Source organism: Saccostrea cucullata, unplaced genomic scaffold (assembly GCF_032062105.1).
Source record: "Saccostrea cucullata isolate Sc308-1 unplaced genomic scaffold, CSIRO_AGI_Scuc_v1 ctg2800, whole genome shotgun sequence".
NCBI classification, from domain to species: Eukaryota; Metazoa; Mollusca; class Bivalvia; order Ostreida; family Ostreidae; genus Saccostrea; species Saccostrea cuccullata.
This window is the reverse complement of record NW_026940819.1, coordinates 1-72,089: the sequence shown is the minus strand read 5'-3', so window position 1 is coordinate 72,089 and position 72,089 is coordinate 1. Positions and strand designations below refer to the sequence as shown.

Sequence of the window (72,089 nt, the reverse complement as noted above, 5' to 3'; positions counted from 1 at the left end):
TGAGAATACCGAACATGAAAACATGAATATATACATGTATGTGACTTCACTTCTGCATATACTTCATTAGATATAAAGCGATTCCGTGGCCTAGTGGATATGTCTCTCGCTTCAACCGCGAGAGGTCCAGGGATCGAATCTCGGTCGAACCTTTCTTTTTTTTTTTTTTTAAATATTTTTTTTTTTTTACTAAATGATAGTATTAAGCATGTGAAATGAAAAATATATGAGGTTATAAAATAATTATTACAGTGTGATAGAAATTTCATATAAAAAAATCTTCTATACACATAATAAAGAATAAGCAATCAAATCTTTATACATGTATACATTTAATAATTCTACATATTCAGTCAGGGGGAGCCGACTTTTTCCATAAGCGGGGGACACGAATTCTCTGAATTAGCTTGTTTTTAATACTTTACTTTTTTTTACTAAATGATAGTATTCAGCATGTGAAATGAAAAATTTAAGAAGTTATAAAATCATCATTACAGTGTGATAAAAATTCCATTAAAAATCTTCTATACACATAATGAAGAATAAGCAATCAAATCTTTATATGCATATTGACATACATGTATTTTATTTGCTTCAGTATACATGTATACATTTAATAATTCTGCAAATTCAGTCAGGGGGAGCCGACTTTTTCCCTAAGCGGGGGACACGAATTCTCTGAATTAGCTTGTTCTCCTTTAATTGAATTGATACACTTGGCACGCTATACTGTCAGTGATTCGTAATGTCGCACCCCCTTTGGTTTACTAAAGGAGACAAATCGAATATGATTGTTGTCTGCTGGGTCCATTTACATGAAGATTTTCAGGGTCATGTCTATGTATATGTTTTCATTCAACAATAGATGCCAGGTCAGTGTTCAACTGAAGATATAGCCTGATGTAAATTTCAATGACATCTTTACATGATGATTGATTGATTGATTGCATATTGTTTAACCTATCTCTCGAGAATTTTTCACTCATATTGAGACGTCACCGTATGCCGGTGAAGGGCCTCAAATTTTGACCTTGACCCGGCACTCAGGGCCATTGAGCAGTGAGGGATCTTTATCGTGCCAACACATGCCGCTGACACGGGACCTCGGAGAAGTATCATCCGAAGGACCCGCAACTTTTATTTCAAAGAGCCGAGCGCATGGCGAAAGAACAGTTGCTACCCATTTTTTATCGACGTAGATCAGATTCGAACTCACGAGCTCACGATCACGATCTTTACATCATGAAAAACAAATGAAATCAAATTAAAATGAATTTTTATGCCAAACCTCATTTTGAATGGCAAATTAGGTCATCAATCACATTTGGGGGTATTTTTTACTGTTGATGTACGATCTGTTTTGCTTTATACCTAATGTTGTTTATATTTGCTTAGTTTAATTTGTTTATCTGTAAATTTAGGACATCAGCATATTGATGTCTTTTTTATGCGACTACCATTTTGTCTAATCCCCTATCATGTTATGTATATTATTTTCGTCTTTTTAATACTAGTAAATGACATATTTCATCTTTTCATTGGTATATATTTCATTGATCATAACTCAGAGAATTAGAGGCGTGGTAAAGGACCAGACAAAAGTTATCATAATGATTGAACTGGTAGAAAAAAATTCTCATTAACAATTACATGTAATTGCAGTATTCATATTTCAAAAAATAGCTGCCCCATGCCTTTAGAATTATAAAAAAAAGTTACTGCCCCATGGTTATAGCAGGTAAATCTTGTTTTAGGTGGGATGAATGGAACAAATTAACAAAAGTACAATTTTAATTATTAGGAGTCTTTAAGATTACATATCTGTTAAAGATTTTTGTTTGTTCATATTCATAACTCTTATTAGCATTGTTTGTTACTTTTTTTTATTGATTCCTTGAATTTAAAGACATATGCTTCCATCCTTTGTTTGACTTTAATAGATATGAATTTTTAAAGAGTTTTACTTTTTGAAGATTTTTTTAATTAAAAAAAGATGCGTGTCTTGCGTTAAAAACAACTTACATTTGTAAGGTACTCATTTAAAAAGTTTGTGTCCTATGATTTCATAATGTTAACATTTTTGTCCCATGGTTTTCTTACCTGAAAAAACGGCGTTAAGTCGAGACTAGCACGAAGATTTGCGTTTCATTAAAGAGTGTATCGTTACGCCTGACTAAATTTAGGCCAAACTTTTACGTCTACTCAAGGGTAGGCGTACGTTCGGGCGTAAAGTTAAAATTAAGCAATTTTAATTATTTTAAAACAATTTAGCGAGTTCTAAAGAAAAAGTACGGTTCTAAGAAGTTTTAAAAATACAACCATTGCATTATTTAATTATACATACTATGAAAAGGGGGGCTGTTACAACCATTTGGTATGATTGAAGTAAACTAATAACGTACTTCATATTTTAATAAAATTCTTCTCAGAAGAAAAGATTGTCTTATTAGAGATTTCGACATGCACCATCTCTTACGTTTTTGACAAAGCATTCACACACACATTTGATTGTTGTATTGTATGTATAAAGTATTAATTGTAAATCGGGACGGGTATAGTGACTACACATATAACTATATTAATACCCCCGCTTTATGTCCGTCTGTTGCCTTTTTGGGTGCCCATCTCTTATCCACAACTCTTCTCTTACCACTGAATGAAATTTCACAGAATCTTTAATAATTAACTTACTTACTGATCGGACTTTTATTTTGGGTTTTACATAGCAAAACATGGACACTGTCATTATATTCCTAAAGAAGGCGGGAGATTCATTAAAATTGTCTATTTTGATTTTAAAGCAAATCTTTTCCCCACTTTTTTTTTGGGGGGGGGCATCGGTTACAAAAGCACAATCACCCTCTTTCTGGTAATTTTCTACATTTAACAGAAAAAATAATACATCATAAATCCACAACTGTAGGGTTTTTTTTATTATGTTCGAAGAGTCTTTCTTCTTTACTCCTCTTCCACAAGTGTGGATCTCGAGGGGATAGGAGAGAGGGTTCATACATGTAACCTCCCGAATTTGCAGAATATTCAACATTCAATGTACAGATATGGAGGCGAAGGTAATTATTTTTCTAGGTATATGGGAAAAGTGAAGTCCCCAGTGAATCTAAAACGCAACCCGAAGGGAGTCTCATATAGACAATAAGAGATTTTTAAATGGGGAAAGTATTACTTTTATTATAAATGAATTATTCCTAAAACATTTTTTTTCTCGGACAAAATTAATATTAATGCAGAAGACATCTATCTTTATTTCTTCATGATTTCGTCTGAAAAAGTAAATCTTACATCCTCTGAGATAATCTGAGCTCACATAAAGCACATACAGGATAACAATATACATTTTTTTTTAATTTCCTGCATAACTTTCATTTTAATGAAAAACAAATAAAGACTAACTGTAAATTATTTATAAAGACAGAGATCATACAAGCAGAGAAGTTATGTAAGGATACCTTTGTTGTATTTTTTTAATCTCTCTCTCTCTCTCCTTCTCTCTCTCTCTCTCTCTCTCTCTCTCTCTCTCTCTCTCTCTCTCTCTCTCTCTGCGTACTTGAAAAACGGTACATCAATTTTAAGCTCTAGATAGTAAGGAATTTTTGTCTATAATTGTATGAACCTGCAGTCAAGAACTAGTATTCGAAATTGTTTTCTGAACCTTTGTGCCAGTTTAATAAACAATAATAATATTATAATGAATCATTTGAATTGACAAAAATTTAATAGACTTAGAAAGGATTGTCTTACGTGTACATTAATAGTAGATGTGTAAAATTTATTTCTTGACTCAATATGGGTACATATGTAAACTTTTTATACATTATTTTTGCTTGCAAGTATACATTTCTTATGAAAATAATTTTAAAAAAATCTTATACCGTCTCAAACTTAATCATTATTATTTTTCAGTAGAATCGGTATGTATCAAAGTTTGAAATTTATTATCAAAGGCGAAGGCATGAATTTGTTTCAATTTCGGAAAGAGGGGGGGGGGGGCTGTAAAATTCCAAAATAAATGGATTAGCTTTATACAGAAATACATGCACATGTATGATCTTTTTCTTTCTTTCAATGTATGACTTTTATTATTGAAATAAAAAAAAACGAAAATCGATTTCTTATAAAATGCATATAACTCCTACATTACTCCATGCATGTTTCAATCAGTGCAGGTATTCATTAATCTATAATTTGTGTTACTCTGTACTTTGACGTGCTACAGTATTCGTGTGTACATTATGTTTTAACACAGTGGACAATGTTTATGTTTTAGCGCCTGCGCAATGCTGCGTTGTCAAGGACTTAGTCCTGCGACTAAGCGTATCTTTTACGACTAGACTTACGCCACTTGGTGAAACGCAAATTACGCCCGACTAAATTTTGGCGTAAGCCCCGGAAGTACGCCTAAGTTAAGGCTTAAATCTACGACTTTTGATGAAACGGGCTCCAGAACATGAATTAAATCGTCTAAAAATAGTTTCTGCCTATTTTCTCATATTTCTTCTGTTGTTTTACCCACATATCAAATGTTTCTTTGCACCACTTTCTTTGCAGTAAAAAACGTTCAAACAATTCCTTAATACCTTCAATGGTCTAAAACCTTAAAATTCTCACGTTTTCTTTCACTTCGCAGACGTGGAATGGTGCGATGTCGGAGCTGAAAGGAAGTGAACCAATCGTTGAAAACCCTGAATATTAATTTCAAGCTGTGTTTCCAGAGCTGTATGAGACGGAACATTGTCTTGATAAAATCCTCAATTTCTACATAAGGTCTTTTTTCTCAAAGTGCGTATAAGTCTGGAAATAAAGAAGATTTCATTTACTTGATGCTAGGGATAATTGCAACTTTGTGGGTAAAAAAAATTTCAATCTTTTATTTGAAAAGTTTTATTTTTTATCATCATACAATTTTTATTAAGAAAACTTGCTTTATTCAATTCGATTAACAGCATTATAATTTAAGAAATTTTGTCATTAAATACAAACCATTGAGTAGTGGCATTAACAGACCGCACCGCCCAAACTTGATACTTAAGGATCAAATCCATAAAATGGTGCTTCTCATAGAAGGATAAGGAGATAACGGACAGTATTCAAAGTCCATAAAACAATACAAAATAGGAACGGAGCAGAAACGGACCTCCGAAACATCTTGTGAAAAGCTTTTTAAGGGGGCGGGGATTCAGAAGACTGCTTCTTGAATCCGGATCGTACATGAAGAGCCATGTTTAATCCATTATTATGAAAAGGTCTAGGCAAATCTTGCCCTTATCTTCAAAGTGTATTGGAAATTATAGAGAACCTTGTACCCCCTCGTCCAGTTCTGCCTTTGAAATAGAATAGGAACCCATCTCACACTTACTTTGTACATATTTTCAAAATACGCTCCGTTGTTCCCTGTGATGTCTCAATGTCAGCGCCAACTCCATTAACGCCTCCACTTTGTCCGCGAGAAAAGAAGGACCTCACACTGGTTGGCCAGACCTCTCATCATCTTCTGTAGAAGTTCTACACACTTTCAATATCTTATGTCACTTGCAAATTAGTTGCTTGCTGCATTTTCGTCCTGCCGGTGTCATTAGTTTATGCGTCTGAAAAGGAGTTTTCCAAAATTTTCTTTAAAAACTTAATAACTGAACGAATTTAATTTGACTTTGTCATAATAACAACAACTTAGTTTAATGGGAACATATTCAAGAAAATCAAAGAAGTATCAAATAATTTATTTTAAAAAGGGGGGGGGGTTCTTTGCAGATTTGGTTGATTTTTGCTTGCATGTATAGTGTAGAAACACCATGTTTAGAGCATGCGAGGGGGTATCAAAAAGTTCGCGGACTAGCGCCATAAAATTAAAACCGCTTGTGGTAGATAAATGAATTATAAAATATCTAGTTAGCATCATCTTGTCTACTGCTGGAATAAACCACAAATTATAAATTTTAATAAACTAGTAATGTTTTTGTAAGCAATGTTATGTCCAGGCGGTGCAACCTCGAACACGGCGTTTTTTCGTCCTAAGTGTAACTGAGAAAAAATTTTTTTGATTATGAACATTTGACGTCCAAAAATCCTGTTAACTCAGGTATGTGTTTGAATACTATTTTTATGCCCCCATAAACGAAGTTTTGGGGGTATATAGTTTTTGTCGTGTCCATCTGTCTGTCCAGCTGTCTGTCTGTCTAGCTGTCTCTCTGTCTGTCTCTCTGTCTGTTTGCCCGCAAAAACTTTAACCTTGCCCATAACCTTTGATTTAGTGGAGCCATGACTTTCATATTTTACATGTGTATTCGTTGTGACAAGATCTTTCTTTGCGTACCACCAAATTTGACCTTTTGACCTTGACCTTGGAGTTTGACCCACTTTTACATGAAAATTTTTTAACTTTTACTTTGGCCATGTCTTTTGAAGAGTAAACACCAGGATATTTTTAATTTACATATGTATTATTTGCTGAAAGACCTTTCATTGGATACCAACAATCTTGATACTTTGACCTTGACCTTGTAGATTTCCGTACCTGTGAAAAAAATTTAACCTTGGCCATACCTTTTAAACGGTAAGGAATAGGCTTTCATACTTCATATATGTAATTCTTATGTAAAGTTCTTTCATAGGATACCAAGCACTTTGACCCTTTGACCTTGACCTTTAAGTTTGACCTATTTTAAAAAAGCAAACTTTGACCATAACTTTTAAAGGGTTTTGGCTAGTGCTTTTATAATTTACATATTTAACTCTTGTGACAAAACCTTTCATTTGATAACGAAAACTCTTGTGACAAGACCTTTCATTTGATAACAAAAACTTTGAACCTTTGACCTTGAACTTGAAGTTTGACCTACTTTTAAAAGAAATTAACCTCGGTCATAACTTCTGAACAGTTAGGGCTGGGGCTTTCATATTCTACATTAGTATTCATGTGTAAGGAACTTTCATTGGATACTTATTACCTTGACCTTTTGACCTTGACCTTGGAGACTTTTGTACTTACTGAAAAAAGAACTTTAACATTGGTCTACTTTCAAATTTTACAATTATTTTCCAGTGAGAATACTCTACTTTTGGCATTTGCATTTACGAAAAGTTTAATCTTTGCTATGTTGCCATACGGGGGCATCAGTGTTTCACAAACACATCTTGTTTCAAAAGTTATTGAATTTGTACCTCATGCAAAAAGTTCAATGAAATTTAATCGTTAACTGGGGTGTCCAAACAAATAAAGCCTTTAAAATAACGTCAAAAAGGGGAATGGGTTTCCTTTTCCAAAATTCTATAGTTTTGCCCCTGAAAATAACTGGTATAGACCTTATAAATGTTTAAACTGGATATGGAGAAATAATATATGTGTATGTATCCAGCTGCACAGTATTTGGTTTTTTTTTATATCAAAATAGATTTAGAGAGAAAAGGGATGCACAGTTAATGTCGATTTTTGGCAAGGTGTAAAAAATCAATCACGTCAAAAAATGACAAAGGTTTACTGAAATAAACTCACTTATCCGAGACCAGGCTCGTATAAGACTTAGTGCTAATGACAAATAAAAAAAAATGAATTTGAATTATTCTTTAAGAAATGTGAATAAAACATCATTTAATATACAGTTTCTAGTAAAACTTGATCAACAATTTTATTTCCGGTAGAAAAAAAAAAATAGGTACATGTATATATCCATGCATCTCTAAATTTATTAAACAAAGCATTTTATTTTATATAAATTGACGTGTAATTAAAATTTTTTTGGACAAAATGGCTGAAATATTGCAGATTCGGTGTATGTTTTATGAGATACAGGTTTAAGTAGGAGGGGCTATCAAGATGTCAATACTACTTCCTATATATTTTCATGCTTAGAAAAATTAAAATTGGGGGTTAAATTAAAATTGTTCTAAAAGTAAAATGAATAAGCTTTTAATTTTTCATTCATTTTCTTTTTTCAATATTTGGAATTTATATATTGCATAAGGATGGTGACATTTTTCTTTAATAAAAAGATTATTGTTTCTTGATATTTTAGAAATTTTATTATTTGTTCGAGGGTTGTCTGGTAAAATCGTGGACAAGTTGTCTACAGTGAAAATTAATCACCATTCCCTTCCAAAATTTTTACTACTTTTTATTAAATTTTTCAGCCCTATATAGGCATATATATATATATATATATATATATATATATATATATATATATATATATATATATATATATATATATATATATATATATATATATATATATATATATATATATATATTTATTCCGAAATGATACTCGCATATTCTCCAACCTTGTATTTTTGATATATATATATATATATATATATATATATATATATATATATATATATATATATATATATATATATATATATATATATATTTTATATAGAGCATTTTTAGTTTTATAATCAAAATAATTATGGTAGGAAAAAACACGGTGGATACCTATGTTAAGCAATGTCATGTTTCCATTTTGCTTTTAAGTTTTATTGCTGGAAATTCCATAGATGCACATACTTTCGTTTCCATTAACTCCTCCATAAACAGTCGAGGAACTAATCTTTTACACGTATAGGTCCTTCTGAAGATTGATTAGTAAGATATCATTCAACTAAATATGCAATTTTATATCAACAGTTTACAATTGTCAGCGTATTTCGCTTTTACTGGTAAAGGAGAAGGTATGGTAACCTCTGAATCCGACCCCTTATTTGAAAATTCAGAACATAGGTAAAACTGCATGCATGTGATAGTTTGCAGTTAAAAACTTAATATTGATTCTTGTTTTAAAACCAGCACTTTTAGATTCAATGCATACACGGAGACCATAAGAGGGTGAAGAAATATGAAGTTTTTTCCAATTTGTAGTAGAATATGATGTAAAATTTAACACACACACACACACACACACACAAATACACACACACACACACTTGTATGATTCTTTTTACACACACACCCTGACACACACACACACACACACGCACGCACACACCCTGGTTTCACACACACACACACACACACACACACACACACACACACACACAGATATATATATATATATATAACCAGTTGATATGAAAACCTTTAAATAAGAAATGGAGACATATACTGTCCAAGTATCCAAATTTATTTAACTGAATTTTTTTTTAATATTGCCATTGATTATTTTTTTCCTTAATTGATAATAATTGTTTAAACCGCTGGTTCAAGTTATATTGATTTGTTACACTATTGAGTTCTAAGAATCCATTTGATTTATACTCTTGATTTTTTGTGAAAAATGAATCATTATGATACATTTTCTCTTAAGAAAACTTAAACTGTCGGATATTTACATGTGAATTTAATATTTTCATCAGATTTTGCAGTATCATGTATTATGACTTTCTAATTTAAAGTAACAAAAAGGTTATCTTTTAATTATTTAAGGTATCACAAACATTTGCAATAGATCAATTGATAATTCTAAAATAAGGCTCATACTCAAGTCGAATGTCTGATATCACAATCTTCTTACAGGGGTCTGATAGGCCATATTTCAGATTATGTGGGCAAAAAATGTGTGGTTGAATTTCTTTCATATCAGATATTAAGACAGATTTGGTTTCCTAGAAAACAATATCAAAGTTTCAGAAAAATTGAATTGAGGAAAAAAATTTGGCCTATTTATTGTGTCCTACCTTAAGATGTACTTAACTATGATAAAGAAACATTGGCTAAAAACTTCAGCTTATTGTCCTCCTTATTTTTCGAGAAAAACGCTATTTCTACGATTTTACCAGACAACCCTTATATCAATTACAACAAAGACAGGTCAAATAACTTTTCAGTGATCGCTTTTTAAATTTATCGTACCCATAGCAAGCTTTTGTGTTTGAAGCATAAGCAGAGGATAATTTCCGGTACCACATGAGTAGTTGGGAGACATTAGAACCATAAGCAAGTGTTAGGGAAATATTGCTACAAAAGTAAGGAAATCCTTTATAGTCAATAGTCATAAAAAGATCCAAATTAGAAACAGAAGTAGCCGAGTCTGTGGTTTCATTTATGTCAAATTTACAGGGATGTGTCGAGTCCTCATATGTATGAAAATAACTACAGTTAGATGTAATTGATTAAACATTGTCGATAGATCTTAATGTTGAACTGAAGGTCAGAACACGTACGTGTTTTTCTCTTCTCATGTAAAAGTGTTGGAATAAATTCTGCTTCAAACGAAGATAAAACAGGTTAGATAATAAAGGAGCACATTGCTTCTAAAATATGCTGCAGCACAGTTCTTTGGAAGTTTCTTCTAACTGCAGTTAATATTGTGAGGAGTAAATCAAGACAAGAAAAATAAACACTTGTTAAATACTAGTATTTGTTTGACCCAGCAATGAAACTTATAATTCTTAATGGTTTTTAGGATATTAAGAAAGCAAGGTTTATCAACCTCACCTAGTTTGGTGCAACTTGACTTTTAGTTTGAAAGTATGAAACACTGAAATATGATAAGAAATAATTTCTTCCTTGGAAATTTCGAGTGAGCTGTATTTGTGGGATTTCCAGGCGTATAATTAAAACCAAATACTTTTTGTAGGAAATCTTTCAAGTCCACAATGTGTCGATGACAGTATATTTTGTTATGAAAGGTATGGAAAAACAATGTTAACATCAAGGAGCGCACCGGGTGTGGCCGGTCGACAGGGGATCAAAATGCTCCTCCTTGGCACCTGATCCCACCTCTGCTCTTTTTAAAAGCTTGCTTTTCCTCTGCCCTCAATTTGCATTGTTTAAATGAATTTGGAGGCAGTTGTTATCTTTATATACAGTATACCATTCACCAAATTTTTGTTTTGAGGGTGGAGAATGACACCACTGGTGTCCTGACTTTCAGTCGTACCGCTATCGTCTTCAGAAACACTTCGCCATATAAATCATTTTCATTAAATTTTATACAGTGAATCATTGTTTCTCTTTTATTAGAATCAACTATCAAAGAAATGAACCTGATATTCTCACTTTTGGTAGTATTGTAACAGGTCGGGGGTTGGAATTAGAGGAAAAGTTTTAAGGCATGAAATATCATAGGACGTTAGCCTAAACTGAAGTTATTATATATACAATGTATATATCTTTTAGGGATGGCAATTCATAAGTGAATTGCTAATTGGTTAACAGCAAAACGCTCTGACCGATGAACCTCATAATCGTATCAAAATGCACATTTTTAAAAGAAACATTATATTTATGATCTTGATCAGAAAACAAACTATAAATAAAATACAAGTAATTATTCTATTTCAATGTCAATGGACAAGCGAAAAAAGAAGAGAAATCCTGGGACCATCTTTCAAGAAATATTTGTTTGCTCTCTCCCGGTCAACTGGCTAAAAATTTGCCGACGCAAAACTGATTTTAACCTCTAAATAACGATATCTTTTGTTTACATTGTCCTTAAATCTTATCATCAAGTATATAGTAAAAATCCCAGCTACCTACCCACGGAATTTTTGTTTTACTCTGTGTCTGGATACGAGAAACAACCATTAATTTAAAGATGACTCATTTCCTAAGAAATTAGACATGGATAATTTTTCAGTGCAGATGCTACGGGAGTTCATTCTGCATTTTCATCATATACAAAATAACTTTAGTAATTAGTTAAAAATAAGAATTTTATACTAATTTGCGCTAGTTTCCTAATAATATAATTGAATACAAAGCCGCAAAAGCGGCAAAAGATAAAATACTAATTTAGAATTCTCAACTGTTATATATTTAATATCATTGCAGAGTAATAGGAGAGTCGGTTTATCGACATGCTTTTTTTAAAAACAGTGCACGTGGTTTGTGACACTGACCAATTACCCGGCTGCAATCTCAATATTTATCCCCTGTCTCTTTCTATTGGTTTTTATTTAATTTCTGTCGACCGCCTATTCCTCTGCTATTTTTTCTCCGCTCGTTATCTTGGATATCCCATAATCAGATAAAGGTTCAAAAGAAGGATTCTGCGAGTTTTTTTTCTAATTTTATATTTTCTACTTCCCTTTTTATTAATCAATATTTTTATTTCGGTTTTCTTTTAACCACCCTTTCTTTCGATTTAACTTCCTTTCTCTGTATCTTGTTTTTCCATGCTTTTATTTAGGTTGAAAATAGAATATTTTTTATAAATTTGTCATTTTCTTGTATTTTGTTTCCTTATTTTAACTACATGTATAATGTAAATAACCACAAGGGGAGGATTCACAAAGAATATGTATGTTATCAATTTCAACACTTTATTTTTTAATTTCATACCTTTTGCCTTTACCTGGTTTTCTGACACTCTTTTCAGAGACAATATTTTATTTTTATATGGATATATGCGGGCATATGAGAGCTTGCATATTAACCATGCTATTTAAACATTGCTAAATTTTAAAATACGTTGCAAATTTCCTTATGTCATCAAATTTTAAAGTCCGTGAGGTTGTTATATCCACATTCCATTATGATATTGTTTAAGTCACAAAGGTTTTTCCTTTCTTTTTATCCTCTAAAACTTAATCTTCACATAGTCTGTATGAATAAAATATAGTTGAATGGGAATATAAATGCAAGACTCCAAAGTGCAATGGTGACGCCAAAGTCCGATGGTCTTGCTAAACCCCGATGGTCTGCGACAAACCCCGATGGCTCTATGTCATTACGGACGCCAAAGTCTCCATGATGATCACGTCAAAGTCTGATGACTAGTTTCCTATGAGACGCGTTCCGCTAAAGTTCGATGGTCTGATACGCCAAGGTCCGATGGTGCGGAGGAACAGTCAATCAATGTTTATGACGTCACAATACTCCGACGTCATGCCATTTTCTGCATTCAAAATCAGTATTCGTCTGTCTACACAATTTTACTGATTTTTCTTATTGTTTTCACCCACTAGAGGCATTGATTAGGATTAGTCCTCACACACCACTCGACAGATAAGGATTAGTCCTTGAACACCTTTGGATTAATTATGTGGTTCTTCGAACCCACCCGAAAGATTTTCGAGTTAGCCTAGTCCTCGACTGATTTGGATTAGTCCTGCATCCACCCAAGATATTTAGGTTATAGTTAATGAGTATTACGCACTTTTCGACTGAATACGGCTAGTCTCGCAGCTATATCAAAAAGATGACGGTTAATCTTTGCATTTAATTTTTATTTGTATTTATTTTAAACAATCGGCCCTTGGCATGGCGCGGCATCGCCTTTTTAAGCAGTAGCACTTTGACATCATAAACGTTAACTGTTTTCCGAGTAATCGAATTTTGTCGTGTCAAACCATCGGGGTTTGGCGCAGACCATCGGACTTTGGCGTGACCATCGGACTTTGGAGTTCCATCGCACTTTTGAGTCCTACATATTAATATTGTGTCAATAAGGGTGCTCTATTGATAACTTAGTGAAATTACAATTATGCTGTGAATATCTACTTCTTTGTTACTGGGAATTTGAATGACGAATAAAACACATCGTCGTGAAGAGCAAGGTTACCTCTTCCAAAATTGTGAAATGTGTGGCCCTAGGGCCAGGGGTTAACTGGGTGGACTGAGAATCACTAAACTTTGTCAATTGATGCATCTACTTTCTAGAAGCATGTTAAACAAAAGGTAGGTCACAGTGACCTTCTTTTGGAATTTCATGACTTTATAAATATTTGATTTGAAGTAATGGTGTTGAACACTTTATCAGAAGAGCATTTCTTTGCCCGTTGGCATCTTATTTCACATCGACCTTGACTATACTTTTCTTAAATTTTCATTTATGCCATTTTAGAGAAACTATTCATGATATGTTTTAACAAACTTCATATCTTGATGAATATGAGTAAAAGCTATTGTTGGGCAAATAAAAATTTGGCCCTGACCTTTCATTTACCCTGACCTCGTTTTTCTTAACTTAAATTCAGGTAAACTAAGTTTCAAAGAAACTTTGCAAAATGATTTTCCCCAAACTTAATATGCAGTTTCAAATAAATTGTTCATAATAATTTTAAGTAAGTTTGTAAACTGAAGCATAATTTTGTGGAAATATTTCCAGTTGCTGATTTTTTTTATACAATGTTTGAACAGAACTAAAATTGTACTGAACAGCAGCAAATTTAAACCCTTTTATTTTTTTCAACAAGAATCTTAAAACAACATGTAATATAAAAATTCGGAAAACTCCGTCATTTCCATAATTCATAAAGATATTTTTTGTCTCTAATTTATTCAGAATATATTTTCAAGAAATTGTAAATAAAATTTTAGTATTGGATGTAAAAATAAATACCTAATTTGCAAGTTTTTGTGAGAAGTAATAATGTAGAATAATGAAAATATTTTAGAATATATTTTTTCTTTAAAAAAAAGGTAAAAGTGGCTTGTCATTAAACCTACGTGGTAAGGGAGCAAAGAAAGATGTGAAGAGGGAATTTTAAGGAAAGAAAAAGAAAACTTGATGAATTATTGAATTATTGATACAAAATGTCAATTAATAAAAAATTCTTAAAATAATCATTGAAACCTTATGACATATTTGTAAACAGGCATGTATGACAGTATGTAAAGTTTGTGGATTTCATCAAATTTTGAATTGAAAAGAGTAAATAAATATCAATGCAGAATATTTGCAAAAAATATCCATGATTTATTAAAAAAAAATGCAATAAATGAATACTGAAATTGAACATTCATCTCATTATTGAATTGCATGTAAAACAATTTTGATTTTGCTAACAGTAAAATACAATCAATATAAAATCATTGCATTATATAAAAATAAAATCCAGACCTGGTTAGTCTTCAGATAACCTGTATATTGTCCTTTTTATCAAATAATTAAGTCATTGCATATTATTAATTAATTAGACCCCAATAAGACAACAGTAAATCCCTTTACATTTACATGTATCTCTGAAATTCCATAATGCACTTCTGTAATAATAAAGGCAGGCAAGTATGAAAACCTAATGTAAACTTTTAGTGTTTGAATGTAGAAAACAATCATATGTACATTTATGTCATAAATACAGGTAATTTGTAGCAAACCAACAAAGTATATTTCAAATCTTTTTCTTCATTTTGGAGGTTTATCAAATACTTTGCACATAGTTTTCTTTGTCCTCACTTTGGATGCCTTTTGTAATAAATTGCAAAATTGATATCATGGTTTCAAAAATTTAAAGTTATTCACGTAAATTCCTACACAGTTCATCTTGTATGTACTCTATTCTAAGTTTTGTAGCTTTCTGCAATTTATGACGTGGATTCTCTTTAAGCGATTCTCGATAAGACCGTAAAGCCCCATGTAAGTCCCCCACAACTTGCTGACAGATCCCCAGTATCTGCCAGGATATGTCTCTGGTGAATAAAGGCACACAAGTCCCTTCATCATAGAACAGCAGTGTGTGTAGGTCTGTCAGTGACTGTGAACACTGGGATCTATTACCCAGTTTATAGTGCGATAACACTGACAACATCTGTACTAATACAGATGGAGGAATATATAAAGTCATTATTTTTTCAATTACAACCGACTGTTCTAATGTTAATTCTTCAATATAGCATATCTTAGGATGAAGTCTAATTGACACTGTCCAAGCACCTTTAATTCTTTCAGACAAAGACAGACCACTCATACATTCCCTATATCTATAACTGTCTCTAATATCGCTATGCATAACATGGGGCTCTGAAAGTCTTCGTTTAGTCAGGTTAGTTATATACAGTGCTTCATTATATCTCCCTGTCCTATAGTAATACAAAGCTAAATACAGTGAATGGCAGATGGTTCCTATCTGAGATGACAATTTCAACATGCTACAAAGTTTTCTGTCCAAACAGTATACATATTTATGCTTAAAATATTGGACACTGTTTACAATCATGAAGGCTGCTAGAGCAAGACACTCAGCTGTCCAGTACTGTATTGTTACTGATTGATATGGTGACAGTGACAATTGTAACAAAGTGTCTACAGATTTTAAAAACAAAGAAATGTCTTCCAAGTCATAAAAAAATTTACCGAAAAGCGAAAGTTCATTTCTGACACAACGATCAATACATGCAATATCGTTACAATGTCCTTCTAATGAGGGGATCACTGATGTCAGATCGGAAAGAGCTGGCTCAAGGATAGATCTGAGTGTCGGACTAAGGAGTAGACTGGACACGCCTAACCTGTAATACTGATAAAGTTGTTCTAGAAGAGATTCACGTGCAACCCCGACAATTTTGTTCAAAAACATATTGTTCTGCGGAATAAAAAAATTCTCGAATTTACCACGATACACACAGAGAATGAGATACTTAAAACACATCCAAAAGCATTCCAGCAGATTGGTACGACACCAGTTCATATGTCCGACCTGTATTAACCAGAACATTGTAGTCTTCATGAAGTATGAACAAAGTAATGGTTCCTCCACGTTTTTATTGATTACTTCACTGAGAAATATTTTAAGTAATCCATAACATGTAAACTGAGTATGGTTCATAGTGTACACTAGTTTTAGCTCAGCCATAGAAAAGGATAATCTCCACTCTAAATCATTTCTACTGGTGGTACATTTACTCCCAATAGCCACACAGTGATAACCATTGTTTAAAATGTCTTTAAGTACATTTGCAGAAGGACATTTGTGGCTAAGGCATCTTTTTATCCAGTTTCCAGTAGTACTTGGCCAATATTTGCAGAACACACAAAGTGTATGATCATATTGAATAGTTCCCTTGTAACCACTCGTGCAAGGACCATGAAGACATGAACTTTGTAGATTATAATTAGAAAAAAAATTATGAAAGGTCCATTGTCTCCATAACAAATTTGATATATAAAATCTATCATTTAATATAATGAATAACGATCTTAAGTAATCAGAACGTGGCGGCGTTAAGAGCTGTAATCTAACAAAACCTGGCGATATATCTGTGTCCTCCATCAGCATAATATTATGATGAATTGATGGATTGTAATCTCTTAACTGACAAAGGTCATTAATTACTTTAAAACAATCAACCCATGACATGTAATCCATGTCAGATGAATTTAACCTGAATCCCTCCCTATGACTACCGCTAAGCATAAGTCTGACTGGACATTCATTTTTTCTTTTTGTACGTTTTCTATGTAGCAAGTCTTCCACGTCACTTACATCCCTTCTGATGGTCAATTCACTTGGTGTCCCTATCTCAAAACGACTCAGACCTACATAGAGGATCTCTGATAGGCGGGGAATGTGGTCCATTCTGTAAATTAAGTATAAAGAATAAGTAACTACCGGTATGTATTTTGTAAGAGCTGAAATAGTAGAATAATAGACGGGTTGTTTTCTTCATATATACTCTGTACCTCTATATCTCAACCTTTAAGACTTGAAGTTCCTTCTTACTAAATTATAAGAAAAATATGATTTTGTCTTTTTTCTTATTCCGTAAATATTTAAACAGTACTAATGACTGACCCTCAGTAATGCGAAATTGATGCATTATACCTCTTCTAAAACATATTTTTAAGGACAGATGATACAAACATAAAAATGGATGCCTGGATTGGTATACATTTTTTGGCATGATTTAATTGCAAATTATGCTATTAATAAATTTTTAGAATATTAAGAAATTGTAAACCTTCTGTGATGTTCGAAAGTCTGCCCTCCTGAAATTATCCTTATTAATCTATACAAATATTTTTCATTTCAAATTTCATTTTTATGCAAATTTGAATTAAAAATTAAAAAGTACTCAGAGAAAGTTATTAATTTTACTGATTTAAACATGACTCTAGTTGTTATTTTCAAATTCTTTGACAAAAGTTTGTTTGTATCATCTGTCCTTAAGGAATTCGGGCTAAAGTAGTGTGTTTGGTAAAAGTTATTTGATAAATACAATAATTCACCTCATCCGATACGTACCGGTATTTAAACTCATCAGTTATGTATGCTGGTCTTCTTACTTTAAAAATTACAAAAAACATCAAAAAAATTTGCTTCTTTAATTTTATGTAATCATATTTCAATGCTATACATACCTATATCATCGTTAGCCCACTTTGTTCAAGAAAGCAATAAAATTTTAAATGTTTGATGAAATATTTCTACCAATTCATCGCAACTAGCCCCTCAAATCATTTTTTTAATTTAATTGCAATTTGGTTTGAAAATTGTACCTGTAAATGAATTTTTAAAACCTTTAAAAAATATACCGGTAGATACAATATTTCAAATATAAAATGGGGGAAATTGCATTGAATTATATAAAAGGAGGTAAGATTGCACCAAAAACAGCTCTTCTTCGAAACTGTAATTCTAAGTTCAATAATACCTATCAGTGATTAGAAAATGAAGGCATATCTTAAGAGTTAACATACCTGATTTTATGATCTATCAAAATCTATTGTCACAAAATTAAAATTTCCCAGCATCAGGTTATATTCAAAAAACAAAGATACATTGTCTTTTGTCCTAACGAATGTGCAGTTGCACATAGTTTGTAATTTGCTATATTCAATAAGGTAATATTAATTCGAAAAACACTTCACAATGAAGCTCACAATTGTGCACTCTTGCAGAGGATGTTTGGTAACTGAGATATTTAAAGAGCGCGGAATATAAATACTTGTCCTTCAAAGATCGTGATTAGACAGACGCTGGAGATTTCCAATAGGAAAATAAGGAAATTCAAATGTGACTGAAACAAAATGATTCATCACAAGAAGACGGGGGGATAAGGCGAAAGAAGTGTCTCTAGTGCGACAGATATGAAGTGGAAAATCTAATCTCAATTATATCCAAATTTTATTTTATATTTCATCTAATATTTAAGTTTACTTGTGAAATCTCTACAATTTACAAAAAATCTCACAAAGACTGAAAATATTTGCCTATGAAAAAGCATTCACACAATAAAAAGAACAAAAATGATCATTTTCTCATACTTTAACAAAAAATTTTCATTTTGAGTGGGTCTCCGCTCCTTATTTTTGAAAAATAATCCTTAAAGTTTTCAGTAAAATATACATTTTTAGGTTTTCAAAAACATGAAGAGAAAAGCCAATATACCTCAATAGTACACTTTTATAACAAACATTTGCATCATTCCGAGAAATACTTCAAGTTCATTCAGTTGACAAGAGTCATATCACAAACATTTAAGTCACCATGAGCCATGTAGCATAGAGGACAGTGCGTTATTCGCAATTAAGGTAGTCAGATCCTCGGGTTTATAAAATTAGCAGCTAAGTAATCAAAAATATTCATAAAAGTATCTCTGAATCCACAAAGTTATGTAAATTTATCCACAGTATTTCTTTAAAGTTAAAGATTAAAGTTAATCATATTATATGGGAAAATTGCCAAACCTCCAATATTTTTGCAGAAAAAGCAAACTGGATTTTCTGCAATGCATTTTCTAATTGCAAATTGATCAACAAATATATTTTAGGTTAAAAAACGATAGGTATCCAGGCATTCAGAGAAATTGTCATGATTTTACAATTATTTGGTATTTTTTATCTTCTATTTCCGTCATATATCTACAGCTCCTGGCAGAGCAAAAACGCACAAGGCGTAAAGAGAGAGCAGCCTCTGTTGACACTCCACTACGACCTTCATGCCCAGTTTGTGGAAGGACGTTCCATGCGAAGATAGGACTCATCAGCCATCTTCCTATTCACAACACAACTTAACAGAGGAGATGTTATTATGGTCATCTTCGACAAGAAAGGACGAACTATCAGTACATAGTGCAAAAGGTTCTTGCTATCATTGCAAGACACTACAAATCACTTAGTATTTCATATCATGCTAATTAGCATTGGTATCTAAGCATGGATTCAAGAAAATCTTATTTTTCTCAAACTGTATTAATTTTTTTTCCTTTTATAGGGTACAAATGTCAACTTTTATGACACCTTTTTTTAAAACTTCCAAAAACCTTGAATCTTATAAAGATGAATAAAATGAAAATTGTTGCATGAAAAAATTATTTTCAAGCTTCATTTTGATGCATTTCAAATTAAATATTGATTTTTGGAGTTTCTGGCTGAAGATCGGATATCCCTAATGCAGTATGGTATGTCAGATTTTTATTGCTAGGGTTTGAGTCCCAAGAATTTCATCTTATATTTTAATATAAGAAAAACTATTTACTAGATTCTATTTTCTCTCAGAAAAGGTTTTTTTCTCATATTTTCACAAATTTAAATAATGAGAAATTATTATTCTTCTTTGTAATTTACTTTTTTATGATATTTTTGTCAAATAGTAATATTCCTTGAACATGTTGCCTATACCTTTCAAAGATACTTTTCAGTAAATATTTTACAGGCCCCAAAAATGCATCAACTTACAAAGATTGATGATTCTTAAGTATCTGACATTATGTCCTAAAATGTTTTGGAGAAGAAAAGCCACTAAATTCACTCCTTTTAAGTTGATCTTGTTTGAAGACCCAAGATCCATCAACTGACAAAGTTTGATGATCATAGGCCTTAAAGAGTCCAAAATATGCCTCCAAATCAATTTGAAAACTAATGACTGCAGAATTCAGAAAGTAGGTGACAGTGACCTTCTTTTGATTAAACGTGATGTGAATTCCTAAGATGCATCAACTCACAAGAGATTTGATGGCCTTAGTCTTTATATGATTATTTCCCTTTCTTAAGGAAGGGTTTAGTTTTAGTATAGTTTCAAGGATACCCTGTGAAATAATTGACAATGGTTGGACAAGGGATTCTTGAGTTGTGGACCATATTCTGAAAAACTTACGCATACCGCACGATTGGCTATAGCATTTGCTCTTTGAGCCTTTTTAAAAAGGTACACAAATACACATGCACGAAATATAAGGATTTCCTTCTTCTAGAACATGTGTTTTTAAAATTTCATGTTGCCCAAAACATTAAGGAAATCAGTGCATATTAAGATTTTGTTAAAGAGAGGTTGAAAAATATATTTCATTATTCTTTTTTCTGCATGTTTTTTTTTCTTTTCTTGAACAGTCAGGATCAAACAACAGATAAAAATAAACAAGCATCCTTAGAGTATTGCATAAGCAATACATGTCCCCTATCAGGTACCCCTTTCTTTGTAGTATGTCATTTTTACAATATCCTGTTTATGAAAATGTGCCTCCATAATGAGGACATTTCGGTATTTACTTGTTTATGAATGAAATTTCATTGAATTTAGTAGATCTGTCTTACAAAGAGAAATGCACGTATACATGTACATGCATGGTTCGGTTAAAACAGCTCATTTGATCTTTGGTTTGTCACTTAATTAGCATTATCTTACTGTCAGTGTCTTACCACAGTTAGAATGCCTCCGAACACTGGAAAAGTAGCAAAAAATTGCAGAATGAAAATCGCTTTGAAACGATTTTGAAGAATAAACAGGATTTTCTTTGAAAATAACTACCAAATAAATTAAAATAAACTTTATTTTGAAAGCAACTGTGTTCTGGTGCAAAAGCTATGACCAAGGTGTCGCCCGCGTGGCGCAGTGATTAGAGTGTCTGCTCTAGAGTCTCTAAGTAAGGAATTGATCCTTATGCCGCGGGTTCGAACCGCACCGTGGGACGTGGAGATTGGTCCTTCAGATGAGACCGTATAAACCGAGGTCCCGTGTTGCAGTAGGTGCTGGCACGAAAAGGATCCCCCTGCTCAAAGGTAAAAGTGCTTGATATTTAAAATTCAGATGTATTGCATTTTTTAACTTAAAAAAAATAATCCACATGAAAACGAAAATTCAACTTTTTTTCAACGTCATTTTCTTGCTTCATATTTACCATGTTGACCTTCAGAAATAGTATACACTGAGTTAGATTTATCTCCCATTGTTGTTTTTCTTTCAGGATATAGCCAGGCAACGAAAAACGATGACTACAGTGGAAATGTATGCAGCTGTGAGAAAGTATGCAAGAATCAAAGGGGCTTAAATTCCACATGGGGATGATGGGATGTAAGCCAGATTAGCAGCTAAGATAACGCACAGTACAACCTGGTGAGATGGTGGAGGAAGTGGTTCAGGACGAAAACGACAGTGACCGCAGCCTCCATGTGTTAGGTAATGACGAGGCTTCATACAGTGAAAGCCATGACAGCAAGGACAACAACCAATCACAGAGCAGCAATCAACAACACGAAGAGATGGAAGACAACAGGAGTACTGACAGCAATATAAGGAAGAGAAAAGTAAAATGGCCAAACAGTAACAACAAAAGTGACTGGGAACAGTTTGATCAAGATGTAGACGCAATTCTAAACATAACCCTTGCATACAGTATTGACAGGAAAATAAAAACTATGACATCAATTATAAACAGCGTAGATCTAGACAGGTATGGCACAGAACAAAGGCAAATTAAAGTCATAAAAAGAGAAAAGGAAGAACAGGAGAGAGGGGGAATATCTAGGATGAGAAAAGACCTGCGGAGGCTTCGTAAGCAGTATAGTAAGGCTACAGAAGAGGAGAAATCAGCACTATCACAGTTACGAGATAACATCAGGGAACATCTTAAGATAGCAAGAAGAGCAGAGAGAAGCAGGCGTAGTAGGAAACATCGAGATAAAGCAAGAGCAAGATTAACCGCAGACCCATTCCATTTTACATCAAGATAACTAGGAACTAAAGGGCCTGGATCATTGAAATCTTCGAAGAAAGATGTTGAGAAGTATTTGAGAGAGATGCACAGTGATCCACATAGGGAGGAAGAGTTTGGGGAGTGGGAACAGTTGATATATCCGGAAGAACCAAATGAACCATTTGATGAATTGCCACCAAAGCTAAAAGAAGTGGTAGATGTAATCAAGAAAGCCAGAGCAGCATCAGCACCAGGACCAAATGGGGTTCTGTATAAAGTTTATAAGAACTGTCAATGGTTGACAAAGCACCTCCAGAAACTGATAAGAGTGGTTTGGAGGAGAGGTCGATTGGCAGATAGCTGGTACAGAGCAGAAGGCTGTTTAATTTCCAAAGAAGAGAAATCAAAACTACTGAAACAATTTAGGACAATATTGCTCCTGAACGTAGAAGGGAAGATATGCCTTTCAATTTAAGCGAGGAGAATGTCTAATTGTATGCTTGAAAATCAGTATATTGATATCGCCGTGCAGAAGGGAGGAGTACCCAGAGTATCGGAATGTATTGAGCATACCAGTGTACTGACACAGATAATCCGGGAAACCAAGGAGTTTAAAGGGGGTGACAGTCATTTGGCTAGATCTAGCAAATGCATATGGGACAGTTCCCCATAAACTTGTTGAGCTGACACTCGAAAGATACCATGCACCAGAGAAGACAAGGGCAGTTTTAAATGACTACTAGTATTTTGACCATCTTCAGCTGAGATTTACAGTAAAAGATTATACAACAGAATGGCAACGCTTAGAAGTCGGTAAAATCACAGGATGCACCATATACGTAATCCTGTTCTCAGCAGCGATGAACATGATAGTCAAGTCAGTGGAGAAGAAGAGCAGAGGGCCATGGATGAAGTCAGGAGTAGGCCAACCACCTGAGAGCATTCATGGATGACATGACAGTTACAACCAAAACAGTTATTGAAGACAAGTGGACAATACAAAAACTAGAATCAGCTATTACTTGGGCAAGAATGAAATTTACTTTCACACAGCAAATATCGTAGTTTGGTTATAAAGAATGAAAAGGTAAAAGAAAAAAGATTCAAGATTGAAGGAGAGACAATACCAACAGTTTCTGAGAAGCCAGTAAAGTGTTAAGTTTAATTCTTACATGACACATTGACTGAAAAATGTGAAAGAAACATGCAGACAGCTGGATGAAAACTGTGGATATAAAAGTAGACTGCCCGGTAAATATAAAGCTTGGATTAACCAACACGGGATACTATCTCGCTTATCATGGCCGCTATTAGTGAACGAGGAACCAATGAGCACAGTAAAAGGGTTGGAAAAACAGCAAGCATATACATGAGGAGATGGCAGGGGGTACCGCGAAATTTCAGCAGCATTGGTTTATATTGCTCTAGGACTAAGCTACACTTACCACTAAAGTCAATTACTGAGGAATTCAAGATGACAAAGGTGTGTCATCACTTACTATTACAGACGAGCAAGGGCTTGATGTCACACCAACAGCAAGATGGGGGACAACTTCAGTAGAAAAGAAGAGCAGTTTGGTGCTGGGAGAAGTGTATGCAATGAAGGAAGTTTCAAGAATAGTGGAAGCAGTTGGAATGAAGAAACAAGGTAGATAGGTGAACTGGGAAAACGCAGGTGAAGTAAATTTTGGGATGGAATGATATTTTGAAGATGGAACTATTCAGACTTCAGTTTAAACTGAAATCAGTTTATGATGTTCTTGCCAGCCCAACTAATCTGGTAACCTGGGGAGTGACAGATGGTCCAAAGTTTGTTCTCTGTTGTAAACCAGCAAATTTAGAGCACATATTATAAGCTTGCTCACAGGCTTTGAAAGATGGGAGATACACTTGGAGACATGATAGAGTCCAAGCCAGTAAAGCTGACACCTTGGAGAAAGGTTTTAAAAAGCCAAAGAACACAGAGGGCCTGAGATTTGTCAACTTTGTGAAACAAGGTGAAAGGGGATATGAAGTTAGTATTGAAGGGAGTGGTCTGTTGGGGACAGCAACAGATTGGCAGATTCGGGTATACCTCAAGGGAAGATTAGTATTTCCATCTGAAATAATACTCACAAACAAGAGGTCAGATGTATTCCTTTGGTCAATGGCTACAAGACAGAGAAACATTTTGGAATTAACAGTTCCATGGGAAGATAGGATGGAGGACGCATACGAAAGGAAAAATTTTAAGTACAAAGACCGTCTGAAGAATTGTCAGAAGTGGGTTCAAGAGGATTCGTGGGGCAGTCTATATGGAGGGCTTTTTCATTGGCATAACGGGATCAGAGAGAATGAGATTGATAGGGAGCCTGTGCAGGGAGGCGGAATCAACGTCCATTTGGTTGTTTAGAAGAAGAGCAGAGAAGTGGAAAGACAATGAACAGTAGTGAGATGGACAGTAAAATAGAACAGCAGTGCTGTCAATAAACAATAGTGAGATAGAACTGCAGTGATGTAGATCCAAGTGGTTCCAGGCTGGGACCTGAACAACCGAGTCGGCACACCTGTGGGGGTTGTAGCTGACAGCACCGAAACAGTCGATGAAAGAGGATCCACCTGAGGATGAAACCACGATTCTTTCCATCAAAATGTATACAAGAAACAGTAAAAAAAAATGTCGCATAATCTACAGTACGTCCAATGTGAATCTTCATTTTCTTTTTTACCATATATTTCTTGAAAAGCTAGTTTTGTTTAAAAATATATTGGGGGTTCCATTTTACTCCAGGTTAGCAAAGTCTTTCATCAGATCACTAAGTATAGGATTTTAAATCCTAAAGTTACAATTTGTAACTTCAAAACACCACTATTTCATGACGCAACAAAACAAAAAAAAAACCTATGAACGAACTTTCGTTTCTGGCATTTTAGCACGTTTTTTTCAAACCTTATTTTATGGTAAACTAATGTGAAAATTCCATGCATAAAAATGGTTTAACAACTTCAATTCATAATATCCTCATCATATTGACACAAGTATAAATCACTTATCAAATACATGTATTTTGAAAAATGGCAACAAACTTTAATAATTTTCATATTATTTTGCAGATTCTCATATTTTATTTCATTTAATTCATTCAAGCAAATGGTGTTCGACGCAGTGATTAGAGCATTTGAACATTTGCTCTGGAGTCACGGAGTAAGGAATAGATCCTAACTTCGCGGGTTCGAATTCCACCAGTACTTCAGGAAGAGACCTTTAAACTGAGGTCCCGTGTCGCTGTATGTGCAATAAGTGATCCTTTTCACTGTGATTGTGAGCACAGGCACCTGAATTTTTATCAATCAGACGCTCAATAAGCCTATAGAGGGGTAGAATTTTTTTTTCGATATTTAGCTTATTGAGTGTCTGTTTGATAAAAATTCAGGTGCCTGTGCTGTGAGCTGAAAGCTAGGCTTTGTCAGATTTCTGAAATCAAACAAGGATGTTTTGTACCCTCGCCAACATCCAGAATGTGCTTCTCTTGGCGATTTGAGAGGAACACGAATAATCAATCTATCAGTTTCAAACATGAGGGGTTGTCCCAATGACATTAATACTGTTTATTAAACTGACACCGAGATCAAATTAAAAACAACATCCTTAAGCTTGACCTTACCAGTCTGAGGAACAATTTTTTTATGTATACTCTGTACATATTTTTTGATCCAGGTTTTATTGATTAATATTTTTTGTCAATTTTGTAACAAGTAATAATATATAACTATATGCACTTGTTTTTGAGTTGTTTTAAAAGTAACTATAATATTCACTTGTTTTGGGAGAATATTATGATAATCGTTAGGCCTAATGTCTTTACAGTGTGTAAACAAGAGGCCCAAGGGCCTTGAATCACTCTTCTGATAAATTGTACAATCTATCACTTCTGTTTGAAGCCCCTAACTCTAAGTCTTATGATGCATGAACTGACAAAGTTTGTTGAATCTTAGCCAGTTAGGGATGAAGATATTTCGGTATAGCTATAAAATACCATAAGTAGGCCACGGTGATCTACTTTTTGACTTGAAATTTTCTGAGGACTTGAGATGCATTAATTGACAAAGATTGAAAATTCTAAACCAATAAGTGCCCGAGATATTCAAAAGTAGGTCGCTGTGACCTACTTTATGATTAACATTCTCCGTATAGCCAAGTTGCATCAACTGACAAAGTTTGATGATTCTAAGCAAATAAGTACCTGAGATACTTAAATATAGCCATAAAATGTCAAAAGTAGGTCACTGTGACCTAATTTTTGGTTCACATTTTTTGAAGACCTAAAATGCATCAACTGACAAAGTTTGATGATCATAGGTCTGAAAGTATTCAAAAACCTAATTTTTCATAAATATATAAGACCCCAAAATGCATCAACTTAAAGATTTTGTGATTCTAAACCTCTCAGTGTCTGAAATAATGGGGTAAAATGTAGAAGAGATTAGCCATGAAATTCAAAAAGTAGGTCACGGTGACCTACTTTTAAGTTGACGTTCAAAGACCCAAGATGCATCAACTGACAAAATTTGAGGATCACAGGCTTTAAAGTGTCCAAAATATGCCTCCAAATCAATTTGAAAACGAAAGAAATTTAAAAAGGAGGTCACTGTGACCTACTTTTGTGTTAACATGATGTGAAGTCCTAAGTTGCATCAACTTACAAGATTTGATGATCCTAGTCTTTATAGTAAGCAACATAACAATGTTTTTACAAAGTGTAAATTTAGGTTAGCTTTGAAGTGACCTTGAGACCACGCCCTTTACCCCAGGATCATGCCCTGAACAATTTTCAATCTTCAACATATCCTGACCCTTGTATGTAAGTTTGGTGAAAATCTGCCAGGTGGCTCTGGAGAAGACGATTTTTTAGCAACTGGTTCTTTTGGTTTTATTTTCCTGATTATCTCCCCTTGCTTTAGGGTCCCAACCCTAGCTTTAGGACAAATAATAGCCCTTGGGCCAAGGATACCCCATGACAAATTTGGCAATGATTGGCCAAGGGATTCTTGAGTTATGGCCCATATTCTAAAAAATTACCGCACGAAGCACAACGCACACATGGCCACAACATTAGCTTTTTGAACCTTTGGCTCAGAAGAGCTAAAAAGAGAAAAACAAGGGGCTCAAGGGCCTTGAATCGCTCTTCTGATAAATTGTATAATCTTTTTAATCTATTTAAAGCCTCTAAACCTAAGTATCCTTAAACACAAGTTGCAACTGACAAAGCTTGATGATTCTTAGCCAATTAGGACTGATGATATTTTAAGAAAGCTATAAAAACCATAAGTAGGTCACAGTCATCTACTTTTAGATTGAAGTTTTCTGAGGACTCAGGATCCATTAATAGACAAAGATTGAAGATTCTAAGCCAATAAGTATTTGAGATATTTAAAAGTAGGTCACTGTGACTTACTTTTTTGTCTACATTCTCCGAAAACCCAAGACGCATCAACTGACAAAGTTTGCTGATTCTAAGCCAATAAGTATCCAAGATACTTTATAGCCATAAAATGTCACAGATAGGTCACTGTGACCTTATTTTTAGTAGACAATTTTCGAAAACCCAAGATACATCAGCTGACAAAGTTTGATGATTCTAAGTCAATAAGTACCTGAGATAATCAAAAGTAGGTCACCATGACCTAGTTTTTGGTTGATATTCTCAGAAAACCAAAGATGCCCCAACTGACAAAGTTTAACAATACTAGGTCAATCAGTACTTGAGATACAAAAATATAGCCATAAATGCCAAAAGTAGACAAGGTGATGTAATTTTTCTTTTGCATTCCCTGAAAACCCAAGATGGATCAACTGACAAAGTTTGATGATTCTTAGCCAACAAGTACCTGAGATACTTAAATATACCCATAAAATTTCAAAAGAAGGTCACCTTGACCTACTTTTTTGTCTACATTCTTGGAAAACCGAAAATGCATCAACAAAATGCATTAATATGTACTCGAGATACTTAAATATAGCCATAAAATGTCAAAAGTTGGTCACGATGACCTACTTTTTAGTAGTAGCAAAAACCCAAGATACATCAACTGACAAAGTTTGATGTTTCTAAGCCAATAAGTACCTGAGATATTCAAAAATAGGTCACCATGACCTACTTTTTGGTTGACATTCTCCGAAAACTCCAAGATTCATCAACTGACAAAGTTTGATGATTCTAAACCAATAAGTAATGGAGAGATACTTAAATATAAAGACATAAAATGTCAAAAGTAAGTCATTGTGACCTACATTTTGGTTGATGTTTTTCTAAGTCCCAAAATGCATCTACTGACACAGTTTGATGATTGTAATTCTGAAGGTAATCAAAATATGCCTTTTAAACAATTTGAAAACAAATGCCTACAAAATTCAAAATGTAGGTCAGAGTAAGCACCTTTTTCATAAATATGTTTTAAGGTCCCAAGATGCATCATCTTACAAGATTTGATGATTCTAAATCTCTCAGTGTCTGAAATAATGGGATTAAATGTTTTAGAAAGGATTAGTCATAAAAATTCAAAAAGTAGGTCACAGTGACCTACTTTTATGTTGAAAATGTTCAAGGACCCCATGCATCAACTGACAAAGTTTGATGATCAAAGGCCTTAAAGTGTCCAAAATATGCCTTCAAATCAATTTGAAAACAAATGCATGCAAAATTTAAAAAGGGAGGTCACCATGACCTACTTTTGAGTCAACATGATGTGAAATCCTAAGATGCATCAACTTACAAGATTTGATGATCCTAGTCCTTATAGTAAGCAAAATACAAATGTTTTTATTAAGTGTAAGTTTAGGTCAACTTGGAAGTGACCTTGAGACCACACCCTTTGCTACAGGGTAATTTCCTGTGCAAATTTTAATCTTCAACATATCCTGATCCTTGTACGCAAGTTTGGTAAAAATCTGCCTGGTGGTCCTGGAGAAAAAATTTTTTTAGCAACCAGTACTTTTGGTTTTGTTCTCCCCTTGTTTAAGGGTCCAACCCTTTTTCTAGTATAAATGGTAGCCCTTGGGCCAAGGATTATCTATGACAAATTTGACACTGATTGGCCAAGGGGTTCTTGAGTTATGGCCCATATTCTAAAAAGTTTATGCACATGGCACACCACACAAATGGCCATAGCATTAGCTCTTTGAGCCTTTGGCTCAGAAGAGCTAAAAATACTAAAAAAGACAATTATAAATTTGGGTGATTTTTTTTATTCATCAGAGACACTGATCAAAGATTCACAATTTCCAATGAATTATCTAATACTGCATGTTTTTATTTTTTCCATGTAAAAGCATCAATAACTGTAATTTTAATAACTCAATAGAGAAAAAAATATATGTACATGTATGTAAAGCAAAAATAGTTTTAAACATAAAATATTGCCCCATGAATTTCCTTTTTACCCATTTAAAAGACCACTAAAAATTACCTATAACTCACAAAATACATATACCTATAAAAAGCAATCACCATCATTGGACAAAATGGATTTGTTTTGACTTACATACTTATACACAAGGAATCTTAATCACAATGGATATACCCTTTAAACAAGGGAAAACAAAACATCAGGCAAGTCAGATGTGGAAATTTAAAAAAAAAAGCCCATGCAATAAAAAAGAATTAACAGCATACATTAGATACTTGCATCCAGTAAGCAATCAAAACGGATTTGTATAATATATAAATCACAGTAATATCATCCACAATATCACTCAAAAAAAATTTACACAATATCATAATGCCATGAACTAAACTTGTAAAGTCCTAACACGTATTGAAATCTATGCTCTGTAGCAAGAAACCAAGAAGGCATCTATTTTGCATCTATTTTGCAATTACCGTCACCCAAAATAAAGTCCTGCCCAATATAACACAGATTGTCTGGGAATTAATCCTGAAACATAAATGCATAATGTTTAGATTTTATGGACTCGAAAACCATGACATGAAGTAAAACTCTTATAAATGAGCCAAAATTTTCATTTCTTCATAAATAACAAAAAAATTAAAATAACGTAAAAAAGCTGACGAGAATTGCTGAAAACCTCTGCCACAAGAGCAAATACAGGTAATAAAGCTTAGCACCCATAAATAATGATTCTAAAATAATTATTCATCACTAACAAATAAAAATCACTAACACTGAATAAAATCACTAACCCAGTTCATAAAATCACTAAGACTAGTCACTATAAAATCACTAAATGCACATTTGATTTCAATAATGCAATATTCAGTACAGCATCAATTATAGTGTCTTCAGCTCAAGCATAAAACTCTTTACCTTACATAAATTCCATTATATTACAATATACAGCAGAAAAAATCTACGTTCAGTAAGCTCACTTCTAACATGTCTAAACTTGATTGTTCTGTTATTTGGCCAAGGATAATTAAATCAGATCCTCATATCACATCAGCTGTCAGTTCAGATCTGCAGTAATCCAAAAGATATCTTAAAAAAATCGAACTCAGTTGAACATAACAAGACAGTGATATGTTGTCCACCGCATGGCCTAACGTCTACATTATCCTATTAAGGCAGAGGTATCATGATTTAAGCAAATAAATCATACAACAATGAGAAAAACGTCTTGCATTGTATCACTTGATTGACACTGGTCAAAGGGAATTAAAACAAGTCGGCTTTCCTTTTCAGGTCGTTTCGCTTCCACTCTGGAAGGCGTGTGAAGTGTTCCCTATCCATTTTGAACAGTTGATTAAAGTCTTCCTGACGTAAATGAATCTGAAAAAATATGCAGGCATTACTACTATAAATGGTACTTTTTAAACTCCTGAGATAGAGGAAATGTTTGTCTTAACTGCCTTCTTCAGTGGACTTTATCAATTGTAACCAGACTGGCTTTGTCCAACAGTGGATAGACTGGATTCATAGATTTTGAGGAGAATTTCAATAATTTTTTCAAGCATCCAAATTTTACAGCGAATCATTCAAATAAACTATTTTTAGAAATGACACTAACGGTCACCAGTAAACATTTTTGAATTTTATCACACAATTTGTTTAACATAACAGAACATTTTTGATTTGTATCATATAATTTGTTAAACTAACTTTTATGAAACAATCTTATGGTTTACATAATGTATTTCAAAAAGTAAAAGTACTGTTTAACATCTTCCTTGCTCTTCTGAATAAAAGACATTCCATGCAAGATTACATATCAAAAGTAAGCTGGTTCTCTATACTTTTATCAGTTTGTCAGTGAACCAGTCATAAGAGGCCATTGAGAGCTTACCTCCAACATATTTCTATCCACATCTTTAGGCAAGTCGAAATTACTTATCTTCAGCTTCTCATAGGGATAGATCTACAATTCATTATATAACAAAGGTTAAATTTCATTTCCATCCTCTCCAGTTAAAAAAAGAGCACAGAAAAATGCAGACATATTACAATTCAAAATAAGGGAGTTAATCATTTCTAGGATGATTAATTATAAAGTTGAAGATATTTTTTTCATTCTTCATATAAATACTTGTAAAAATTTTGCACTGTAAGAAACATATTATGGTAAAATTGTTTCCATTTCTCTTGTTTTCACATGTTTAGATTTTTCTTTCCAAAAAATCACCATCGTTTACTGTAAGCCAACTATTATTCATGTCATCTTTTATTCCATCGTCGCAAACCACGGCCAAAATGTACGCTCCTCTCCCATCTGGCCGTGGTTGAACGAGGAGAGAATTCTTTGTAGCTCATTAAAATACTGACCAATGTGAGTAAAGCATAGTCGGATGATGAACTTTATCGCAACCTTTCAATATCCAATCGCAGGCAATATTTCTTGTATATTGTTGACATCAGTTGTTGATTTCGATTGCGATGGAAACAAAACTTGCCACTGACTGAATATGACGTCACAATAGAGAGGCGTAAATATTCAAGATTACGACACTTTTTGTGATCAAGCAGCCACGGGTAGGAGGGAGCTATATATATGCGGACTCCGGACCGTGGCTTGAGACGATGCTTTTATTCACGATTTGTCAGTTTGCAATCAGTCTGCGATGTTTAGTCTTTGCGAATGAGGAAACATTCTCTAGCAAATTAAAGCAAAATAACTGGTTTGCAGCAATAAATATTTGCAAATTAAAGTAAGTTGTGAAACTAGGGAATATTTCTCGCATGCGAAAAATAGTTGGCTTATAGTAATCAAAATTTTTATATACATGAACAAAGAGGGGGGACTCACCGGGGGATCAGCCTCTGTGTGCCACGTACTCCTCTGTAGGGAAATTATAGATATACCTTGGCCTCCTAATATACTGGAAGTTGCAAAAGATTCTTGCTGCAAAAGAAAAGCATTCAATTTTCATTATGGACATGATACAAAAATCTTTCAATATAAGAAAAACAATGTAAAAATAAGGAATTCATACATACCTCTGTGTTAACAGTTGAAGATGAAGCTGAAAAAGTAAGTATACAGTATAAAATATTAAAAACAACAAGAGGCCCATGGACCTTATAGGTCACCTGAGCATCATGCAACAACTTTTCAATGATTAAGTTTGGTTCATGTTTTAACATGTTTAAACTAGACACCATGGCAATCAAAATTTTGAAAAAGGAACCATTATTCATCATAACTATACACTTAGATTTAATGTATTTTCACTATAATCAATAGAGCTCCGCCCTAACACCAGAACCCTTCACCCAGGGGCCATAAAATTCACAATTTTGAAAGAGGAATTCTTGCTCATCATAACAATGTGCTTAATTAGTTTATGTAATACCCAGGAGCAGAGAAGAAGATTTTCAAAGAATTAATGTATTTTCACTATAATCAATAGAGCCCCGTCCTAACACCAGAACCCCTGACCCAGGGGCCATAAAATACACAATTTTGAAAGAGGCAATCTTGCTTATTAATATTATAACCATATACTTATTTAGTTAGTTTAGTTAATACCTAGGAGCAGAGAAGAAGATTTTCAAAGAAATAATGCACTTTTTACTATATGATCTATATAGCCCCACCCTAACCCAAGAATCCCTGACCCTGGGGCCATGAATTTCAAAATTTTGGTAGAGGACTCAATGCTGATTATCATCATGCCAACAGTTTGACTGCTCGATGTCCAAGAGTAAAGAAGAAGATTTTAAAAGATTGCATTAATTTTGGTGGTTTTGGCCCCATCCCTCAGGCCCCAGGGGGGCAGGGGCCATGAATATCAAAATTTTTCTTTCCCTTCACCCATAGATGCTGTATACCAAATTTGGTTGAAATTGGCTGAGCCGTTCCAGAGAAGAAGCTGAAAATGTTCAAAAGTTTACAACCGATTGACGACGAACGACGAACGAAAACAGATAGCAATAGGTCACCTGAGTGACTCAGGTGACCTAAAAATGATGTAGTCCAAGTTTCATTACACAGTATATGATTGTATAAAACAAAATTACTAGCAAAAATGTATAGTAGTTAGAGTTTAATGGCTTAAAATTTACATATACATAGAAAATTAATGGGGTTTACATATTGCTTGCAGGTTCAGTAAAGAAACCAAGTTTCAATTCAATTCTTACTTCTTCCAACCCCCAACCCCCTTTCCAAAAAAAAAAAATCAACTTAAAAATTCCTGACCTGCAGATTTTTCTATGATTTTTTTTTCCTTTTCAAAGTTTTTAGAAGAAAATCTTGAATTCTGAGAGATCACACATGAAGAAGTAGGACTAAATTAACCTCTTAGGTCTGATTTGTTGACTTACTTGCTGACGGATGACTCCTGGATCCTAGATCTTCAAAATCATAGTATCTCTGAAAGGCATTGGCAACATTTTGCATTAATACGTTATGCTTTACAGGTTTCTTATAAAAACAAGAGGCCCAAAGGGTAATTTTAAAATCAACAGCACCAAAAAAATTAAACTCCAAAAAAAAGACAAAAGTATCAACAAAATAATTAGTTGGTATTATCATTAACTCTGAAATTTAAAAAAAAATTGAAAATACATTTTTTTTTATATCCTATCAATTACATTGTTTACATTATTTACATTGTTTTAAAAACAAAGATAACTTCTCTTAAGGTACTCCGATCCTCAGGTTCTGCTAGTAAGGCATTGACTATTGAAAATGCTCACAAAAATGTGTCTGGATTCTCAAAGTAATTTGTTTTTGCGCACAAGAATTCTTCAAACTTTATCTTTAAAGTCAATTATATTATCTTGGGAAAATTAGTAACTCCCAAATAAATTTTCAGGAAATGCAAATAAAAACACCTTTTTTAAAATTTTCCAATTCAAATTTGAAAACAAACATATTTAAAATATAAAAATCATAGAAATTGCAAAATTTTTATACATAATTTATATTTAATGTACTTTAATTTCTTCTATTTATTCTCGTAATGTATTAAGAATTTCCTACCATTGCAAGACACCATAAATCACATTTTATTTCAATTAATGTTAAAAACCATTGGTATCTATGGTAAGATTAAATTGAACCTTAATTTATTATTAAAAAATACTGTTAAAATACTTTTATGGGGTAAAATTTTCTACCTTTTATAGGACCTTTCTGAAAACTTCAAAGAAGGTATAAAATGAAAATTGCTGCATGAAAAAAAAAAATTTTTTCAAGCTTCTTATAAGACATTGGGAATTAATTTATAAATTTAAGAGTTATCCTTCCTGACTGAGAGTCAGAGTATGTATTCCAATACATGATTATAAATTTATAATAGCATCCCAATCTAACTCCAGAAACCCTGTTTTAGAGGCCATGAATTTCACAGTTTTAGCAGAATCATCTTCATTATTGTTCTGTCTGCTAGATATAGAGGGAGAAATAATATTTTAGAAAAGATAACAGATTTTTACTATATGAATTTTAGATCCCAGCCCTAACACCAAAGCCCCTGACCCTGGGGTAATGAATTTCTTAATTTTGGTAAAGAGCTAAATTCTTATAGTACAATCTTGCCAAAACTTTGACAGCTTGATTTCCAGAGGAAAAGAAAGATTTCAAAAGACTGCATTAGATTTATGGTTTTAGCCCCACCCCTCTGACAGACCAATTTCCTTTAACAGGTCCAAGGGGGATTCGGGGGGACTAAGAAATTGAAAATTTTGTACTTCTTAGCCCATACATATAGAAGTTATATGTTGAAATTGGTTAAAATTGATTCAGCAGTGTCAAAGAGGAAGTTGAAAATTCTCTAATATTAACATAAAATGACAAATAAAAACAGATAGCAACAGGTCACCTGAGTAACTTAGGTAGCCTAACATTTCACCTCATATTTTATGAGCTGTGTTTTGATTTCAAAAATTACGGGAATTTCTACATCTTCAATAAGCAGGATTGAAAAAAAAGAACAAGAGGGTCATGATTTGAACAAACTTGAAACTACACTACCTGAGCATGCTTCCATATATATATATGATGAATTATGGCTTTGTCATTCTTGAGAAGAAGATTTTTTAAGAATTTTCCTATATATTTCTGTGTAAAACTTTGGTCGGCCATTTTGGCCCCGCCCTTCCCCCGGGGGTCATGATTTGAACAAACTTGAATCTACACTACCTGAATATGCTTCCATATAAATATGATGAATTATGGCTTTGTCATTCTTGAGAAGAAGATTTTTAAAGAATTTTCCTATATATTTCTATGTAAAACTTTGGTCGTCCATTTTGGCCCCGCCCTACCCCCTGGGGTCATGATTTGAACAAACTTGAATCCACTCTACTTGAACATGCTACCATATAAATATGATGAATTATGGCTTTGTCATTCTGGAGAAGAAGATTTTTAAAGAATTTTCCTATATATTTCTATGTAAAACTTTGGTCGTCCGTTTTGGCCCCGCCCTACCCCGGGAGGTCAGATTTGAACAAACTTGAATCTACACTACCTGAGCATGTTCCCATATAAATATGATGAATTATGGCTTTGTCATTCTTGAGAAGAAGATTTTTAAAGAATTTTCCTATATATTTCTGTGTAAAACTTTGGTCGGTCATTTTGGCCCCGCCCTACCCCCGGGGGTCATGATTTGAACAAATTTGAATCTACATTACCTGAGGATGTTTCCCCATAAGTTTCATCTTTCCTGGCACAGTGGTTCTTGAGAGGAAGATTTTTAAAATATGCCACTAAATTTTCATTAATTCCCAATTATCTCCCCTTGAATGAGGGCGTGGCCCTTCATTTGAACAAACTTGAATCCCCTTGACCCAAGGATACTTTGTGGCAAGTTTGGTTGAAATTAGCCCAGCGGTTCTTGAGAAGAAGTCGAAAATGTGAAAAGTTTACAGACAGACAGACGGACAGCTAGACGGACAGACGGACGCCGGACAAAATGTGATCAGAAAAGCTCACTTGAGCCTTCGGCTTAAGGTGAGCTAACAATATGATGCTAATTACTAACATAGCTAAGATGGCCTCCAAACGTGCCCGAAACAGGAAGAGTGGCAGCCCTTGGAGTCAGGGAATAACTAGTTCTGTGTACTGAAAGAACAAATTCTTCACGTTAAGGATAACCATCAAAACTTCTTTCTTTATCTCAATATTTTCAATAAAGTTGCATTTGTCGAAGATTAAGAAGTGTACAATGAAGTTTGCATTTGCCACAAACTCAATGCTCAATAGAATGCCTGTACCTGGATGTGTGGACATGGTTCTATAGCCTCGTGATATATCACTGTCATCCCAGTACCGGCGGGGTCGATCCAGGAATCTAGAGGGAGCTGTAAAAGTCAAATAGGTCGGTCAAGCCTCGAAAACTGTATGTACAAGGTACAATATTAAAACTGTATGTACAAGATACAATATCACAACCGTATGTACAAGATACAATATTAAAACTGTATGTACCGGTAGTTGTATACAGATATTATGCTGTAAATCATCAATGATAGGTTTTTAAAAAAGACAGAATAAATATTCACCAAACCAGAGATTTCAACTGAACAAGCAACATGAAAAGTGAAGAAAAAAAAACAATCATAACACAATGAGTCATAAAAAGTAGAGAGAGTATCATGTATCATGTGTTACTTACAGGCAAACATTGGTGATGGTACATGTATTGTGTGCTACTTACAGGCGAACATTGGAGACTGGTATCGTGTACTGTATCGAGGTTCGTGGTCAGCACTCGGCACTCTAGAGGCTTTCCATGGATCCAGAGCCTTCACAGGATGTGCCCGCTTTTCCTCCAGTTCTTTATATATTATTTTGCCTATGCCCGACTGGTCTTTAAATTTGGAGAGTTCCTCGATTTCTTTGGTAATTTTGGGGTCCTCTGGAGGCATTTCTTCATCCTCTTCATCTGTTTCACCGCGACTTTTACGTCGCTGTCTCACTGTAAAACCATAATATTAGTGGTATTTGTTTTGTTCATTTTATACATTTGTCAAGTGTTTAGGCCAAAAAAAATAATAGTCTTGTTTCCTGCTACCAGCCAGAAAAAATAGGGTAGGTAGGTAGGAAAATTATTTTATTTTTTAATTTTATTTTATTTTTTCCAACGATATTTTTTTGGATATGAACTACTACAAAACCAAATTGAATGTCATAGCTTAGATAGCTAAGGTCAATATCATCTTTCAAAATGAAATTCCATGCCTTTGGATGCACAACTCAAGTGGAATTTTACGAAAGTCCATATTTTAAACATATATTTCATGAAATACAACTTGAGAATATATAAATTTTTTCACTTTTGAAACATGAAATTTCTAAAATTTTGAATTTTTTCCCCAAAAGCTAAAAAAAACTTTAGGGTCGGGTGCAAAAAAATAGGGTAGGTCGGGTAGCAGGAAACAAGACTATTTTTTATTTTGGCCTTACTTGTTTGGGTTTTTTTTTTGTTTCTGCATATTGTACAGATGAATTTTACTATTTTGGGCATGACAGGGGATGAAAAAAGCTTAGCTTTCCATAACTTCAAAATTTCAAAGATAAAACCATGGTAGAGTGGCTTCTAGTAAAACATTTTTTTCCGAGAAATCTTACATATTTCTGGTAGAATGGCTGCTGGACATGGGGGTCCAGGCCAGTCCTCTCGCTCTATCTTGGTGATCTCATTGGGGGGTGGGGGCTTGGCGGCGGGGAACATGCTCATCCTAACCGCCTCCTCATTACGGAGCTCGGAGGATGAGGAGACCCGTCTAGTTCGCTTCACCACCACTTTTGTGCCCGTAGCTGATAGTTTAAAAAAACAACAATAAAATTAACTGGCTTTGATTGATTTTGCCAGGAATAGTCAAGAAAGACAGATTTTGTTTTGTTTTTTTTTTTCGTGTTGAATTATAACACTTACCTAGAGCAGCCATACCACCTGTAAAGAAACGTGTTGAAAGATATTAAAACTAGTTTACATGAATCGTATCACAGCAGGTAGTTCTAAAATCTGATAAAAGCCAACACTGAGTTGTGACGAGTGTTTCACAGATTTAAGTAAAGTTAAGTGTACTCTGAAAAAAAGGCCATTTTTAATGTTCCCATTAAATTGTACATTTTTGAGATATCTTTATTTTTTCTGTTTACATGACAATTTTTTTTTCATTGTTTGCTGTAGAGAAAACCATACTCCAGTGATACGAAGTGTACTGATTTGACTTGTTCACACTTGGCATTTCATGTGATAGGTGTTTTGTTCTTTGACTGAGGTTATTGTATATTGAATGACCTTTTAGTACCAGTTTTATGTTTCAACACATAGTTCAAAGACTTATCTGTTGAAATATTTTGAGTTGTTTTTAACACAAATGTTGACATCATACAAAACCTTGACACAACACAGTGTTGAATTTAAGTCAAAATTTGGACAAAATATCTTCAATGCAGTTTTAATGAAATAGGTTCTGTATGCAAATTGATAATTATATATTCATATATACTAACATAAACGAACACAAGACGCATATGGGGCACAACCCCCATGATGGGTGATTAGAAAAGCTTACTTGAGGTAAAAAGTATTCTAACAAAATGTTCATTTAATTTTAGCAGTACTCAGATTGAATACAATATCAACCAACTTTTCTTTGGTTTCAAGAATTCCGGTTTGTCTCTGGAGTAAGAGAAGTTGACTGGGCGGTGGAAATGGGGAGAGGTGTGGGCCTTGCGGAGAGTCTGGGGGGGCTTCTTCAGGTAGTTGCTCTTTCCTTCGCTCAGGTAACTAGTGTTGTAAAACTTCCCATAGTCTAGAACTGCCTTCTTCTCATAGAAGTCCTATCAAAACCGTAAAGCCAGCATTAGACATTTTAAGACACACATCATTTTAATTATCAAACAGAACCTGTGGACTATTGACATTTTTAAGTATACATGACTTATTTCTCTTTCTCTGAAGATGATAGATGACAATTATCAAACCCAAAAAAACAAAACAAAAGAGCACTGAAAAATTGCACACTGTTGTGTAAAACAGACCCTAGCATACATATGCAAGGATTACCTATCCCTCTGCCTCCTTTTATAGATGTTTACATTTTTATGTAACTACGAAAAGGTCGTGATGGCACTTCATGACAGAGCTGTTCGGTGTGAAGTGATTCCGCGTTACAATGTATCAGATATTCGATGTTACCTATGTGTGAGTGGCTTTACACACCCTTCTCACAATGAAATAGTCTACATTTCTACTGCCTACTCTTGTACTGTAAAGGTTTTATACATAAAACAATCTTTTCGCTTTCGTAAGGTTATTGTTCTAAATGGTGTTCACTTATTTCTTTATATTTACAGTTGTGCTGTGTTTTTCTGCTACGTCAACAGTCAATTTGATATGAATGCCATTTTCATGTATACTAACTTGGGTGTAGAAATGTATATGGAAACACTCACGCTGAAGTCACGACACAATGAGACAACAGATATGTAAAAAAAAAAATGTAACAATATAACATGATAGGGTAGCTAGAAATTGGTATAATATATATTTGGTGCTTTTCAACATTCAAAATGTAAAAATGAGGCATGTTTTTAAGTTTGGTGTGAAAATTAAACAGCTCTTTATTCAGAACAAAAAATTATTAAAAGAATGTTTGAATTAAGTCAAAATTGCCGCCTTTTTCGGGGGATTCCTGTGTATGTATTCATTATGTCTATAAAATAAATGAATAATGTAAACTCCATAAAATATTCATGTTACAAAATCAAAATAAACATAGAAAACAAAAAATTCCAAGTAAGAGAATACCCTAATCCTCTTGGGTTAAAAATCAATGTTAACATCTCACAAAATCATTGAAATCCCCATGGTAACAATTATCATCTGGTAACCTATTAAAAGTAATCTTTGTCATGTTTATTTAGTAGAGCACATAAATTAGATTGATATGTATTGAAGGAAAATTACTTGGAGCCATATTATTGATTTATATATATAAATGTAGAATTATGAATGCTAGCATGTATATAGTTTTAAAAATACTTTCATGTCATGAAAATGTGACAAAATTCTATGTAATCATTTTCAATTGACATAACGCAATTGACAGTCTTGAATTGCATAAAAGATGAAAGAGCGATTTAAAAAATGAAAAATTTATAGTAATCAAAAATATCAAAGTACACATATATAGTAAAAATTTTACAGAGATTGCTACCCTTTATTATCACTTACCGGACTGAAAGGTGTAAGGACATCATCATCATTTACCTGTCTGACATCATCACTTACATGGTTGATATCATCACTGACCTGCCTGACATCATCACTTACCTGCCTGATATCATTACTTACATGTCTGACATCATCACTTATATGCCTGACATCATCACTTACCTGCCTGCCATCATCACTTACCTGCCTGACATCATCACTCACCTACCTGACATCATTACTTACATGTCTGACATCATCACTCACCTGCCTGACATCATCACTTACCTGCCTGACATCATCACTCACCTGCCTGACATCATTATTTACCTGCCTGACATCATCACTTATCTGCCTGACATCATCACTTACCTGTCTAACATCATCACTTACCTGCCTGACATCATCACTCACCTGCCTGACATCATCACTTACCTGCCTGTCATCATCACTGACCTGTCTGACATCATCACTTGCCTGTCTGACATCATCACTTACCTGTCTGGTGGATGTTAACCTTTATAATAACTTACCTGACTGACAGGTGTGAGAGCTTCATCATCACTTTGATCTGTATGCTCCTGATCCGAGTCTGTGTTTATATCTATATAAATTAAAACTTAGTAAAATTAGTCCCAAACATGAAAAGATATAGCCTAAATAATATCCACTAGTCTATGTAGCTTATTTTGACAATTTAAGCCACTTTTATGATTGCAAATTTTCCATTTGATGTTACATGTACTAGAATCATTGACTAAAACTAAAAGCATGTGATAAATGAGAGAGAGAGAGAGAGAGAGAGAGAGAGAGAGAGAGAGATAAAAATCTTTGTCAGCTATTTGATTGTTCTGTATGATTAATTTAACTCCTCTTTTATTTAAGCTTAAATTTCACAGATATTGCACAATGACTTTCAAATATGTCCCCATTTTTAGACCAATTCCTAGTAGGAAAGATTTGATTCAAATCTAAATGTTAAAATCTTTTATCATGTTGTTATGTAGAATGAATGAATTTCCAACCCCAACCCCAACCCCCCCCCCCCCCCCTTTTGTTCCAATCTCTGAATGAATCCCTTATTATGCCATCTTTTTTAGAAAATGGTTCTTCTAATTCTGAAGACATTTTAAACTTGTTGACTGTTCTTCAAAATTACATAAACACTGATACAAGAATGTGTAAAAAATCAAAATAGAGCAATAAAAACACTTATTTTTTGTGACTATGGCATTTAATACCTCAAACCCTTCATGAATATGTTGTTGTTAAGTTTTTTTTATGCATCATTATCTCAAAATTACAAAATACATGTATGTATCTGTGAATGTCACTCAGAATGCTGTTTTTCTTTTCCTGGACAAAACATCTGATATTTATCATGTTTATCAAGTGAGACGTTTGTTTTCAAGTAGCTGCATTCTTCCTAATCTGTGTAACTTACGTAATTGTTCCGTACACAACATTGAGGTGGTCGCGGGCGTAGAGGCTGCCCGAGGAAGCATTTCTCCGTTGACCATCTTTGGCGTGAAGGGCTCCATGTGAGTGCCGTTCATCCTTAGGGGACTATCGGAAACAGACTTTTCCGTCCAGGTCTGGGGAACGTTTTCCTTTTGCTCATAGTCGGCGTCTTGCTGATCGTAGTCCGTTTCTTGTTCCGAGCTAGAAGATGCCAGATTTAAGGAAATGCTCTTCGGCAGATTTGGCGAGTCCCCTACACTGATTCTCTGCTCCATGACGGGAGCTGACTCTGACCTGAGGGGGAAGGCTGTTTCTGATCTCTCTGGGTGCCTCATTCCTCCTCTCTTTGGAGACTTGCGAGGTGTAGGGGAAGGTTCCCCATCCAAGTCTCTGGGTTTTGATGATTTCTGACCTGTATCCATGGTAACATAGTAAACAATAATTATTTTACTGACTCCTACAACTGAATTGCAAATAAATATTGACATTTTCTATGGTACCTGAAAAATTATTTATCTGGAGAACTTTTAACACAGAACTACCTACACCGGAATATTTTTTTCCTCTAAATTTAACATCATAATCTAAATATAAACATTCATTAGTAATGAAATATTATTAAGCTTCATAAGATACTCATAAACAAACTTTTGACAAGCAAGGAAACTGAATTGATAGTAATTAATTAAATAACCTGATGCTTAATCATGTTGATTGAACTACATAAATACTTTATGTAAATCTGGCAAAAGAGTCTACCTACAGTGGCTACACTTGGGAATTATTACTCTGAATCTAAAATCCAATATACTAAGAGGGGGCCAGAATAGTTACATCATGTAAATTTCATGCTGCTGGATCATTTTCAATAATTCATAAATACGATCTAAAGAAGAACAGGAGGCCCAGGGGCCACAGCGCTCACCTGAGCACATCAGCTAGGAAGATACACATATCAGATCAGAACTGAAAGTTAACTTAAGTTGGGGGGGGGGGGGAGGCTTGAATTTTAACCCCCAAGGGGATCATAATTTGAACGAACTAGAATCTACATTACCTGAGGATGATCCCATACAAATATAACTAATCCTGGCTTTGAAGTACTTGAAAAGAAGATTTAAAAAGGTTTCCCTATATATTTCTATGTAAAACTTTGGTAAGCCATTTTGGCCACGCCCTACTCCCAGGGGTCATGACTTGAACAAATTTAAATCTACATTACCTGAGGATGATTCCACATGAGTTTCATCTTTCCTGGCCCAGTGGTTCTTCAGAAGAAGATTTTTAAAGATTTTTCCTATATATTCCCATGTAAAACTTTGATGAGCCATTTTGGCCCCGCCCTACCCCCGGGGGTCATGACTTGAACAAATTTAAATCTACATTACCTGAGGATGATTCCACATGAGTTTCATCTTTCCTGGACCAGTGGTTCTTGAGAAGAAGATTTTAAAAGATTTTTCCTATATATTCCTATGTAAAACTTTGATCGGTCATTTTGGCCCCGCCCTACCCCCGGGGGTCATGACTTGAACAAATTTAAATCTACATTACCTGAGGATGATTCCAAATGAGTTTCATCTTTCCTGACCCAGTGGTTCTTGAGAAGAAGATTTTCAATGTTTTTTCCTATATATTTCTATATAAAACTTTGATTCCCCATTGTGGCCCCGCCCTTCCCCCGGGGGTCATGATTTGAACGATTTAGAATCTACACTACACCAGGATGCTTCCACATAAGTTTCAGCTTTTCTGGCCCAGTGGTTCTTGAGAAGAAGATTTTCAAAGATTTTTCCTATATATTTCTATATAAAACTTTGATTCCCCATTGTGGCCCCACCCATCCCCCGGGGGTCATTATTTGAACAATTTAGAATCTACATTATACCAGGATGCTTCCACATAAGTTTCAGCTTTTCTGGCCCAGTGGTTCTTGAGAAGAAGATTTTCAAAGATTTTTCCTATATATTTCTATGTAAAACTTTGATTCCCCATTGTGGCCCCGCCCTTCCCCCGGGGGTCATGATTTGAACAATTTAGAATCTACACTATACCAGGATGCTTCCAGATAAGTTTCAGCTTTTCTGGCCGTGTGGTTTTTGTTAAGAAGATTTTCAAAGATTTTTCCTATATATTTCTATATAAAACTTTGATTCCCCATTGTGGCCCCGCCCTTCCCCCCGGGGTCATGACTTGAACAATTTAGAATCTACACTACCCCAGGATGCTTCCACATAAGTTTCAGTTTTACTGGCACAGTGGTTCTTGAGAAGAAGATTTTTTAATGACCCCACCCTATTTTTGTCTTTTCTTGATTATCTCCCCTTGTGAGGGGATATGTCCCTTCATTTTAACAATTTAAATTCCCCTTTACCCAAGGATGCTTTGTACCAAGTTTGGTCAAAATTGGCCCAGTGGTTCTTGAGAAGAAGTCGAAAATGTGAAAAGTTTACAGACGGACAGACGGACAGACGGAAGGACGGACGGACAACGGACAAAATGTGATCAGAAAAGCTCACTTGAGCCTTCGGCTCAGGTGAGCTAAAAAAACTGTTACTTGTAATAGCCCAATGTCATCATGATTTAATATAAGTTACTTTTAAGTTTATAAAATTTGTTTTCTCAAAAATCGCCCCCACAGTTAAACAAAAATTAAAGAGTAGATAATTTTTGGGAGGGTAGCTAAACAGCTAAATAAAAAATAAATTAAAAAAAAATAATGGGATATAAAACCCCAGTATTTTTCATTTATTTTCAAGTTGTTTATAACACAAATTTTACACTGATTGATCATGTTGATAAAAAAATATTGTTTGGTTCCAATACATGTAATTCATTGTGGTTATGTAGCTCAGTCACACAAAGTTTTATTTGAAAATGATATGGCACAGTTGTGCATAATGACTGATTGTCAAATGATTTTGTTTGTTACATTGTGAAGACAATTCAAATTATGGGCTGTTGTTTTCCTGTTTTAAACACATCAGGCTCTAGAGCCATAAAACTCAATCTCAATCTTTATCTCATTCACTTAAATTTTCCACCATTTTATTTTTCAAGGAAGGGGAATGCAAAGCCATTTTAAGTATTATTGCAGCATGCTCTGTACCTTATTGAGTTCAATGACCAATTTATGAAATATTTCTTGTAAACCCAAAGTATTATTTTGCAAGAATGAAATCTAAAACTTGTCAAAGCTAAATCTATAATGATTACAGATTCATCAAAGTTATCAAACACATATCAAACATGAAAATAAGAAGGGATGGGGGGTAGAGGGGTGTTTCCATGGCAATCATAATACCAGCAGTCTTATATATATCACATATGACAGTACATTTACAATATGTGCATGCATTTTAAAGGAAATCTTAATTATGACTAAACTAACTTATGTATCGATCTCATAATAATTTGCTTAATGAATGTCTTTTGTAATTTATTCTTTCTCACCATGTAAACACATTTCATCTAATAAACAAAAAATATGTTGATTGATTAAACTTCAGTTGTATATGACTGACAGAGTAAGCAGAGAGATGGCCATAAAATGCAGTATATGTACTATATGACATTATCTGGTTATATTTATACTGTAACTGAAGCTCAGTATGATTGACTGTGAATACTAGAAATATGTTCACATGTGTCAATAATCAACAATTTCAAATAGATGTACATCTGAATACAAAGTGTATACCTGTACAGAGGTGCATTGTTAACCTAGCATTTTATATATTTATTAGTTAGCACATTCCTTAGGACTGTATACATGGTACAGGAAAGTTTCCAGTGATTTTATCTTTAGTATACACACAGTTTGGACAAAAGGAGCATTTAGAAGTGACTCATAAATATTGACCTAGGTCAGGTTCCCGTGGTGAGATAGCATGAAACTAATTATATCCCAGTGGCAGTGCTACACATATTCTATTACATTTTCCTCCCAGTTTCAAATTCACCCCTGTCACATATTTCAACAGCCAACACAGGGGGTCTGATGTGGTGTTTTATGTCTTAAATAACGAGTTCGTCCTTAACCAGGTTTTTTCACAGTAGGTCGCATGCCTTTTCGTGTGGGATAATGTTGATGATGAGGGTTTCCAAAGATCCGCCATCTTGAATTTTTCTGGGTAATTTGCAAAAGCTAATCTACTTGTAATCATTGTTATAAAAATGTCTTCATTGACAAAGAGTCCAAAAACAAACTATGGTTTGTAAATGGTGACCCCTGTATTAAATATGTAAACACGCAGAAGGGAGAAACTGTCAAATTTATAGAATAAGACGGCTAATGTTTATTGCACGAGTGTCATGCTTCGACATTTTTAACATGGTCGGTGAATCTCGAATAACAACCGATTTATGCAGAAATACTCACCCATGATAGAGAAGATCCCACTAACCCGGTATTTTATGTCAGCATATGGGTAAATATATCTCCTTTGCCATCCACATGTTGTGTATACACAGCCGAAAGGAAGTTCTCAAATGTCAACAAACTGTGGACGATTCCACTTCCAACTCTCAAAGGGGGAGTCTAGCATTACGTTTAGAAACTAATTAGCGCGTACTTGATAAATGTCGCATCTGAATCCGCTGATTTTAATTAAAACTCTCACTTTGTGATATTATGTTGAGAAAAACGGGAAGAAAGTGATCGATTAAGTTAATAAAATATATGCAGGGTCCATTATTTTGACACTAGTCGTTCTGCACTTGTGGGGTTCTTAAAACCAATGGGCCGGGGATATATATATGCAGACAGACAAGACTTACAGCGAAAATGTTACTAGAAATTTTGATTGCTGGAATTGTTATAATATTAACCTTGATAATATGCAGACTTGGATCATTTCTATACAAGTGGTATGTATATATTTTACTTTTTCGTTCGCCCGATAGGAGGTAACCCATCGGTCAACGTAAGCCAGCTGTTCAACGTTCGGGGCATTTAAACTCTTTCTATCTATAGAGTCTATAGGGTATATTTTATACTGAGACCATTTTATTTTATATAAGATCTCAATTCACATCTTTATTGCAAATATCATACACTGCCTAAATTGGTGAATTATTGTTCCACATTTTTTTATTATCTTTTTCATTATTTTGTTTAGATACCGATAAATCATGCCTATAATTTCAAATATTTTATTTGAGAGAAAAATATATATTTATTTATAAATATTGAAACTGTAGCATAGCAAATGATAGAAACTTGACTCCATGGGGTTTCGTCATCGACGAACTTTTTTATATGTTAGGATTTAAAAGAGCATTACAGTAAATAATATTTTGGGAGCGTGAAAAAAATTTCCATTCAGTTTTCAAACATTCAACAATATATGTATAATGGTCCACGTGTAAACGCACCCAGGGCTAGATCATTACATATGTCGCTTAGATTAACAATGTCATTTTTCATAATTTAAGAAAGACAAGGGAGCTAGTATTTGTACTTTAAATATTACTTTATCAACAATTTTAAGTAAATTAAAAAAATATATATGTTATTCACTGTGATATGATAATGAACAAAAGAAGCTCAATTCTTGCGATTTTTTTTTTAAATTAAAACAGACGAGTGTAATTATATTGTAATTAATATTCTCATTCGCAAAGAAATGAAGAAAATTTATAAAATATCAGATAATACCCTTTTTTCACCGGGGGGGGGGGGGGGGGGGGGTTAGGATGAGGATGATTGGGCCCTAAGGAATGCGTGTACCTCTCCTATAGGTACGAACACACCGTCAAAATTGTCGAAAGCTCGAAATTGTTTCTGGTCAAAGATATAAATGCTTAGATCGATAAAGACCATAGAAGTCAACGGAAAAAGTTTGTCAGGAAATGAAAATGCAGCATGTATTGCTTTTTTCTGATTAAGGATATGAAGATCTTTCTTTCGCAATAAAAGCTGCATGGCTACAGTCCCAGTGAATCGATAGTGACTTTTTATGTACATTTGTACATATATATTGCGTTCATTATCACCCTAAAGGATTAAGTCATTGCCGATCGAGATTTGCTTTCAGTAAAAAAAAAAATCTTGTTATTTTTGCCATATAATATGATACTAGTTTTATACTATCGTTTTAAATTTACTGGGTGGAGGCACAGGTACTTCTGGACAGGGCCAACCCCCACCCCCCCCCCCCACCCCCCCATCCCGCACAATATATTCAACCCTTATTTGACATTTTTTTCACAATTTATATTTAGTATACTTATTCATCATGTTTGCAATAGGAACAAATCATCAAAACCACAAAATAATCGCTCCTCAAGAAAATACCCCATTATACATTATAAGAGAGAAAGTCTCTCTTATAATGTATAGTGGGGTAATTTATTCTTAAGAGGTTTAATACAATTTTATAAGCATTTTATTAAAATTCTATATATATTTATGGGAAAATAAACATGTCATTAAGAGTTATCTCTCTTATCAGAGTATCGATGAACCTTAAATGTACACAGTGAAGTGAATAAAATAATATAAAATAATATTACCTCCCACCTTTAAGTTTTAGGACACATATACATGTATAATAAATCTTAAGATATCGCGGTGAAGACAATCGGCTCATCCTCATGCACCATATAGATCGAGAGAGCACAATTATTACGTATATAGCTACTGCATTGTAAGGATCTGATCTGATTTATTCATTATTTACAGGTCAACAAGGCGTCATCAAGTCCCACCGGATGTGGTCATTCTGTATCAAATCGGCAGAGGTCCATTTGCACCAAGTGTCTCCCCCTTTCCTTTAAAATTGGAGACGTTTTTACGGATGACGAAAACTCCATACGTTGTGAGTATATGTGCAGATTGAGAAGGGAAGGGGGTCAGAGTTCTTAAATTTCTAAGTAAAGTAACAAAACAATGACCATGATGACCTTAGATCTTTGAATTTCTGATTGACAATATCTATTTAGATTTTGGAGATCGAAAATTAAACTATAGGTACACGACTATAATAGTCGTTTACTAGGTTATTTTAATTTTCAAATAAAAATAATTAAACGACATAATAATAAACACACGACAGAGTCTGAGACATCTATTTCATATCCGGATACTTTGCTAGCAAAAAAGTCATTGTTTTACCTTTGAAAATTTGTTCCTATTCAAAATTTTACGAAAAAAGTCTTAACAGTTCTAATGTTTTGCTGAGCGGGCATAAAAAATCGATGTTGGACTGCTGAATGAGATGTTGGACTGGTCGATGAGATGTTTGACCGCTTACGTCACAGAATGGGCGGAGCTTAATCTCATTTTCATTCGTTGTTGTTAACAATTAACGGAACTGAGATTACATCACGGAAGAGAGTACAAAATACATGTATGTAAAAAAAAAATTAGAATGAAAGGTATAACAAAACATTTATTGACTGAGTTCGAGGGCAACATGCGTTTTGTCGGACCCAAGAACCAAATTGTCTGCCTGAGGCCGTTATACGAATGTATAATTTCAACCTAAAAACGACACTAGTCTTGAGGATAAATTTTATGGCTTCAACTTTTCCTCTTTATTCATATGTAGCAAATTACTACATGTAGTAGTATAAATACCATCATCACCTCATCACCTCCATAAGAAGCTTGCCGTTATCATGGTTAATTGTGACTGTCTCCCATTTGAATCGAAATACAAGAACATCCCCTAGATACGAACAATTTCCTAATCAAAATAAAACAAGTTATAGACAAATAAGTTGATGAAAACAACAGTCTCGTTTAACATCATCAATACGTCAATCATATGGTCAATACAATGGTCTAGTTAGCAGATGAAATCTATCGTCAAGTCGAACGTTGACTGACGTTTTTCTATGAATTGTTAGCTCATTTTTCCACAATGATTTTTCTGTGAATCTTTTACCGTAAATCTATCAAGGAGCACAAGGGATTGGACCGCCTTCGCCTCCTTCGGGGCATCTGATCCCAACTCTGATGTTTTTTAGAGATCCGCGTCTGCTCTGGAATCTTCACAATGTCGAGGTTTGTGATAATTCATACCTCTTCACAAAGCCTTGACAAAAGTTGGGTTTGTGGTTTTACATGACGCAAGGTTAATTATTATTAACAAATAACAATCATTAAGAGTATTTTGAAGATCATTAAATTTTTGCGATACCATATTTTCGTGATATGGTTATTGACTCTTGAGACACATGGTTTACGAACTGTTGTTACTATATATAATCTGAAGGAATGTTATTAATTGTAGGCGAGAATTAAATTTTCATGAGCACACTGTCTCGCGTAATTACACGAAAATAAAGTTCTTGCAAATAAAAAAGATTTACTAGTAAATACAAAATTTAGTTGTCACATTGTAAATTTTGTATTTACTCCCACCCGGTAAATACAAAATTTACAACATGACACTTTTATAAACCAATCTCCGATATTTCATTGGAGGTATTACTATACATGTAGTAACAAATCCTACAAAATGGGTACTTTATATTTTCCCTAAACTTTCCTGCAGGAAAGCCCGTTTTCTTATTTGTTTCAGTCGTAGACCGGGAACAAATAAAACAGTAGCTTCCTGGCCCGACTTTTTAAAAGCGATTTTTTTCAAGGATTTGTGTAGAAGACCAGTGTCATAAAACCTTGACATTGGTCATGTTGGTAAGATGTCACGTGCAGCCTGTGATTACCGTTTATGATGATGGCATAGATACAAAAAAATTTAGTAAGAAAAGGATGAAAGGCACGCAGGAGATTTCAAATTATTTTAAGCCTATTCCAGTGCGGGTTTTTTAGGGTGAGTGGAGGTGGGGAGAGGAGGGTACATGTACGTTGGCGAAATCGACCAAAACCTCGATCATAATTTAAAGCTAATAATAAAGAATTATGAGTAATCTATCAAATAGGTTTATACTTAATGTCTAAACTAGAAAAGGACTTTTCAGTTCAGTTTAAATTTTACCACAGTCAAAGACGAAATTCTGATAATGATTGCTGAATAAATTCTTGTTTGGAAAAGAAACTTGAATATCGCTATATACAATGAAAAGTATACTTATACATGAACGTGAATATAAAATACCTTAATTAAAGTAATACGTGCATAAAATTGTTGTGAATTAATCTCTCTATATAACACATGCATATATTTTTTTACTACATGTATATATTTTAGAGTAGCAAAAGCTTTTTAAAAAATTACGCTGTCACATAACTGTGAATTTATTGTTGTTTCAGAGGAAATTTTTTTTATGTTCACACTAACAACAACTTCAACATGTGTGATGAAAGTTATTCACCGCTACAATGCAATCCAATTTTACCCTTTTTTGTACAAGCATATACAATAAACTAAGCCGGGTTAGTATGCGTGACACCACATTTTATTAAAGTGTGACTTTTTCTTTAGAACATCAGGCTTCAGCTGGATAACAATCTTATAATGCTAAAATCGATTTCAATTCATTTGACGGATTTGTTGTTGTTTTTTTTTTACATCGAAAGGCAAAAACATGCTATACTATATTCGCACTCTTTCTGCTTTACATTGCGATTGTTTCGCGCTATACTGGTTTTAGTATCGCAGTAATTTCGTGTTTCGTGAAAAGTTCGCGTAAATTGACAAAACTTCGCGTTAAAACACGAAAAAAAATATTTATTTACGTTATCAAATTGAGCCCAATAAGCTTTCGTAGAAGTAAAAAGAAAAACATTAATATGCCTTGGGGATTTAAATGCATGATTTGAAACTTAAAATATACATGTCATTTACAATACATAATTCAAGCAACTTTAAACTTAAGGCTAAAAGGGGGGGGGGGGGATAAATCTTCAATTAATATAACCTACGCTAGACACGAATTCTACGAAACAGACTCACTTGAAATTTTATTATGGCAATTCAGTTTTTTTAGTCACCCATTTTCTTAATTAATAGAGATAACGGTATAGTAGGATGCTGGCGTTATGCAACCAGATGTTTCACAAATAATGTCATAAGATCAAGAACCACAAACGTTGGGAAAATCTATATTTAGTTTGGTGGTGGGGGAAAATCAATCGTTTGTGACAGGGAGAAAATGAAAACAGATAAATATATCAGGAAATCTACGTCGGGGAATCCCTTGGGTACAATATATATATAGGGAACGTGGATGCTAAAATGTACTCGAGTTAACTGATTTTGTTTTATTTATGGTCTTTCTCTTTGCTGAGTGTAGTTCATCAGTACTGTACATCTGAATTACATGTATTATAAGTGTAAATATCACTGAAAATTCTAAGAACATGTTCTTTTCTTTATTGAAAGATAAAACAACTGACATGTTAAGAATATTGAATCAGAAATTTTTACTTGAAATTAACATTTTCAGAAAATTTACAAATTTATATTTAAATCGATATTTTCTCAACTGCACATACATGTACATGTACTGTACTATGTAAAAAAAAAAAAAAAAAAAAACAATGCAAAAGATTTCCTTAATTATAAAAGATTTCCCAAATTATAAAGAAACATGCATTTTGGAAACGTTGTTTGAAATTATCTAGGCTAGTTTTTTGATGATTACGAGGATGCGCACGACAAGGTTAATCGATTTCTTCATGAATGCTTATTTGTAGAACGATCACTCGGGAAAGTTTTCCTCCAAAAGAAAAACACCTTGGATAGAGTATGACGGGAAATCTATAGCTGATTCCCAGTTCTGCATTGATTATATAAAGAAAAAAAGAGGCGTGGACGTTAATGACGACCTGCCTCCCTCAGATCGAGCAGTGGCCAGGGCGTTTCAAAAGATGACGGAAGAAAATCTATATTGGTAAAATGTCTTTTATTTCTATATAATAAGCTCATTCAGAGAATCTGTGTCCTTCAGGAAAAAAGAGAGCAAGCGCGGATCTAGAAGGATCAAAAGGAGGGGAAGCTTTAGGAGGGCCAGGCGAGGCAATATGGAGTTATGGTTTAAAAAATTTCAACGCAAAAGATCATAAACTTTTCGAAATATCGCCCGAAAATAAAAGTTTAACACACAGACAGAATATATGAATTTACGACCTTGAACTTTGAACGTTTGACCTCAAAATCAATAGGTTCTTCCTTGGACCATAGAGAGTTTTGGTATAAAAATTTCACTGCAAAATCTCATAGGCTTCTTCGCTCGGAAAATGTTAATACAGAGAGAATTTTATGAATTCAACGACCTTGACCTCAGGGGGGCTATTTGAATTTCACACTTTAATTCTTATTAATAGTAAAAATTTGAACATTTTTTTAATTGGTCTCCAGTTAAATGCGACAAGGCAGGGTTTTTTTTTTTATTTCCGTCTTGTTGAACGAACACACGTAATAGCAGCCATTTTTTCTGTTTTGTCAAAAATGATTTAAATCTGTCTGACGCAAGTACATGTATTTGTTACAGCAAAATGGACAAAATGTACATATTAACAGCTAATTTCATAATTATTTACTGACGTATTCTAAATCCCGCTTGTTTTAAATGAGATCTTATGCAATTAAGTAAGGGCTGTGATGAGCAGTGTGGCCCATGGGCCTCTTGCTTAGTTCTTACCCGCTATATTTGCGCTTCACATTGGATGAGTTTACCATGCAATCAAAAGAGTTGAGAGGTCTTAAAACTCCTTTTTAAGGAGGATGGGTAAATAATTATACTGACATATGATAGAGCAGCGGGCCATTTGTGTAATCCACTATAATTCTCACGTAGTTTACATGTATGTCGGTCATTATAGAAGTAAGCGACAAAGCACAACCATGGAATGTAAATGATACATAATGAGATTCTACAATGTTACAGGACGATGTGCATTGAAATGTTCGGCGAGGACACATCAACAGTAGAGAAGGTTATACCGTACAAAGGGCTGAAACTCTGGCTCACCATTTGGTTCCTCAAGCGCGTCATCAAGAAAGAGACGTGGGGCCATGGTATAGGCCGACACACCCCGGACGAGGTCTGGTCCATAGCTGTGGATGACATGACTGCAATATCTAACTTTCTTGGTAATATATAAAGAATTAAAATTTGAAAATTTCTCTTTTCTAAAACATGGGCTTGTTAAAAGTCGTTATATAATTACATAATTTAACATTATTATAAAGATAAATTGTGTGGATTTTATTTTCATTTCAGGGGACAAAGAGTTTTTCATGGGATCAGAGCCCAGCGAAGTAGACTGCGCGATGTTTGGAATGTTAACCATGATAATATTGAACATGCCGAACTCAAAACACGATAGATATGTAAGAGGTGGGTAAAAAGTTATTGTCCCCTGCTGAAAGTAGGTGATATTTGAAAAGCTTCTTGTGATATCACCCGGAAATGAAAGATTTACATGCACTCCGAATGCATGAGGTTACGGCCTTGACCTTTGAACTTTTAACCTCAAAATAAATATGGATCCTTCTTAGGTCATGGGGAGCTGTGGTAAAATTTCACTGCAATGGCCTCTCGCAAATATCGCGCAGAAATGAAAGTGTTTAAACAGACAAAATTTATGAATTTATGACTTTGACCCTTGATTGTTTGACCTCAAAATAAGTAGGGGCTTAGCTTTCCAAGGTCAAAGAGAGTTGTTTTGTAAAATGTCTGCATTTAAAAAGTTCTCGAGATATCTTGCAGAAACGAAAGTCTGACAGACAGACAGACAGACGGATGACAGACAGACCTAAATTAATATCCCTTACCTTCATTGAAAGCAGGTGACAAAAATATGCTAGATTTTCTGAATTACTACCTAGATATATGTGTGCAGTCTCTGGAGACCATGTCAGCAAAAATTTTGATGGAATTCCAATGGGTATTGATTGTACTCCTTTATTGGTTGATCTGTATTTTTGTCTCATAAACAGGGCTTATTTGTTAAAAAAAAAACCTCTTGATAGTAGAACAATACTGCTGTTGCCTTCCATTCCTTTTTTTGGTTGGTTGTATGTTATTTTACGTCTCATTCAAGAATATTTCACTCACAGACGTTAATGTACCTGCCAGTGTATAGTTTCAAATTAAGACCCATAAATCAGAACTCAGGGCTATTATGTACTTAGGGCTTTTTCATCATACCAACTCTAAACCGTTTTATGGGACCTTGGTTTTTGATTGTTTTCACGACTTTTTCTGCAGATACAGGCTATCGTACGCGTCGTCTCGTATTTTTCAATAGCATAGGCGCTTGGGTCAAGGATACTGTATTTTTTCTATATAATGTATTGTCGAGGAAATTCGAACTATACTCTTAACAATTTTTTTCAGTGTGCAGTGTTAATTTTTAGTTTTTTTGCAAACCTTTCTGCTTCATATACACTAGAATGTCACGGAAATTCGGTTTTATGCACGCTTTAAAAATGACATATCCCACTGTAATACTAAAAAGAAACAAGGCTCAGCCTTGCAACTTCATTTGCCCCTTTCCGTGCCCCAGACTCGATTTTTTCCTTCTAAAAGTTATATGCGCCGCTTACCAGCTGAATTACGAATCCCCATCTCTGCAAATAATTCTTATACAATGATAAAAATCCTCAGGTATAAACTTTTCATCCATCTTATATTTTTAAATAATTATTTTCGGCATTTTCGCTCGTTTAATTCTTGTAATCACGGAAGTCCCCGGAATTACAACGTCCAAAACCCAAAACGGTCGGACAGAAAATTCTTTGACAGCTCTAAAAATCGCAGGGATCAGAGTATTTGCCGATTTAAACTGTCTAAAACTTCTTACCTAATCACTGACAATATGATATTATTAACTTGTATCACTTACCAAAGGAAATTAAACTTCAATATGTAGAAGGAAAGGGGGGGTGAGTCTCGTCCACTTGTTCAAAAGTGTGTATTAATCGAAATCAATAATTGCGTGAAAACTTAAACGAGCAAAAAAAAAATCAAATGAAGAAATTTAAAAAAAAAAAACAAAAGAAAGAGAAGAAAGAAAGAAAGAAAAGCTGTTTAAACTTAAAACTGTATTTCATGAGAAAGGTGTGGGAAGTTCCATAAATATTTCATGGGCATAAACTCTCTCTCTCTTTCTCTCTCTCTCTCTCTCTCTCTCTCTCTCTCTCTCTCTCTCTCTCTCTCTCTCTCTCGAAAAGATAAAATAACCATTTGGCACCAAAGTGTAAAACGTGTGAAGGGTAGAAGGTGATGGGGATAACTTTCGTTACGATGAAAGAAATATACTGAGGTAGGGGACAATGTATATGTAGATGCCAACTTAAATCCCCCCCCCCCCCTCCTTTCCATGCGTAAAGGATTTTGATTAAGCAACGAATTCTGGCGTTACTGATATGTGTTTTGAGCTGCATATTCAAAACTAGATTTTTTGTATTTTTTTGGTAAAAATATTTTTATGCAATCAGATAAATTGTTTAATAAGTTTCAGCTGGTAAATATATTCTGGCTGCAGGCATATACACACCTTTCGCGTCTTTCAGATCAAGTTTGGTCACCTGTAGTTATAGTAAAGAAAAACATGCAGTTGTTGTACAAATAAAATAGCCGAAATGTTTAATATATTCTTAAATTTATCTAATAACGTTTCGCCTAAAATACAAGTGTTTTAGATAAGGTATAACCCCCCCCCCCCCCTTCTGTCTATATATTAAAGTTTAATTTCCTTTGATAAATGATACCGGTTAATAATATCATGTTGTCAGTGATTAGGTAAGAAGTTTTAGACAGTTTAAATCGGCAAATACTCTGATCCCTGCGATTTTTAGAGCTTTCAAAGAATTTTCTGTCCGACCGTTTTGAGTTTTGGACGTTGTAATTCCGGGGACTTCCGTGATTACAAGAATTAAACGAGCGAAAATGCCGAAAATAATTATTTAAAAATATAAGATGGATGAAAAGTTTATACCTGAGGATTTTTATTATTGTATACGAATTATTTGCAGTGATGGGGATTCGTAATTCAGCTGGTAAGCGGCGCATATAACTTTTAAAAGGAAAAAATCGAGTCTGGGGCACGGAAAGGGGCAAATGAAGTTGCAAGCCTTGTTTCTTTTTAGTATACAGTGGGATATGTCATTTCTAAAGCGCGCATAAAATCGAGTTTTCGTGACATTCTAGAGTATATAAAGCAGAAAGGTTTACAAAAAACTTAAAATTAACACTGCACATTGAAAAAAAATACGAGTATAGTTCAAATTTCTTCGCAATACATTATATAGAAAAAATACAGTATCCTTGACCCAAGCGCCTATGCTCGTAATGGTTATTTGTCATCACATTTTTTTCATTCTACTCACTAACTTGTGAGATAAGACAAACTGCTAATTAATGTACTTTGTCAGTATTGAAAGCTATTATAGAGTGTATAACAGGCTGCTCTTCGTGAGAATCGTTATCGAAAATCATAATTCACTGTATACAAAGGGAACAAGGCATATCTACGGTTGGTTACCTTACGCGATAGGGGAGGCTATATATATGCCGGAGTACTTGCGTTAGGAAAGAGCAACGGTTCGGAATAAATTATATCCGCGAAAAAGGGCAATTTATAGGTTACAGCCTTTATATATGTGTTTAAAAATATGTTTTATGCCAGTGTTTCTGCAAATAAACTTTTATTTTCTGTATGACTCTTACTATCCACATACACTTTGGGTCGTGGATATTAGCCTGCGTACATATGGAATATCCCCGTCCCTTACATAAATGTTGAATACAGATGTTATTTTTTTTCTTTCAGAAAATTTACCAAACATAGTTCGTTACTGTGAACGGATGAAACAACGATTTTGGCCTGATTGGGAAAGTCACATTCTAACAAGCAGCAAGTACGAAAATGATGACGGGAAAATTTATTTCAATTCACCAGAAGAAAGATCCTAAATATAGCTTTAAATCCTAAACATACACTGCTTTAGGTATTGTATTGGAAATTCAACCACAAACGTTTTCGTAATATGGAAACCCAAATATTGTAAAGTCCATGCGCAAGTAACATGAACTAAAATTTTTGAGTCCAGAAGTTACCATTTGAACGAAGGTTGTATATGTTTGAGGTTTTACTGTACTTTAACATTTTACAATTTTTCATTGTAAATATTGTTAAATGTACTAAAATCATTGATCATGTTGTGATTCGTTTTTCATAAAGCTCATATGAGCTTTTGCCCCAGAATCAATTTTTCCGGACGGCCTGGTGGGATTTGTCCGGTGTTATTTGCTTCCATTTTATTTTTGTTCAGAACAGAAAAACTCAAAGCAAGCGAACTTGACTCAAAGCATCTTTCAATAAAAGGTTTATTTACAATTTTGCATATACAATAAAATTCTTTACTTCTTCGAAACGGTGAAAATAATTTTGATCACTTAAACTTTTTTGAATGACGATTGAAAACTTTTTAATTTCCAACAATTTTTATAATTCAAATGATACTATAGAAATATTTAAATTATAGTATTGTTAAGGTTTTTTTCATAAGTATATGGAAAAAAAGTGTATGGTATTTTTTCTCAAGAATAAGATATCTAAAATTGCGCAGTCCAGAGTTAATATTGAGTAAACAGAATATACAGTAAGCTGACCATGGTACTGTAAATAAAAAAATAAATAAAATCTACAACTTGACAATATTGTTATTGTCAAATACTTTGTTACGAAGGCCCCAAGTACTGTGTACTTGTACTATTTATAAAGATCGTTTAGGTGGTTTTAACAAAAATGGTTTATGAATATATGTAAACAAATTAAATTGACTCGATTATAAGCATTGTGTTTGTTTTATTTTTTTCATGAATTTTTCACCTATAATTGAGACGCAACCTTGCTTTTTGAGTGCAGCAAATTTTGACCTGTACTCGGTCTTTATTAAGTATAAGGAATATTTTACGTGCAAGTACCTACTGCGACTTGGATCAGGGATCTCGACTTTTACGGTCTTATCAAAAGGACCCGTCTTCATGTCCTGCCGTGGGATTCGAACACGCCACCTAAGGATAAACTTCTTACTCCGTGACTCTAATGCTTACCACTTTGCCTCGTGTGTGGGCGACCAGTAAGAGTTATGACCTAAAAGTATAACGTCCCTCTTGAGAATTTTTCACTCATATGGAGACGCCACCACTTGCCGGTGGAGGGCTAAAAATTTTGTCCTAAACTCGGCACTTAGGGCCATTGAGCGGGGAGGGATCCGTTTCGTGCCAGCACCTACTGCGACACGGGACCTCGGTTTATACGGTCTCATCCGAAGGACCAGTCTCCACGTCCCAGTGGGATTCGAACCCTCGAGGACCAAGTGATAGTAATAGTGTAAGAAGTATACATGTTAAATAATTTTTAATAAATTGCAAATATCAGCAACAGTCATCATTCAAGGCCGCGGATGAAAAAAGTCTTACCCATGGAAAACTAAGTGCAACATAGAAACTCTGTAAAATGTGGGTTTTTTTCATTCCGCCATGGCAGGGATCTTCTGCCATGACGCGTACAAAATTGTAACATTGTAATAGTGGACATGTACTTAACCTCGATTTACATCACCGGGTTATTTTTTATTTTACAGCTTGTAATACAAAAATATATTGAATTTCTCTTTTTCTCCTCATAAATGAGACATTTACTACAATTTCTAGTATTTTGAAATTGGTTTGCCAGCAATGTTTCATTTGGGAATATTTTCAGAAAAATAAATGTTGCCATGGTCATCGGTAAACTTATCGCTGGCCGTGGTCAAGTTGTCCCAGTCTGGCCAGTAGGTTGACTTCATTCTATCGAAATAACTCACAAGATTGGGGTGGTTCTCTAGAAATTAACAAAAGTTATAATTAAGGTTATCCAATCCTCAGGTTCTGAAAATTAATTAATAATTAATACATGTATTAATATTGTTTTTTATAAAGTTTGCAATTGACATTTCAAATCTAGATATAGAAAAAATTCCAGGACAGTGATTTTCTGTTATATCCTACCTTTGGTAAATGTTTCATATCTTGTCCCCTGCATGCTAACCAGAAGAAATGTCAGCATTCCGAATAGAGAGCAGTCTATTTCACTGGGGGCGTCTCCCATGAAGAATTTCTTATCACCTGAAGAAATACGGAATACAAAATAATTCTAGCAGAATTAAAAAAAAATTATGTATCATTCATATTACTTCATAAAATACAGAATTCCTACATGTATCTTTACCCCGCACAAAAAATGTAATTAAGAGAAAACCTAAGACGTACTGTGCTATGTACGTTTATACACTAATTAGCATGTTCTCGAAGTGATGTATACCAATTTTCAAAAACTCAACAAAACTTTTAGAAAATTTTATTCACATTTTTTTTTAAGTCAGTAACATCAAAACTTACGACTTTTCTACGCTTTCCCCCCCCCCCCCCCCTACTTTCTTCACGAAAAATTTAAAACTTATCAGCTTTGGAATGTAACAGACAACTACGTTTTCAAAATGAAACTGGAATTTTTATAAGATGAGATTGCTCACCAACAAAAATTACTTCGCTAAAAATTACTCTGATTCTACAGATAAGTACTCTGAAGTTAATAAGTTTAGAAGTCTTTGATAAGATTTATATAGTCTTGGAGATCGGGTACAATTATGTCTTTTGATAATCTGTTGCAATTTCGATGGACATTTACCAAACATTTATTTGTCGACTTGTATTTTGATTCCCTTGAAGCAAAATTTCATAATTCAAAAACTTCCATATTAAAAAAAAGTACTTGCTGTGGCCTTTAATTTGACATTCAAATATATAGACGACGTGGTATTTCTTACAGTCATATATTGACATATTTTCCAAAAATGGTGTTGGAATACAACTGTACTGGAGTCTACCACATCTGTTTCATATTTGAATGTTTGACTGATTATTGATAATAAGGGCTAACTAACAATTCGTATAACAAACCGTTTTCCATTGTCAACTTACTATATTTATGTAGTAATATGTCGCTATCACCTATATGATATATTGTGTTTATATGTATCCCAGATTATCCAATACGCAAGAATAATATCCTCTGAGTAAGATTTTAAACCGAAACAAGCTACTGACAGATAAGTTAATGCTACAGGGAGTTCAACAGTTGATTTATTACAATAAAATTTCATATTTTAAAGAGATTAAAAGCCTAAATACCTACCCAGATAGTTAGACAGAGCCTCAATATCAGCTTGACCTATGCCCCAGACTTCCTCCACACTATGGCGTCCAATGCCGTGTCCCCAGGTGGCGTTTTTTATGGCACGTCTTACAAACCAATAATACAGCCAAAAGCCAAATCCCTTAACTGGTGCTGAACTTTTCAACACTGGTATGTTGTCTTTATTACAGAACAGTTCGATACATAGCGTCCTGAAATGTAAAACAGACTGTGGTCATTACAGTTAAAGGAAAACTTTTGATTACATACATGTACATGTATCTTAAATATTTGGAACCAAGATGGTTTAGAAAATCTACTTGTTACATTTTTTAAAGAAAATGAATTGTTTATTTTAAAACTTTGTGTAGTATAAATGTAGCTTTTTTAATTTCCAACCAAAATCTTTAATAATTAATATTACTCTTAAGGCGTTGGAACCAGGGAGGCGGAGGGGGCTAGGCGGGACTTAGCCCCCACTTTATTTATTCATTTTTTTTTTTTGCAAAGTACCCATAACATAGGCAATGAACATTGGAGCGTAGATATATAGTCCCCCCTTCCAACTTTCAACAGGCACGTCGCAGTTTAGGTCAAGAAAAGATTATGTGGTATAGTGTTTGGGAAAAAATTGTTTTGTTACGTTGCCGATATCTACTGTCCAAACTCAGTTCATGAAGGAGGGAGAGTATATAAAAATAATATATGCTCATCAATATTTATAAATTTCAGTCGGGGGGGGGGGGGCGTTTGGAAAGGGTACATATACTTAGGCAGTCATAACAGTAAAATTTTTCTTCAATCAGTTTAAAGAACGCCCTGGCAACGCTTTTCTTCTGGGAACATAGTTCTGTATTCAGGTCGATGCCGTTTTTCTTTTTCAGGAAATCTATACAGAACTGGGAATCCGCAACTTCTGTGTCATTGAATTTGATCCATGGTGTTTTACCTTTCTTGGACATTCTCCCGCTGTGGTCATTCTAAAAAGGTTTTAGAAATTAATATATTCTTACGTACTTTTTAAATGTATGGATATATCAACGAAAATAATTAAATTTCATCTCGATCGAGATGGATAACTGTTACAAACCTCAGGCATGGCTGGTATACTATATGCAATGTATCTTTAACTTCTGGTATAAATAATATCAAATCTTTATATACAAATATATAACCTGCTTTTTGACAGAGTGTCATGATGATAGTAAAGTAAAAGGCCATTTTTCCTGTTTGACAAGATTTTGTCGCAGGTTGTATAGATCTGCGCCACTATTACAACTATAGTTTAGAATATAACTAAATTACAAAAAATAACAATGGTTTATATTATATAAAAGCACCCACCATATATGGCGTTTTAGTCATGCGTAGAAACGTCTCAAGTTTCATTGGGAATGGCGACTTGCTGGGAACCATCAACCCTCTTCCAAAGAAGTGATGGACCACCACCACATTTGTAGGAACTGTCAGAAACTTTTTCCTGCGAAAAAATGTTTCATTCCTTTCAATTAATCCATTGTTGGAAACCCACGGTCAATCTTCTCGCATATACACGAAATGTAACATCAAGGCAAATGTAATACAAATGTAATACTTAGTAAATCGGGATTATTACATTTTACGTTTTTAAATTTTGCGTCGAGATCAACAAAGAATGTAATCATGAAAAATGTAAGAATATAAACATACTTTTTGTTATTATTACATTTTACGTTATTACATTTTACGTCGAGGTCAACACAAAATGTAATAATCTAAAAATAACGTCATTACATTTTGCGATTTTACATTCAGCGTTGATCTCGACGCAAGATGTAATAACGCAAAATGTAATAATCCCATGCAGTTAATTACATTTTGCGTTGTTATTACATTCCGCGTTTAATTTTAACAAAGCTATGCTTATTGACCGGGTGATGATTAAAAGACGAGGACATCTCTGGGTATCCGACGATACTTTCAATCAAAATGGTGATATAATTTTGTTTTACAATCGTGCTTTAAAAACTCATAATGTGAGAATTTTCGCAATTCGAATTTTGTAAAAATGTGTGCCGAGAGACCTCGAACAATCTCCCAAGCACAGTTGCTCAATCCACAGAGCCTTCCCATCCCCCTTCCTTCATAATTGGTCCGTACCCCTAAGAGTTCTTTTTTACCTTTTTAAGTATCAGATGGTATAGGTTTTATATATATATATATATATATAAAAGGCTTGTTTTAGCTATAATGGATTTTCCAGTTGTTATACTCTGTGAATATGTCATGGAAAAATATTTCATTTAAAAAAGGTCAAATAACCAATCCTTGGGGTACGGAAGGGGGGGGGGGGGGGGGTCCGGGCCGTCCCCGGGCACCTGTGGAAATTAATAACGTTTTAACCCAGTTTGACTTCCATACTACGTATTTTATAAACACAAGACTTCTTTGTCCATGTAACAGAAGAATGCTTTCAACAATAATATCATTTAAATGTACATTCAAATATTACGACTTTATACATAACTTAATCTTAAAGAAATAATTTTTTAAAACGTTTTTAATCCAAAAATAACATTACTCTTATAAAGTTAAGTCAAGCATGAAATATCAAAATAAACATGGAAAGGCGGTCATAAATTTGTGAATAAACTATAGGCCTAGCAGTACAAGTTCAATGTAATTTTACCGTTTTCGAAGGAGACAACAGCACAGAACAAAACAAAGAAGAAGTGCGCATCCAGCCAAAGAAAGCCATGCTCCTTGTTTGAATTCCATCATACCGCAGAGCGTAAATTGCGTACATGAAAAGATGAGTCTGCCCGACTAGGTCAATGACCTCATCGGATTTTTTCTCTCTGAAAATTGTTTTGCGTCAGAAATTAGGTCATGACAATGTTGTTCATGGATCAATTGACAATACCTTTCAAATCAAAAATATTCAAGAGAATATTATACATGTACATGATGTAATACGTAATCTGTACTGCATGGAGACTACAGCATTTTATGAAATTTTAGGAGTGGGACCCTATGGAAGGGAATTACCGCCAAAAGTCTATGTCACCCCTACTAATGTGTTCGGAACCTTTTATTTTTCGGTTTTCTGCAAATTATAAAACCCGATGAGTTCAGAGTAGCTCTGGCAGTGGCTATGGCGAGAGTTAGCGAGACTTCAGCGAGATAGGGTAAATTATTCACGGAAATGTGGTTAGGAAGTGACTAGCACGTGAAGGCATGGTAAACAGAAAAGTTATGTTGCGTTTCAGTTTTCACGACCCTAAAATCAGCTGATAATATACTAGTATGTAGAAATGTACTTCAATCAATCGATCTCTTTTACATTCATCCAAACTTACATTTATTAAGTATTCTCTGTAATACAATTTTCTGCAGTCCTGAATTAAAATTTATTTTTGGACAAATATTTTTTGCATGGGAACCCGGACTATATTTTTTGGCGTCAATTTAGCAAATAAGGCACCAGCATGATTTTAACTGACCAATCAGCTGAATGAGTATTGCATTGTGGGTTACTACGAATACTACAGGAATTTTACGCTTGAAATAAAAAGAAAAATCTTATGGTAAATGAAAAGCATGTTTAAAAATATTGTCATGCTTATAATGACAAACAATTCATTTGTTAAATAAACCGCGGAAGTCTAGGCTTCTGAAAGTCACACTGCAAAAGCGATTTGCGTCTGTATTAATTCCTTTGTTGTACTATCGGTGAATACAATTGCCAGGTGAATTCACTGGCCGAACACGTGATCACGAACGTAAACAAAGTTTTGTCCATTTAAATGCATGAGATGCTGCTCGTTTTCCTTACCCTTGAAGCGCTGGTGTTCTAAACTAGACACAAACTACATTTTATTAAACATTTTTTTCTATTTAACAACAAATTAAAAACGCCCGTAACATATTTCAAAGTTTCTTATCTTTGTATTTTCTTCGTAAGAACATTTTTTTTTATTTTGCAGTCCATTAACATGATCGTAGATTGACCTGAACTACGTGTTCGAAGTAAAATGCAAACATGTACATGTATTTGGCGTAAACGTTGCTATTCATTCAACGATTGATCAGTTGCTCGTGGTAAGATCCTCTGTGCGCATTTATAACAATAGCCATATACGGCAAACAAAGGTTTGTCAGTGTAGATGATAATTCACATTTTTTTACCAGCGAATCGGTCACTAGTGAGCTTTAATTTTCGCCGAAAAGTATAAGATATATTGTTATTTTAACACCCCCTCCTTTAGCCACCCTTTGCCAGTTGAAAATCATGAAAGTCTTTCAGAAAGGTCTGGAAACATTTATTACAGGACATGTTTTCAAAAGAAACAGGCTATAGCAATATCATGTTTACTGCCAATTTTATTTATAAAACCGGTTCTACCCTATAACCTTTGAATAGATCAACCTAAACCACGTGTCTTGAATTTAAATCACAATAACATTAGTAGGGGTGTATGTATCTTGCTTTTATTCTTATTCTGCCTACTTCTTTATGCTTTGTTGTTATTGTAATTATATGTCACTTTGTTGTTTTCATATTCGTCTTAATTACATTTCACTTTGACTTTTATCCTTCTTCATTTTGCCTTTACTTCTATGTTGCTTTATTCTTGTAAATTCATTTTACTTTCTTTTAAATTGATACAGTTTCTTAAATGATTATAACTATTACGAACGTTAACTCAATCACGCAAACAATGAAGCATATTCAATGAAGACGAATACAAGTTGTCCGAATTTAGTGCCGCATTATTATAACGCTAGGTGGCAAGGGTGTTCGCTAAGAGTGTTGGTAAAATTAGGTAAGCAAACCCGTGCCGGGGTTATTCGAGATTTTTCAATTTTCTGCCTTAATACTTTATAAATCAAGCTTAAATTTTTTAAAGACTGATGTTTGTTATAAGTCCAGGTATGCACCCGATACATGCCATTCCCTCGGAAGTCTCGCTAGATGGTAAGATTTCCCCTGGAAGGCTGACTACATAGTGATGCTTTCCTCGGATGACTATACAGTGGGACTCCCCCCGGGGAAGTTTCAATATATAGCTAGTCTTCCGTGGGAAATTGCGCTATATATATCAATTCGCCCCCATTCCTAGCAACCCCTCCCCCGAATAGTTTTTTTTTTTTAAATCGTAAAACAAATCGTAAAACAATATTTATATATACTAACGTTTTCAGTTTTTGAAGAAAATTTATCTGTTCTATCAGGGACCTATATACTAGTATACACAGAGGCGTAGTCACAAACTTAAAAGTGGGGGGCTCAACTCCAGAAAAAAAAGAAAGAAAGTTCCCCAAACTCGAAAATTCTATTTCGTGGGGGGGAGGGTAGTGGCCAACTTTTTCAAAGGCAAGTTACTTTCAATTCCAATTTTTTTTTCCAAAATTCTTCGATATTACTATACTAGGGTCAAAAAGTGGGGGGGGGGGGCAACTATCCCTTCAATGAACATTTCCTATTGTAAAGAAAATATTGGGGAAAAATAGCTGTGATTTTGTTCTTCATTAAAAAGTGGGGGGCACAGACATATTCTTGCCCCCCCCCCGATCTGAAAGTGGGGGGGGGGGGGGGGGGGGCTAGTGCCCCCGCTGCCCCCCCCCCTGTGACTACGCCTATGAGTATACAGGTCCCTGGTTCTATATGAATAAATATTTCAATAATATCATTTTAATAGTATTTTATAATTAAATCATTTTAACCATTTAGTTAAACATAGATAATCTTCACGAGTACTAATGTCTCTTTCTCCCCCCCCCCTTGGATGCAGTCGCCCGCGTGGCACTGTGGTTTCGGCGTCTGCTCTATATAGAGTCACGAAGTTCAGTAGTAAGGAGTCGACCAATACGTCGTGGGTTCCAATCCCACAATAGGATGTGGAGTTCGGTCCTTCGGATGAGATCTAGACCGTATTATCCGAGGTCCCGTACGTTTTGCAGTAGGTGCTGGCACGAAAAAAGATCCCTCACTGCTCAATGGCTATAAGTGCCAAGTATATAGGACAAATTTGCAGCTCTCCACCGGCAAGAGGTGGCTTCTCCATTTGAGTGAAAAATTCTCGAAAAGGAAATTATACAATGTACAATCACCAAAGTCTCAATATATATACTGACTTCCGGGTGGACGACCTCCTATGGGGTAAGTTTCATCGGTAGAGGGGAGGGTGGCCACGAAACATTTTCCTAAACGTAACATTTTACTACTGGAAAAGTTCAGCGAAAGGCTTGTTGCCCCCCATCCCTTATCCCTTACACTTTTTGTTGCAGTACTAATAGTCAATTTATATATTAAAAGTCATGTACTTAGTGGCATTTGAGTAAAATTTATTACTGAAAAAAGTTGACGACCCCCCCCCCTTCACCACCACCAAATAGAATTTTCGAGTTTTAAGATTTTTTTTAGCTCTCCTGGTTGATGACAAACACGGTGCGTACTAAAGATATTTCTTTCTTTATTGAAAAGTGCAATTTTAATATAAAATATTAACGCAGAAAAAAAGACCGGGGTGTTTCTAGTATGCCTGGGTGCATGTACTGGGTCTGGTTCAGACTTCGCCTTCCATGCGCGGATCTAGAGGGGGTGGGGGGGTAGGATCCCTGGAATTAACAAGGTTACTAAAACAAAGAAAAAAAGCCCCCCCCCCCCCCCCCCCGAAATAGAATTTTGACGTTTGAGCGAGTTTATGTTTTTTCTACCTATTACATGTATTATGCTTGTCAAGAAATTTCTGGGATTGGATTTTCTTTTGACTTGGTTGCCCCCCCCCCCCCTGGAAAAAATTCTGGATCCGCGCCTGCCTACGAATAACGCTCCTAATTCCTTTGCAAAGCCCTGTCCCTAGAATCACCCGCATCAGCAGTTACTATCTGTCGTGAAATAAAGTTCATTTCAGTGGAAGGTTCTGAAAAACAATCCAATTTATAAGAGTTAACTAGTATCAAAATATTTAACATTTTTATAACAATTAAAATGTAATTCAAATATCCAACAAATAACTTTAGTAGATTATATTTTTCAGGCGAGAGAACAGAGACGTAGCATCGTGTTTGAAAATGGGGAGGGGGGCAACAAGAGAACAAATATTCAAGCTACCGACTGAAAACAACTTGACAAGCGCAAAATAAACCCCAGGAAATTTTCCAAACTTGAAAATACATAGGCGTCGGAACCGGGGATATGGGGGGGGGGGCGCTTAGCCCCCACTTCTTTCCAAAGATAAACTTAGTATAGATATTGAACATTCCTGGGTTTAGCCTCCCCCCACCCCCCCCCCCCCCACCCCCACACACACACTTGCCATGGACACGTTGCAGTAAAGGTTTAAAATGGGGAAAGTAGTGGTATTTGGAAAAAAAACTTCAAACCACCCCACCCCACCCCTTCTCACGAAATATGATTGTCAGGTGTTGTTTTTGAAGGTCTAAAAAAAATTCTTACACTTACCCCCCCCCCCCCCCCCCCTTTTCAATTATCTTCCGACGCCAATGAAATCCTATTTCGGGGGCGGGGTGGGTTTTGAGTTAGATTCAAATTTTTCTTTAGAATCAAATTTAAATTTTCTTCCTACTATACGTACTACATTTACTTATTTGACCCTTTCTCTTACAAAAAGTGGGTCGGCCTTTAAATGAAGATATTTAGTAAAGTATAAAGTTATGTCTGAAAAAAAGAAGCCGCTTTTCCTGTGTGCCCAGAGAAAATAAAGATGGAGTTTCCATCATTGCATCGGGAGATCGGGTCCGGCCTTCAGAAGTTCGATTGATAAAGTAGTAAGGCGTATTGAACAATTTCAAATAACCCGACCCGGGTTTGCTTAACTAGCTTTACCAACACTTGTAGCGAACACCACGCCACCTAGCGTTATAATGCCGCACTAAATTTTGACGGTTTGACAACTTCCATTCGTCTTCATTGAATATGCTTCATTGTTTGCGTGATTGAATTAACATTCTTGGTAGAGATAATGCTAATAATTTATTAAAGAAACTGTTTAAGTTTAAAAGAAAGTAGAATGAATTTACAAGAATAAAGCAACATAGAAGTAAAGACAAAATGAAGAATGATAAAAGTCAACGTGAAATGTAATTAAGACGAATATGAAAACAATAAAGTGACATATAATTACAATAACAACAAAGCATAAAGAAGTAGGCAGAATAAGAATAAAAGCAAGATACATAGACTTTTGGCGGTGATTCCCTTCCATAGGACCCCATCTTGCTGAGTAATTATCTCAAGATATTTAACTGCATTACTGATTTGAGGAATTCTAAAAATGAAATATATCATTTAAAAACAAAATTCTTTATATAAATTTTATTTCGTGAATTTGTCTTACTTTCGCAGGTTGTTTATTTTCAATCTTAATTCTTCAAGGTTCTTGTCTAATTATTCAATTTTTTTTATTAAAGGGGGGGCGGGGTCGACTAGGAGATCGTTTAAAAAGATGCTAACTTTGATAGTAACACCATTTTACTGATAATTTAAAATTTGCAAAAAAAAAAAAAAAAAAATTAGGTTCCTGATGGATAATTGAACATTCAAAGACTCAAAGTTGTTTAATTTATTTAAAGTTTGAACAAATATGTAAAAAAAATATATATATACGTGTCAAAATCCCTTGAATAAATATTGAAATCTCTCCTTTTCCATTATTGTCTTTCTAAAGGTGAGCACCTTTTTCCGACTCATATTGATTTGAGAACACAAGGTATGAGTCAAATTGAACATAGAAATATGAATACATGTATATCCCACTTGAGAGAGTTGTATAGTGGGGTATTTTTCGTAGAGCGATTATTTTTGGGTTTGGGGGGTTGTTCTTTTTCTATTGTACACATGATGAATAAGTGTAATAAATGCAATTTGTAAAAAAAAAAAAAAAAAAAAAAAGCCCAAAAAAGCCGTGGGGTTGAATATGGTGGAGGGGGTGCCCTGTCAACAAGTACCCGTGGTTCAAATGTGTATTCATCGTGACAAGTGTTTTCCATGAATATAAAAATTTTTAGACCTTGACTTTTGACTCACTTTTAAAAAGCCTTGGACATAATTTTTGAATGGCTTTTCTACATGTATTTCAAATGAATATATTCATTGAGACAAATCCTTTCTTTTGGGTTACAACATTTTTTTTTTACCTTTGACCTTTACTCTTGAGTTTGATCTACTTTTGAAAAACTTCAACCTTGGCCATCACTTTTGAACATTTGGTGCTAGAGCTACAATATTTAGTAGCTGTATTTTTTTCTAAAAAGGCCTTCCCCTTGGTACCTTTAATTTGACCCTTTGACCTTGACCCACATTTTAAAAAAAAGTTTTAACCATCGCAAAACTTTTAATTAGTTAGTGCTTTGGCTTTTCACATGTACATGTATAATTATTGAGACAAGTTTTATCTTTGGATAAAAATATTTTTATTGCTTGACCTTTGGGTTTGATTAACAATCTCTAGACTTCAACCTTTACCAAAAGGTGCCATACCGTGGCATCAGTGTTTTTTTTTTCACATACACACACATACACATCTTGTTTTCTTTTGAATATTCATATCTACAATCTGTCATAGAGGGATAAAAGCCATTTCTTTTTTGTGCAAACTTTTTATTTCTATAAAACAGATTTCAAGGTAAAATTGGTGTAAACACGAGGAAACAAATTAGATAATAATAATTAACAAAATTAACATAGAGATTGTCACAGCAAATATATATAATACATGTATATTTATAAATGAATATTATTATATCATATTCATGTAAATCAAAATACAAGCATCAAAGTTTAGTTTTAGCAAAGTGACATACTGGTTTGTAAGACATTTCACTTCTCAATCAGCACAAGTTTGTCAAAATTAATGCTAATTAAATTTAATTGCATTTTCTGTAATATAAAAAATACATAAAGAGATTTAAAAAAAATAAAAAGCTGACTTTAGTAAAAGAAATTGTACATTGTTTCAGTGTTCATTATACATATATAGGAGGGACACTTGATGAAAATCACATGAACGGATTAAATAATAAATAACTAAACTAAATGAACAGAATGAAAAAAAAAAATGATTTCTATATGCACAGTTATAATACTGAGAAGTTTTAATTTGCAAAAATTGTTTTAAAAATATTAATATTTGAGCAGAATTTTTTTTTATATGAACTTTAACCCTGGAGCTTTTTTTGTGGGGGGGGGGGGGGTGTTTGTCTTTCTGCACTTTTTTTTTTTTTGGGGGGGGGGGGTCTTTCTGCATTTTAAACTCTTTTCTGTAAAATCTACCTTTTATATATATATATAAATATGACCAAAATAATAACAAGTGTG

The 72,089-nt window shown here is 34.2% G+C and overlaps 4 protein-coding genes across 6 annotated transcripts; 1 reads left to right on the top strand and 3 right to left on the bottom strand.

Moving 5' to 3' along the window:
* Positions 1-15,120: 15,120 nt before the first annotated feature.
* Positions 15,121-18,538, bottom strand: LOC134256391 (uncharacterized). 2 transcript variants are annotated; one of them, XM_062739039.1, is made up of 2 exons: positions 18,378-18,538; positions 15,121-17,257 (listed from the first exon to the last, which is right to left on the bottom strand). In XM_062739039.1, the coding sequence occupies exon 2, from the start codon at positions 17,254-17,256 to the stop codon at positions 15,196-15,198; it is 2,061 nt and encodes a 686-aa protein (XP_062595023.1). In that variant the 5' UTR covers position 17,257; positions 18,378-18,538; the 3' UTR covers positions 15,121-15,195. The 2 variants fall into 2 exon arrangements, with proteins under 2 accessions (XP_062595023.1, XP_062595024.1); XM_062739040.1 differs by lacking the exon at positions 18,378-18,538 and adding an exon at positions 18,039-18,140.
* Positions 18,539-29,793: 11,255 nt separating this feature from the next.
* LOC134256388 (dematin-like) lies at positions 29,794-47,201 on the bottom strand. Of its 2 annotated transcripts, XM_062739036.1 has the most exons (14): positions 47,045-47,201; positions 42,647-43,075; positions 41,736-41,806; positions 39,635-39,827; positions 38,914-38,931; positions 38,607-38,795; positions 37,693-37,953; positions 37,250-37,336; positions 37,018-37,097; positions 34,349-34,397; positions 33,020-33,045; positions 32,829-32,924; positions 31,872-31,943; positions 29,794-31,357 (listed from the first exon to the last, which is right to left on the bottom strand). In XM_062739036.1, exons 1-14 carry the CDS (start codon positions 47,046-47,048, stop codon positions 31,244-31,246), a joined length of 1,689 nt encoding a protein of 562 aa, XP_062595020.1. In that variant the 5' UTR covers positions 47,049-47,201; the 3' UTR covers positions 29,794-31,243. The 2 variants fall into 2 exon arrangements, with proteins under 2 accessions (XP_062595020.1, XP_062595021.1); XM_062739037.1 differs by lacking the exons at positions 29,794-31,357; positions 31,872-31,943; positions 33,020-33,045 and having other exon boundaries at positions 34,323-34,397.
* Positions 47,202-47,375: 174 nt separating this feature from the next.
* LOC134256389 (failed axon connections homolog) lies at positions 47,376-59,381 on the top strand. Its single transcript, XM_062739038.1, has 6 exons — positions 47,376-47,532; positions 49,349-49,484; positions 53,273-53,469; positions 54,466-54,671; positions 54,802-54,918; positions 58,358-59,381. The coding sequence occupies exons 1-6, from the start codon at positions 47,450-47,452 to the stop codon at positions 58,498-58,500; spliced, it is 882 nt and encodes a 293-aa protein (XP_062595022.1). The 5' UTR covers positions 47,376-47,449; the 3' UTR covers positions 58,501-59,381.
* Positions 59,382-59,397: 16 nt separating this feature from the next.
* On the bottom strand, positions 59,398-64,551 carry LOC134256387 (failed axon connections homolog). Its single transcript, XM_062739035.1, has 6 exons — positions 64,437-64,551; positions 63,113-63,248; positions 62,596-62,748; positions 61,769-61,997; positions 60,583-60,699; positions 59,398-60,415 (listed from the first exon to the last, which is right to left on the bottom strand). The coding sequence occupies exons 1-6, from the start codon at positions 64,526-64,528 to the stop codon at positions 60,276-60,278; spliced, it is 867 nt and encodes a 288-aa protein (XP_062595019.1). The 5' UTR covers positions 64,529-64,551; the 3' UTR covers positions 59,398-60,275.
* Positions 64,552-72,089: the final 7,538 nt, after the last annotated feature.

What these genes read in the sequence shown, in the direction of transcription:
- LOC134256391 (XM_062739039.1), bottom strand. Translation starts at nt 17,256, where the DNA reads ATGGACCACATTCCCCGCCTATCAGAGATCCTCTATGTAGGTCTGAGT.
- LOC134256388 (XM_062739036.1), bottom strand. An exon ending in CCAGTCTCCAATGTTCGCCT is followed by an intron (nt 37,337 to 37,692) that starts GTAAGTAGCACA and finishes TGACTTTTACAG; the next exon opens with CTCCCTCTAGATTCCTGGAT. An exon ending in AACCATGTCCACACATCCAG is followed by an intron (nt 37,098 to 37,249) that starts GTACAGGCATTC and finishes TTGTTCTTTCAG; the next exon opens with TACACAGAACTAGTTATTCC.
- LOC134256389 (XM_062739038.1), top strand. Translation starts at nt 47,450, where the DNA reads ATGTTACTAGAAATTTTGATTGCTGGAATTGTTATAATATTAACCTTG. An exon ending in GGATCATTTCTATACAAGTG is followed by an intron (nt 47,533 to 49,348) that starts GTATGTATATAT and finishes CATTATTTACAG; the next exon opens with GTCAACAAGGCGTCATCAAG. An exon ending in ACACGATAGATATGTAAGAG is followed by an intron (nt 54,919 to 58,357) that starts GTGGGTAAAAAG and finishes TTTTTCTTTCAG; the next exon opens with AAAATTTACCAAACATAGTT.
- LOC134256387 (XM_062739035.1), bottom strand. Translation starts at nt 64,528, where the DNA reads ATGATGGAATTCAAACAAGGAGCATGGCTTTCTTTGGCTGGATGCGCA. An exon ending in TGACTAAAACGCCATATATG is followed by an intron (nt 62,749 to 63,112) that starts GTGGGTGCTTTT and finishes AAACCTTTTTAG; the next exon opens with AATGACCACAGCGGGAGAAT. An exon ending in GGCTCTGTCTAACTATCTGG is followed by an intron (nt 60,700 to 61,768) that starts GTAGGTATTTAG and finishes GTATTTCTTCAG; the next exon opens with GTGATAAGAAATTCTTCATG.